The 72,089-nt window shown below is 38.6% G+C and overlaps 3 protein-coding genes across 3 annotated transcripts; 1 reads left to right on the top strand and 2 right to left on the bottom strand.

Annotated features, from left to right (window-relative positions):
- The first annotated feature begins 3,697 nt into the window (after positions 1-3,697).
- Positions 3,698-11,967, top strand: LOC139324238 (vomeronasal type-2 receptor 26-like). The gene is made up of 5 exons (XM_070953955.1): positions 3,698-4,003; positions 6,448-7,302; positions 7,750-7,977; positions 10,668-10,794; positions 11,072-11,967. Exons 1-5 carry the CDS (start codon positions 3,698-3,700, stop codon positions 11,965-11,967), a joined length of 2,412 nt encoding a protein of 803 aa, XP_070810056.1.
- A 14,773-nt stretch (positions 11,968-26,740) lies between these two features.
- Positions 26,741-41,213, bottom strand: LOC139324237 (vomeronasal type-2 receptor 26-like). The gene is made up of 6 exons (XM_070953954.1): positions 41,155-41,213; positions 39,424-39,715; positions 36,705-37,559; positions 36,027-36,254; positions 27,803-27,929; positions 26,741-27,636 (listed from the first exon to the last, which is right to left on the bottom strand). Exons 1-6 carry the CDS (start codon positions 41,211-41,213, stop codon positions 26,741-26,743), a joined length of 2,457 nt encoding a protein of 818 aa, XP_070810055.1.
- Positions 41,214-46,364: 5,151 nt separating this feature from the next.
- On the bottom strand, positions 46,365-61,625 carry LOC139324726 (vomeronasal type-2 receptor 26-like). Its single transcript, XM_070954469.1, has 5 exons — positions 61,320-61,625; positions 54,621-55,475; positions 53,940-54,167; positions 47,518-47,644; positions 46,365-47,260 (listed from the first exon to the last, which is right to left on the bottom strand). Exons 1-5 carry the CDS (start codon positions 61,623-61,625, stop codon positions 46,365-46,367), a joined length of 2,412 nt encoding a protein of 803 aa, XP_070810570.1.
- Positions 61,626-72,089: the final 10,464 nt, after the last annotated feature.

Here is a 72,089-nt window from a genome sequence, read left to right as displayed (position 1 = left end):
AATCTCGTTGCAGGAGAGATAGAGATAATTATGGGATATATGTGATGAAACAGAGTTTTGATAAAATATTATTGGGAGAGGACCATAAATACATAACCAAAATGTATGCACAATTGCTTGAGCGAATGATAGGAGAAGAAGTTGTAAAAGACACTATGATTGCCTGGGGGAAGAATTTTGGGTACTTGATCCTCCTAGAAAAATGGCAACAAATGTGGGGGGAATATATTAAAATGACTACGGCAACGTCTTTCAAGGAAAATGCATATAAAATGTTATATAGGTGGCATCTCCCACCAGCAAGAATTGTCAAAATGTTTCCGGGTGCATCAGAGTTATGTTGGAAATGTAGGAAAACCAGAGGTATGTATTTCCACCAATGGTGGACTTGTATAATGGCAAAGAAGTATTGGAGAAGGATTAAGAATTGGATTAAGGAAATTACTAATGTGGACCTCCTATGGAAACCTGAGATATATTTACTAGGTATTCTCCCAGAGGAGCTGAGTAAGAAAAAATGGTATCTCACTCTACATATTTTAGTTGCAGCTAGAATAGTGTTCGCCCAACAGTGGAAAGAAAAAGAGATACCAGCCAGTCCCCAAATTATAAACAAAGTATTGGAGTGTGCTGAGGCGGATAGAATGACGTATATGTTGAAAGAAAAAGAGGATTCTGAATTTTTTCAAAGTTGGGACAGTTGGTATCGATGGTTGAATAAAAGAATTGAGACTAAGTGAGGGCCTATGTTAATACGAAGAGAGATACACTTACTGAGATTGAGAGATAATTGTATGAAAATCACATTTGGGGATTACTTACCTTATTCTGTGTTATGGGCATAATTATTTACTAATGAGGGCAGGAATATTATCTGCCAGGATACACGTATTGAATGGGGGAGGGAGGGAGGGGAATGTATGGTTTTTGTTTGTATGTATAAACAATGTTTTTGTCTTGTGTTGATTTTAACTTGAAAAAATTAATTAAAAAAATTATTTTAAAAAAACTTATCTCCAATGATATTTCTTTATTTGCTTAGTTATGAGGCATTACCCTGCTCCAATCCCAAAGGATTTTCAGTAATTTACAGACCTGCTCCTAATAGGACATTTAAACCAAACGTCATGATAAAATTGAACTACAAATACAATAACTGAAAGTAATTAAAGACCCTCCCAATAGAATAAAGGGAGGGGGGTGGAAGTCTACCACAGGATGCGTCTGCTTGTCTTTGGCTTTTTGGATCAGTCATTTTTTAATGTGCTTCCAAGAATTCATCATGGTGGGAGACAATATTCTATTATTCCAGAGAATTCCATCTTTACAGCCACAGAATTAGCACAATGTTTTTTTAATGATATTTTTTTCATTGGAATTGTTTTTTTTTCCTTCTAGTTTCTGTATAATTGTCAGTTATGGGCCCTTTGGTTCTTGAGCTCATGGATGTCATCATCCTATTTCTTACTCAAAATCTCTAAGGAACTTCACTGAACATCCATTGTTTTCTCTTATAATTACCAGCAGAGTCTCAGTAATGCAACTTCTTCTCAAATCCTTAGGGATGTCCAAGGGACAACTCCCCAAAAACAGGCGAAGACTGAAAGGTGGCATTATTTGTGGAACCAGAGGGCTAGAAATGTCACAATCTGAGAAAGAATATATATGCAGACTATTCTAAATAATTACAGCCTCTTCTTCTTCTTCTTTTTTAATGCTTCATTGTTGCAGAAGGAAATGGTTCATATCTGCTGATGAAAATCTTCCTGAAAGAGATGGTATTTTTCCTGGCAGTAATAGCAGTCCTATTGCCAGTGGTTACATGCCTTATTTCTCGTACTTCTCGCAAAGAATGTGCCATAGGGAAAACTCCATTTATTAAGCACAAGGATTTTCTGCCAGGAGATTTCATGATAGCTGGGATAATCTCTCAGTTCTACTTGATATCTGATCCAGTGTATTTCAGAAGACATCCATCTGAAGAACTGGTTGATGAGTTCATGTAAAGACTTTCTCTTCTTAGCTGTAGCATGTCTCAAACCAGATATCTTTCTCTAAGAAGATGCCTGGACTGAGTTAATTAGTGGTATTGCTTGCAGCACAAATTATTTCTCCTGGTTTCTCGCTGATTGGTTCCTTTATTCTTAAGCTAATAGAAATGGATTCCAACAGATACATTTTACCTGGCAAATAAATTACAAACACACATAGATATGCACATGTTTAAGGCAGATTTCATCCCAGTGCTGTTGTTCAAATTCTATATTGGGCTTTTCTCATTTTCTTTCTGTGGAATGAATTTTCAGTGCACTACTATTGAAACACCATTTATAGCTAATTGAATGTCAACCGTTAACAGTTTAATTTTTCTTCTGAATATTGGGGAACAATGGCACTATGTAGTGCTTTTAATTTGTTTGTTCAGCATGTATGGAGTACAAATGTAGGGCTGCCCCAATGAAACATTTACTTCTTTCCCTAGGATAAGGGTTTCCAGAAAAAGAATTCCATACATCATTTGTGTGGAACATATGAAGAACGGTTGCAGGAATTGGGTATATCTAGTTTAATGAAAAGAAGGACATGTTAGCAATGTTCCAATATCAAAGGTGCTGCCACAAAGAAGAGGGGTCAACCTATTCTCAAAAGCACCTGAATGTAGGACAAGGAGCAATGGATGGAAAGTAATCAAGGAGAGAAGCAACCTAGAACTAAGGAGAACTGACAGTGAGAACAATTAATTAGTAGAACAATTTGCCTCCAGAGGTTGTGGGTGCTCCAGCACTGGAGGTTTTTAAGAAGAGATTGGATAATCATTTGTCTGAAATGGCATAGGGTTTCCTGACTTCCAAAGTTCCTTTCAGCTCTGTTATTCTATTTACTCTCAAGTAAGGTTTAAAATACATTTTCTTCCTCTACCCATAAAAGTATCCAAAGTGAAGACAGAAGAGCTAAAGATACAAGAATTAGAAGTAGGTCTGAGAATTACAGGTAGATCATAATATTATTATTAATGTTCCTTCAAGCAATCCATCAGTTTCCTAGTGAATCATTTTTAGAAATCATAACAGCTGGCTTAAAAAAAATAATGTTTTGTCCAAGACCATTTTCCCTTTCATCGAAACATAATGTTTTAGACAACTCTGAAAAATTTCTCTGTTTCTCTCTCTTGTTCCCCCCACTCTCTCTCTCTCTCTCTCTCTCTCTCTCTCTCTCTCTCTCTCTCTCTCTCTCTCTCTGTATATAGCTAGCTAGCTAGCTAGCTAGATAGATAGATAGATAGATAGATAGATCTAGATCTAGATCTAGATCTAGATCTAGATCTAGATCTAGATCTAGATCTAGATCTAGATATATATGTTTTCGTAGATTTTCACAGGTAGAGGTATGCAAGTTTTGGTGTATTCGGATACACGGTAAAAGACCCGAATACACCAAAACTTGCATATGTGTGTGTGTGTGTGTGTGTGTGTGTGTGTGTGTGTGTGTGTGTGTGTGTTGGTTATGTAATTTATACATTATTGCTATCATTCAATCCATCTGTGGCAAAGTGAAAAATTTTGGAGTGCTAACGTATTTACATGCTTTCTTCTTGCATGGTACTATGCAATCTGTTTTTTTCTGCTTAGCATTTAGCAGAATTGTAAATAAAGTATACATAATGCCACATTCGTTAAGAGAAGAAATATGATTTGTAATGTATCTGTGTAGATTTCTTCTACAGAACTACCAACATATCCTGGCCTTAGTTTTTGCTATAAAGGAGATCAATGAAAACAATCACATTTTATTCAACATGACTCTGGGTATGCACCTCTCTAACAGTTATTTTATGGCGAGATGGACCTACTTGGCTTCAATGGAGCTCCTCTCAACACGGGGCAGATTCATCCCCAATTATAAGTGTGATACTAAGCACTGGGCAGTATCTGTTATTGCAGGACCTAACTCTCACATCTGTTCCTTCATGGCAAATGTTTTGAATGTCTACAAGATGCCCCAGGTAAGATTTGTTCTTGAAATACATATCATGGGCTGCGACAATAATTTTGAGAGATAGGAGGAAGAACTGTAGCCTAGACAGTGATCTGGTAAAAAAAATCTTAGTCCAAACCAATTTGAGAAAGCATCTCAGAATTGATTCCAGGAAGGAAGGAAGGAAGGAAGGAAGGAAGGAAGGAAGGAAGGAAGGAAGGAAGGAAGGAAGGAAGGAAGGAAGGAAGGAAGGAAGGAAGGAAGGGTCATTCTGTAATATAAAGATCAAGATAAATATTCCCAAATACTAATACATTGAATTAGTCCATTAGTACATTGAATCAAGCCCATGAATACTTAAAATTATTATTAAAACATGGTGAGAAAAAGAATTGATGAAAATATATTAACATTTCTATTAAGTGTATTTATAAGTTAAGAAGTCATAGCATTTTAATTAGTTTGGATTTAGATTTAGTAGTAAATCGAGTATAGTACCTAAAATATCTATGTCATATGGTCACACTACATTGTTCATCATGTTATTGATTTGTGTTGTTTTTCTTAAATGTAATTTTGTAGATGAAACCGATAGGAGGGAAATGCTTTCAGACTTGCAAGATTGCGGTTTCACGGTCTGGATTATCTCAAATGACTGGCATCAATCTTGCCCACCTAAAAGTGGCTCCCTCCTCAGCTGCATTTATACTGCAATGAATTAGGGAGAGTCAATTCTGAAATGGTTATGACATTTCCTGAATGATATTCTTCTTTTAATTGTTTTTATTAAAGTCTATTATATGATAAAATATATAATAGATATTTTTGATATCAAGAAAGATAAAGAAAAAGAAAGATAAAGTCAAGAAAAATCAAGAAAAAAAGAGCAAAGAATCAAAAGTGTAGAAAGAAAAATAAAAACCAGTGGTTTCTGATTCTTTTAATTTTATTTTTATAAATGTTCATTCATAAACATTTTTGAAAAACAGTGCATTGTCACAGTATCATTTATAAATAAAACAAAGCCAAAGAAAGTTGGTAGTAAATATCAGTACACAAACAAGTAGCGTTAGTAATAATATAATAGCAGTAATAATAATATAACCAAAAAGTTTAAACTAGGTTTCTTCTTACATTAGCTTATTTACAATTTTATCAATTAATATGTTTATAGTTACAGTATATACCTCTTTATTTTCAATATTGATAATATTAACATTCATAAACTTACTTTCTCTAATTTCTACCTCTTTTCTCTATCCATTCATAAAATTTATTCCATGTTCGATAATGTTCTGAATCTTCTTTATCTTTAATTTTTAAAATTAGTCTGTCCACTTCAGCACAATCCCAATTTTTTCTAATTACAACCTCGTCCAGTGGGAAGTTCATATTTTTCCAGTATTTAGCATATGTGATCCTTGCTGCCATCAGTATATGTAACACTAAATATGTGGTTGCTTTATCATAACCCTCTGATAGTGTACCTTAGAGGTGTGTTTCTGGTTTAAACTCAATATTTTGCTCAGTTATCATTTCCAGCCAGTTATGTATGTTCTCCCAATATTTTCTTGCTTTACAGCACGTCCATCACATGTGGTAATAGGTGCCTGGAGTCTGGTTGCATTTCCAGCATTTGGCAGATAGGTTACTGAACATTTTTGCCAATCTCGCAGGTGGTAATGCCACCTGTAAAATATTTTGTATAGGTTTTCTTTGTATACAAAGGCCATAGTCAATTTGAAATTTCTGTCCCAAAGTTTCTGCCATTTCTCTAATTCTATATTATAATTGATTTTTTTTGCCCAGGTAATCATTGTTTCTGTATTTCTTCCTCCATTATTCATCAAATAATTATATGTATTTTTTAATTTGTTGTTCATCAGTACCTATTAAAATTTTGTCAAATTCTGTTGGTTCTTTATTTACACACCATGTTCTAACGTCTTTCTCATATATTAACTGAATCTGGAAATACGACCACCGTTCATGATCTACCCCTTGGTTCTGCAGTTGTTACCTAGATTTAAGGTTTCTGGTTTTTTTAATCGCAGTAGGGTATACGAAAAAGCTACAACCTGATTCTTTTCTTTACATTTCCAGTTAATTCAAACCATTTCTATAACAACAAAGTCGATCAAATCATCAAAAACTATAATTGGTTTCATTTTTTTCCCATTTTAAGTGTGAATTCAGAAGTGGTTCCCAGGTGGAAACAAAACTAAGTCAATTGTTCCCTTTAATTAAAACTCGATTTTGCCATCTCGGTCACAAATTAATGCATTTCTGTCTTTAGTTTTGTGATTATACTACTTCTAAACATCAGATTTTTATGAACAAGGTTAGATATCTATTAATGTTTGCATTAATGTTTACAACAAAGACCATGAATTAAGAACAGATTTTTGAAAAATAATAAATACTTCAACTTGGAAAATCATGCCCCCACCCCCTTATTTTTTCTACATTTAGCTGATATATGGATCTTCTCCTATGAGAGGTGACCAGATACAAGCTGCTTTCTTCCATCGCTTTTTCCCAGATGGTGACCAACAGATTGTGGGCATTCTCCAGTTGCTGTTGTATTTTAGGTGGACATGGATCGGGCTGTATCTCCAACGTAATGAGAGTGGATACAGATTCATTCAAAATGCTGTTCCGTTGTTTTCCAAACAAGGTATCTGCTTTGAGTTTATGGGAGAGATGCCCCAGGAAACATTTTCTAATGATATTGCTTCAGCCTTTAAAGGTTTTAGCAAAATGTACATTAATGTCATGAACAGCACTACCAATATCATTATCGTATATTGTGAAAACCAAGTTACCATCATTTTTAGACTGTTGCCCTATTATAGAGAATTTGAAGATATACCCATCGAGAGAAAATATAAAGTTTTGATAATGCCAGCCCAGATGGAGTTTACATCCACTCCCTTTCTAAAAGACAGGGGTATGGTCTTTATCCATGGTGTTATAACTTTTGAAATTTCTTCCAAGGAGATTTTTGGATTTAATAAATTCCTTCAGATGAGAAACCCAACTTCAGAAGCAGAAGACCATTTAATGAGAGTGTTCTGGGAAGAGACTTTTGAATGCTCTTTTCCTAAATATAAGTTAGATGAAGACACTGGGAGATTGTGCACTGGAGAAGAGAAGTTGGAGAATCTACCTCAGTCTGTGTTTGATACCACCATGACTGGACAGAGTTACAGCATCTACAATGCAGTTTATGCTGTGGCACATGCTTTACAAGCCATGTTTTCCCCCAAACACAGAACAAGGGCCAAAGTTGGGAGAGAAATGTTTTTGACTCAAAAGGCATGGCAGGTAATAAGAGATTGAATGAACATTTCCCATTGCTCTATTCTCTAATGCAGTGCTCTATCCTACTCTTATGGATACACCAATGACACTTATGATTTTAAGTCTCCTGGTACTCCATTTTCCATATCCTTTTGGGACCTAGAGAAACCTTTGTAACTGTGAATAGGTAACAAGGCTACAACAATGATACATCAATATGGAGGAAATGATTAAGATGTAGCAAAATGTGCCTGTTTGGAACAGGTTCACAACACCTGTGGCAGGGGAGAAACATGGATGAGAGGTTGAAAAACCCTAATTCTATTAATGATCTCAGTTGTATTAAATCAATATCCATAACTTAATACCATTGAAATTGATCTCCCTCCCTCCCTTCTTTCTCACTCTCCCTTCCCCTCCCCTCCGCTCCCCTTACCTTCTTTTTAATTACCAATCTTTGCTTCATTTTAGTTACATCACTATTTGAGAACCATTGCATTCAATAACACTGCAGGAGAGAAAATTTCCTTTAATGAAAATGGGGATTTAGACACTGGATTTGACATTATCAACTGGGTCACATTCCCAAACAAGACCTTTGTTAAATTCAAAGTTGGAAAGATCGACCCAGCGGCTTCTCCAGATAAGCTATTCACCATTTCTGCGCAAAACATCACCTGGCCTACCATGTTTAACCAGGTATTTCCTGTTCTGATTTCAAACTGCGTATTCTTCCCTTTCCCTTACTGTTTCCAGAATTATTTATTCGAATGGATCTTACCCTTAAAGTTCTCAGGCCAAAAACCGCAAAGAGGAAGAAATAATGACCAGAGATTTTGAAATACAAAGACTTAAATCTCTGTATAGCAAAATAATTTACTGATACATCCTCATTAGATCTTCATAGTTTTAGCAGAATTTAATCCAATAGCTGCTGTCTATTCCTGCTGGCATTTTATATTTATATTTTATATTTATATATTTATTTAATTTCTATACTGCCCTTCTCCAGCAGGACTCAGGGTGGTGAACAGCCGAGTTAAAACAGAGCATACAAAATTTAAAAACAGTTTAAAAGATAATTAAATAATTTCAGCCCACAATTTAAAACAACCCAGTTAAAACCAATTTCAATTAAAACCAAATGGATGGGATCAAGCCTGCCCAGCTAGGTGAAATAAATAAGTTTTCAGGGCCCGACGAAAAGTCCGGAGGTCTGGTATCGTGCGTATCTCTGGGGGTAGGTCATTCCAGAGGGTGGGTGCCGCCACAGAAAAGGCTCTCCCCCTGGGGGGTCGCCAGCCGACATTGTCTGGCGGATGGCACCCTGAGGAGGCCCTCTCTGTGTGAGTATACAGGCCAGTGGGAGGCTATTGGCAGCAGAAGGCGGTCTTGTAGATACCCCGGCCCTAAGCCGTGGAGCCATTTCAAGCTTGTCTAGGTTAAAAATATATTTGAAAGTTGCTAAAGTAATTAAAGCTATCATATAATTCACAAAGTAATAACAAGACCTATCTCAATTTGTCTATTAAACAGTCCCATTAATCTGAACGTTGATTTTCCCAACAAAAAAATAGCATTTTCTCCTTAGTCTTCTCTTTTCTTAAATGGCATGTCCAGATTTTCAGTTTTCCATTTGCTAATCATTGTATCTGGGGAGCAGTCAGCCTCTATTTGATCCAGTGATTGATTATCCTGACTGGGAAATGCCCAGCCAGAGAGGAAGAAGGAAACAAATGGGGAATTAGTGGTGGGATTCAAATAATTTAAAACTCAGTTCTCTGTGGCAGCAGTCAGCCTCCTGCAGCACTCTGCCAGTCAAAATGGGGCATGGGGGTGAATTACAAAATGTGGGCTTTGCTTTGTGATATCGAGATCCAGCAAGTAAATAGTGTGAAGTGCACAGAAAATACACTTTTGTTCGGTTATGAAGAAATATCCCCAAAGTCAGATGTATACTGAATGTAGACTGACTTTTAGGTATACATCTTCCTAGCAAACAGCACATTTTGAAGCTCCAGGTAAAGCGGATTCATTTTAGGATGAGTAACCACAGTTTGCATGTTGGAGGTTCCTAAAGGAATGCTGAGAAACTCTGTATTTTAAAGAACATGGAGGGAGGGTGCAAAATAGCCCTTCTCTGCCTGAGGCTGTAGAGACCTGGCACCAATCAAAACACTCTTTGTGAAACAACTGATCAACACTGACAGGGTAAGCCACTAGTATATGAAAATAAGAGCAAGTCCACTCCCTTCTAGTACTGATGATGTTACCTAGGTTGGGTCATGAAACATCTGCAAGAAAACCATCAAGCTCAGAGAGCACCAAGGACCCCACAATTCAATCCTGAGCTTCAAATATTCTCTTCTATCAATAAACCCTTTTTGGTTAGAGGGACTCAGAGCCTGCCTTATATGAGATGGCTCCCATTGGATTTCATTCTAAATTTTGATATGATTTCTGTAAATAAGGAATATAGAATTATAAAGCCTGGGTATTTGATCCTTCATACATCAAAAAACAAAGCTAAGGGATAAACAAATAAAAACAGATTTGAAAAAAAGAAAAGGCTCAGGAAAGAAAAAGACTGAAAGTGTAGGAAAGAAAGAGAAAAAGAAGGAAAACTGAAAAAGAATAACTTCCAACTTTCTTTGGTACAGATATAAGTAAAAAAAAAAAATAAACTCAAACACATACTCTAAGATTAACATTTGTCTAAATTATTTCCATAATCCCGTATCTAATCATCAAAGCCCAGATCAATTTATAACTTCAGTTTCTCTCAAGACCCGCAATGGTTCATATCACTTTAATCATTGTTTGTTAAGGAAATCACAACTGATTTTTTTTAATTGCACCAAACTCTAAATAAAACCGGAATGGAAACTACTAAACTCTAGTGTAGACCAATGCTTCTCAATTTTGGCAACTTTAAGGTGCACGGACTTCAATTCCCAAGGCAGCATTAAGTTCGCCCATTTTAAACTTGCCAACTGAAAAACACTGATCTACAGATAGGGATTTTTCCATTCCTCTTTTACTGGTTCTTACTTACATATGAGCAATCATAATGCAAAATCCTCACTCCCACCCCATTCCATAGCAACCACAATTCCCTCACTAACCTGCTTTCCAGCTCTTTTCTCTTGCATGCAGGGCAACAAAAGGAGACCATGTGACTATCAGTTTAAAAAAAGTTCAGTCAGACCTTTCAACTTCTTGGAGAAAAGATCTCATGAAGTTGGAAAGTCAGACTGAACTTTCTAAAACAGAAAGAAATTTTGGGACATCTAGTTCCTACATTCATTGTGTTAAAGTAAAATCCACACCCAAATAGAATGTTCTGAAACTTTTGAGCTTTAATCAGTCCTGGTTTCACTTCTTGATAGGTTCTACCTCTTTCTGTTTGCAATGACAATTGCTATTCTGGGTCCAGGAAGATGAAAATAGAAGGGAAGCCATTTTGCTGTTATAATTGCCTTCCATGTGCAAAAGGGAAAATTTCAAACCAGATGGGTAAGGCTTGTGTTGTGCAAAACTATCCAGTCTTCTTAACTGTGATTCAAAATGCTAATTTCCAAAACTTCTACATGTGGTGATCGAATCGATGATATAGCAATATAAATACTAAAAATGAAAGGGTTACCACAAACAATATGTAAGTATCTGCATATTTACAGATTCCCACTAAATACAAATAGGTATTATTTATTTAGGAAATATTAAATCCAATAATTAACTCTCAGTCCTGCTACCTGAGCATTTCTAGAAATTGATGTATTGTTTTTTGCAGATGCGGTTGACTGCTTTCAATGTTCAGAAGACCAATATCCAAACAAGGCTCAAAACCTTTGCATTCTAAAAAAAACCACCTTCCTGTCTTACAATGAGCCACTGGGAATCACCTTGGCCAGTGTTAGTCTCTTCCTTTCTTTCATCACAGCTTTGGTGCTGGGGATCTTCATTAAAAAGCAGGACACTCCCATTGTCAAAGCCAACAACAGGAGCCTCACCTACATTCTTCTCATTGTTCTCCTGCTCTCATTCCTTTGCAGTTTGCTCTTCATTGGGCAACCTGACCAAGCAAAATGTTTCATGCGACAAGCTGCTTTTGGTATCATATTCTCTGTAGCCCTTTCTTGCATATTAGGGAAAACAATCCTTGTTGTTCTTGCTTTCATGGCCACCAGGCCAGGTTCCAAAATGAGGAAATGGGTGGGGAATAGGATGGCTTTTTCTATTATCCTATTTTGCTCCCTGGCACAATTTACCATTTGTACAGTGTGGCTGACAATTTCTCCCCCGTTCCCAGATTCTGACATGCACTCTATAGCTGAAGAAATTGTCCTACAATGTAATGAAGGTTCAACCACAATGTTTTATATCGTTCTTAGTTTTCTGGGGGTCTTGACTTTTGTCAGTTTCACAGTAGCCTTCCTAGCTAGGAAGTTACCAGATAGCTTTAATGAAGCCAAATTCATCACCTTCAGCATGTTGGTGTTTTGTAGTGTCTGGATATCATTTGTTCCCACCTATTTGAGTACCAAGGGGAAATACATGGTGGCTGTGGAGATCTTCTCCATTTTGGCTTCAGCAGCTGGATTACTGGGCTGCATCTTTTCCCCCAAATGCTATATCATTATTATGAGACCTGATTTGAATACAAAGGGACACTTAATAAAAAAATAATCCAGAATATGACGTTCAGTTTGCTCATTGATTCAATACAGCCTCCCCTCACCACTCTAACAAAATAATACAAAGTGACATTAATGAAGACCTTTATTTTCTCCAACCTGAATTCTCTATCACTGCATTTGATCCTTCAGATGCTACCAAGAAGTTAAAGGACTGCCTGAGGCCTTGCCCTGATCACTTTCATGACTGCTGTTGTCTCCTATGGCAGCCTTTTCCTACTAAGCCATGCCTTCTCAAAGTATCTATAGCACAGCAGAATTCCGTTTTCTTTGATTCTCAGAATGTACCTTCTTCTGCATACCCAGTTATCCTTGTTTCCTTTTCCCAACTACAATATATTTCTTGGATCCAAGTAATGGATCTAAGTAATGTATCCAGTTAACATTACTCAAAGTAGTAATTACTGAAAGTAGTAAGAAGGAGGTTGTGAGTTCGATCCTAGGTAGAGGCAGATGTAGGGTCTCCTGCTTGGGTAGAGGGTTGGACTCGATGACCTGTAAGGTCCCTTCCAACTCTGTTAATCTGTTAAATCTGTTAAGTCCATTCTAATTCTCAAAGATCTGAGTAATTTGTAGAGATTGGCTCAATTAAGCTTTGCTCCAGCATATGATTATTTCTTAGGCAGCCTAAGGAAAAATGATGCTTACAGGTGAAACTCGAAAAATTAGAATATCGTGCAAAAATTCATTTATTTCAGTAATGCAACTTAAAAGGTGAAACTAATATATGAGATAGATTCATTACATGCAAAGCAAGATAGTTCAAACCTTGATTTGCCATAATTTTGATGATTATGGCTTACAGCTCATGAAAACCCCAAATTCACAATCTCAGAAAATTAGAATATTGTGAAAAGGTTCAATATTCTAGGCTCAAAGTGTCCCACTCTAATCAGCTAATTAAGCCATAACACCTGCAAAGGTTCCTGAGCCTTTAAATGGTCTCTCAATCTGGTTCAGTAGGAATCACAATCATGGGAAAGACTGCCGACCTGACAGTTGTGCAGAAAACCATCATTGACACCCTCCATAAGGAGGGAAAGCCTCAAAAGGTAATTGCAAAAGAAGTTGGATGTTCCCAAAGTTCTGTATCAAAGCACATTAATAGAAAGTTATGTGGAAGGGAAAAGTGTGGAAGAAAAAGGTGCACAAGCAGCAGGGATGACCACAGCCTGGAGAGGATTGTCAGGAAAAGGCCATTCAAAAGTGTTGGGGACTTTCACAAGGAGTGGACTGAGGCTGGATTTGATTTTGATTTTATTTTGATTTTATTATATTTTTATACCGCCCTTCTCCCGAAGGACTCAGGGCGGTGAACAGCCATAATAAAACAATATACAAGACAAATTTAAAAACCATATTAAAATAATTCATTTTTTGGCCGAATTTAAAATTCCCATTCTACAACCCTTATAAAACCATGATAAAAAGCCATATTTAAAACCTGATTAAAATTATTGTCTCATCAGACCGGCTTGCTGGAATAACAGGGTCTTCAGTGCACGACGGAAGGCACGGAGGTCGGGGATCCTTTGTATATCCTGGGGCAATTCGTTCCATAGGGCAGGAGCCCCCACAGAGAAGGCTCTCCCTCTGGGAGTCACCAGTCGACATTGTTTGGCCGATGGCACCCTGAGGAGGCCCTCTCTGTGGAAGCGTATTGGTTAGTGGGAGGCAGTCAGTGGCAGCAGGCGGTCCTGTAAATATCCAGGCCCTAAGCCATGGAGCGCTTTAAAGATAGCAACCAACACCTTGAAACGCACCCGGAAGACCACTGGGAGCCTGTGCAGCTCGCTCAAGAGAGGTGTTACATGGGAGCGACGAGTCTCCCCCATTATCGCTCGCATGGCCGCATTCTGGACCAGTTGGAGCCTCCGGGTGCTTCTCAAGGGGAGCCCCATATAGAGAGCATTGCAATAGTCCAGATGGGAAGTGACGAGGGCATTGGTGACTGTGTGCAAGGCATCCCGATCCAGAAAGGGATGCAACTGGGAGATCTGGCGAACCTGATAAAAAGCGCCCCTGGCTACAGCTGTCATATGATCATCCAACGACAGCAGTGAGTCCAGGAGGATGCCCAGGTTGTGAGCCCTCTCTGAGTCAGTGCATCAAGAGCCACCACACACAGATGGATCCTGGACATGGGCTTCAAATGTTGTATTCTTTGTCAAGCTGCTCCTGAACAACAAACAACGTCAGAAGCGTCTTACCTGGGCTAAAGAAAAAAAGAACTGGTCTGTTGCTCAGTGATCCAAAGTCCTCTTTTCTGATGAGAGCAATTTTTGCATCTCATTTAGAAACCAAGGACCCAGAGTCTGGAGGAAGAATGGAGAGGCACATACTGCAAGATGCTTGAAGTCCAGTGTGAAGTTTCTACAGTCTGTGTTGATTTGGGGAGCCATGTCATCTGCTGGTGTTGTGCTTCATTAAGTCCAGTGTCAACGCAGCCATTTACCAGGAGATTTTGGAGCACTTCATGCTTCCTTCTGCAGACGAGCTTTATGGGGATGCTGACTTAATTTTCCAGAAGGACTTGGCACCTGCCCACACTGCCAAAAGTACCAAAACCTGGTTCAATGACCATGGGATTATTGTGCTTGATTGGCCAGCAAACTCGCCTGACCTGAACCTCATAGAGAATCTATGGGGCATTGCCAAGAGAAAGATGAGAGACATGAGACCGAACAATGCAGAAGAGCTGAAGGCCGCTATTGAAGCATCCTAGTCTTCCATAACACCTCAGCAGTGCCACAGGCTGATAGCATCCATGCCACGCCGCATTGAGGCAGTAATTGATACAAACCAAGTACTGAGTACATATGCATGCTTATACTTTTCAGATGTCCGATATTGTTCTATGTACAATCCTTGTTTTATTGATTTCATGTAATATTCTAATTTTCTGAGATTGTGAATTTGGGGTTTTCATGAGCTGTAAGCCATAATCATCAAAAGTATGACAAATCAAGGCTTGAACTATCTCACTTTGCATGTAATGAGTCTATCTCATATATTAGTCTCAACTATTAAGTTGCATTACTGAAATAAATGAACTTTTGCACGATATTCTAATTTTTCGAGTTTCACCTGTATGTGCTAGTTGTTTCTGACTCTAGGGTGCTCATCTCAGTTTCAAAGCCAAAGAGCCAGTGCTGTCTGAATATGTCTCTGTGGTCATGTAGCCAGCATGACTAAATGCCAAAGGCACACAGAATACCATTAGCTTCCCACCAAAGATGGTCCCTATTTTTCTACTTGCATTTTTTATGTGCTTTCGAACTGCTAGGTTGGCAGAAGCTGGGACAGATAACGGGAGCTCACCCCGTTACGCCTATAAACATGCATTATTAAACAGAGTTTTACATGAGAGGGATAAACACTTCACCTTCACAGAGGTTCTAACTGACTCCAGATTTCCCTTTAGGATTGGGAAAAAAAATATAAATCGCAATAGTTAATTTGATTAACAGACAGGAGATGAATACATATGTAATTCTAGGATTTCTGAAATGCAACTAGAATTTATATGTTCATCATATTTTAACTGCCTTCAATTACAATTTAAATTTGTAGTCTAGGGAAGTTAGGGAAAATATTATTTATTTTATTTATTTATTTATTTATTAAATTTATATACCGCCCTATTCCTAAGGGACTCAGGGCGGTGAACAGCGAACGATAAAAATACATGTAATACAAACGTTAATAATAAAAAACCAATTAAAATATACTAAACATTCTGGTCCTAGATAATTCAAGACATCCCAGTTTAAAATAAAATCAAAAAGCAATATAAAGGGAAAGTTAGGCCAGGCCGGCCTGCTGAAACAGGAATGTTTTGAGGGCACGGCGGAAAGTGCGCAGATCCGGAATCTTCTGTATCTCTGGGGGGAGCTCGTTCCAGATGGTGGGTGCCCTCACAGAAAAGGCTCTCCCCCTGGGGGCCGCCAGTCGACATTGTTTGGCTGACGGCACCCTGAGAAGCCCCTCTCTATGGGAGCGTACTGGGTGGGTGGGTATTAGCATGTTTCATGGAAAAAATAGCCATGAAGAATGTCATTTAATGGATTCTTTTTATCAGATACTCTTTTCTATTAAAGTCAGGCCTCAACACAATGATATAGCATTTTGGGAAAAATATACAAACCAGAAGCCTCCCACTGGAGGCCAAGATGGCAAAGATCTCCACGGCCACCATATATTTGCCTTTGGTATTCATGTAGGCAGGTATGAAAGACAACCAGACACTGCAAAAGATCAGCATGCTGAAAGTGATGGATTTGGTTTCCTGGAAAGTGTCTGGTAATTTCCTGGCTAGGAAAGCTGCAACAAAACTGACAACAGCCAAAAGACCCATGAAGCTCAATATACAATAAAGCATCACAACAAAACCTTCATTACATTCCAAAATGATTTCACTGCTAAGAGAATTCATGTCAGTGTTTGGGAAGTGGGGAGAGGTAGAAAGCCAGACTACACAAAGAAGAGTTTGTACAAGGGAACAGGAGTAAACAACAGAAAGGGCTAGTCATTGTCCTATCCATTTCCTCATCTTAGAACCTGGCTTGGTGGCCATAAATGCAAGAACCACTGTGATTGTTTGGCCAACATACAAGAAACTACCACTGAGAAGATGATGACAAAGGCAATTTGTCGAAGGAGACAGGTCATCTTCATGGGTCAGCCAATAACAAGTGGGGAACAAAGGAAGGAGAGGAGAAGGGAGATGAGGAGGATGTAGGAGAGGCTGCGATTGTTGGCTTTGACAATGGGAGTGTTGTGGTACTTCAGGAAAATTCCTAGGATGCAGATTGTGGTGAAGGAAAGCACAAGGGCCACTGTGGCCAAGCTGGTTCCTAAATTGTCTTCATAAGATAGGTAACTGATGGGTTTAGGAATGCATAAATCACGGTCTTTATTTGGGTAATGATCATCTGGACAGTGAAAGCAATCATCCATATCTGAAAAGCAAAAGTGTATGTTAAATCATGATAATTCTGACATGTCAGAAAAGGTTATTGAGTTACACCCAAGTGAGGTTTTGTTTTCTTCATCATCAACCAATTGATGAAATGCAACCATAAACTTGGCAATGAAAATTCAGCCTCATAAGGATTATAGGGCATTTCTGAAAAACTGAACAGAACTGAAGAAGCTTCTTGAATGAAAAGTGAAATGCTCTCAAGGAAAAAACCAAGAAAGTCTGGTTGCCTTTTGAAACACACCTTTAGGACTATTCACATTTATATATCTATGCTTTCATCTCTTCTATTTACAGTGTATTGGTAGTACATATGCTCTTCTCTATGGAAGATCAATAGAGGTTAATTTACCACATTTCTCCTCATTTTTGTCTAGCTGCCTATGAGATGAGTTCAAACCTATAATGATAAAATGTGGTGCTCCCCCTTTCTGAACAGCTGGATTTTCCTGATATATATAGTCAAAGTATTATCTTCTTCTGGGATTATTATTATTATTATTGTTATCTCTTTTATTCATTAAACATGAAACTCAGTCAAGTGAACAATTAAAAATGTGTCACAAATATGATTGACTGGTGCTAATGGTTGATACAGGTTGCTGCCACCGTCCAAAGGTATCAACCAATATCTTCTTAAAATATATGATGTTCCGAGTAGCGCAATTTTTTGCAGTTCTGCTGGTGTTATTGCAGGAAGGTGCAATTTGTTGATGTATCGTATAAAATTCTTGGACATGGTACCAAGTGCCCCGATGACAATGGGTATCACTGTTACATGTTTCATCCATAGCTGTGTAGTTTTGATGGCCAGGTCGCGATATTTCATGATTTTTTCCAATTCTTTTTCTTCAACTCTGGCATCTCCTGGTACTGTGATGTCAATAAATTGTTGTCCAATTGTTGTCCAATAAACCAAAATTGTTTTGGTTTTTGACAACTGTGATATCTGGCGTGTTGTGTTCCAAGTGAAGATCCGTCTGTATTCAAAAGTCCCACAAGATCTTCACCTTCTCATTTTTATTAACTTTTTCCACTTTATGTTCCCATGACTTTTTTGATACAGGTAAATTGTATTTTTTACATAATGACCAGTGGATTAATTTAGCAACTTGGTCATGTCTAGCTTTGTAATCAGTTTGTGCGATTTTGCTGCATTCACATATTAAATGTGAAACAGTTTCGACTTTCTTGTTGCAAAGTCAGCAGTTTGGATTGTCAGTGGATTTTTGTATCTTTGCTTTCATGGCATTAGTTTGTAGTGCTTGTTCTTGAGGAACGAGTATTAAAACTTCCGTTTCTTTCTTGATGGTTCCCATTTTAAGCCAGGCCCGTGTAAAGTTGTCATCACATTTTCCTTCAATTTTTTTCAAGTGCTGTCCATGCAAAGTTTTGGTTTTCCATCTCTTTAATCTGTCATCCAGCTGTTTTTCCTTATATTCTGCATTATTGTTGTTGTTGTTGTGTTGTTGTTGTTATTTACTTTATTCATTAAACATGAAACTCAGTCAACTGAACATTCAAAAATGCATCACAAATACCATTGACTGGTGCTAATGATTGATACGGGTTGCTGCCAGCGTCCTAGGTATCAACCAGGTGCCTTTTTAAAATATATGATATTCCGAGTAGCGCAGTTTTTTGCAGTTCCGCTGGTGTTATTGCAGGAAGCTGTAATTTCTTGAAGTGTTTTGTAAAATTCTTGGACATGGTACCAAGTGCCCCAATGACAATGGATATCACTGTTATATGTTTCATCCATAGCAGTGTAGTTTCGATGGCCAGGTCGCGATATTTCATGATTTTTTACAGTTCTTCTTCTTCTTCTTCTTCTTCTTCTTCTTCTTCTTCTTCTTCTTCTTCTTCTTCTTCTTCTTCTTCTTCTTCTTCTTCTTCTTCTTCTATTATTATTATTATTATTATTATTATTATTATTATTATTATTATTATTATTATTATTATTAATCATTGCATTGTCAGCCAGATGTTCAGACTGGATTCGGCATTTTTGTCTACCTACCGGGTCCTTGCAGTTGACCAATTGTGATTTTGTCAATGTTCAAGTGATGCTCCAGTTGTTTTGGGATTGCACCCAAGGCACCTATAACTATTGATAATACATTTTCTTTTGCCACACTTATCCTATTTCTATTTGCAGGTCTTTCTCTTCTTTTGCTGTCTCCAAGTATTGCAGTATTGCCAGTCCACTATTCAAATTTCTTTGTATGTTTTTACTAACAGTTGTTAAGTCTGGAGTGTTATGTGGCAGGTGCTTGCCTGTTTGAAATGTTAAATCCTAGGGCATTTATTCTTCTTCATTTTTTATCTCTTTGTCTGTTTTATAGTCCCACCAGTTCTTGCTTGTTGGCAAATGGTATTATTGAGCCCCGGTGGCGCAGTGGTTACAGTGCAGTACTGCAGACTACTTCTGCTGATTGCTGGTTGCCTGCAATTTGGCAGTTCAAATCTCACCAGGCTTAAGGTTGACTCAGCCTTCCATCCTTCCTAGGTGGGTAAAATGAGGACCCAAATTGTTGGGGGGCAATATGCTGACTCTGTAAACCGCTTAGAGAGAGCTGTAAAGCCCACAATAAAATACCTTACGCCACCAGCCTTGAAATTTTGGGCTTGGACAACCTAGAACTATGCCGCCTACGGTCCGACCTACACATAGTACACAAAATTATCCACTACAACGTACTACCTGTAAATGACTACTTCAGTTTCAACTGCAATGATACACGAGCACACAATAGATACAAACTCACTTTAAACCACTCCAAACTCAATTGCAGAAAATACGACTTCAGTAACAGAGTGGTCAATGCCTGGAATGCATTACCTGACTCTGTTGTTACATCCCCAAATCCCCATAACTTTAACCTTAGACCAGTGGTTCCCAACCTTTCTTTGGCCATGTCACCACCGAAACATCTCTAAAATTCTGATGCCCCCCCCCCCGTGACATATAATTCTTAATATTCAAAAAGTGAACTCCTACTCATGTGGAAGAAGCCTAAAAGGCCATTAACTTGGTTTAAACAAGGTTCCAATTGCCCCCATTAAAAATCAAATTGCCCCCCTGTGGGGCGTGGGGTGCATGTTGGGAACCACTGCCTTAGACTGTCTACTGTTGACCTTATCCCTTTCCTAAGAGGTCAGTAAGGGGCGTGTATAAGTGCACCAGCATGTCTACTGTCCCTATCCTACTTATCCTACTTATTCGTACCATTTACTATGTTCAGATTTATGTTTATACTTATACCTGTTATCATGTACATGTAAGACGAACTAAATAAATGAAAATGAAATGAAATTTGCGGATCTTCCAATACATCATTGTTGCTATTTTTTCATGCCATTTTTTTGTAATGCAATCTTATGCGTGGATAATTCAAAATTAGATTCACAGTTTACAGCTGGTGGAAATTTAATTTGAATCATATCCAAACACCCAAGAATGCCTAAGAATATAAGTAGTAGCAATCACGGTGTCTTTTTTTAAAAAAAAATTAAAATTAAAAAATAGGGCATTCAAGTCTGATAAATTTAATAGTTCCAGAGATTAAATTATACAAAGGGAGATTTTGAAGATTGAAACTTCATTTCCAGTGTTGTTGCTAATTTCTGGAACAGTATTAGAGAAAAGTGAACATTTATTTACAACCAGATGTCATCAGAAGCAATATGGGTCTGGTTTGTCATAATCATAATCATAGTCACAGATTTTTGAGATACCTCCTGGAGATTGCACTTTGGGTGACTATAAATACTCCATTGGGTTTAGGAGCTATCCAAATAATGATAGTTATAGGAAAGGTTATAAATTTCTACATTTTTAAGTAAATGAAAGGGGTTAGGGTTAGGGTTAGGGTTAGGGTTAGGGTTAGGGTTAGGGTTAGGGTTAGGGTTAGGGTTAGGGTTAGGGTTAGGGTTAGGGTTAGGGTTAGGGTTAGGGTTAGGGTTAGGTGGTGTTCAAATATTGAAATCTAACCCATATTCTGATAAGGCTTTTTACCTGTCTGGTTGGAGATCTTCCCTTCTGAACATGGAGTACAAGCATAACAGCAAAAGGGTTCTCCTTCTTTTGTGCTTTTTCTATAACCTGAATGGCATTTCTTATTACACAAGGAAATCGGCTGTTCCTGTCCATGAATAGAAGAACAGAAGAAGATTAAATATGCAAGAATCAGAAAAAGCTCAGTTGTGCATTTTAGCAATTTTTGGTCTAAAGGAGCAGACTAGAATAAGGCAGACCTAATACTTCTCAAGGGATGTGGTGGCTCAGTGGCTAAGACGTTGAGCTTGTTGATCGAAAGGTCAGCAGTTCAGCGGTTCGAATCCCTAGTGCCGCATAATGGGATGAGTTCCACCCCTCTATTCTACTCTACAGGGATGTGGTGGCTCAGTGGCTAAGACACTGAGCTTGTCGATCAAAAGGTCGGCAGTTCAGCGGTTCGAATGCCTAGTGCCATGTAATGGGATTAGCTCCTGTTACTTGTCCCAGCTTCTGCCAACCTAGGAGTTCAAAAGCAGGTAAAAAATGCAAGTAGAAAAATAGGGGCCACCTTTGGTGGGAAGGCAACAGCATTCTGTGCACCTTTGGCATTTAGTCATGCCAGCCACATGACCATGGACAGCGCTGGCTCTTTAGCTTTGAAACAGAGATGAGCACCGCCCCCTAGAGTCGGGAATGACTAGCACACGTGCGAGGGGAACCTTAACCTTAATACTTCTCATTGTCCTCTGTGCATTTAATCTACATTTTTGCAGAGAGACTGAAAATCTGAAAAAGACCCACCTTCCTTCCTATCTCACTGAGAATGAGGACTCTAGAAATATACTTCTTAGGGAGAAGAACTCTTCCATTAATGAATTTAAACTTCTACAATCCTCAGTCATATTGAAAGAGCTTACAGAGAATCTTGGTGAATCTTCCATAATTTATGCTATTATTGGAAAGAAATATAGCTCAAATTCTTTTTGGGGAGTTTGCAAAATTCCTGAATGAGAGACAACAATAAGCAAAGAGCGGAGAAAGGATTGATCCATTTGTGTTCGACATTGGTAAGGAAATAAAGGTCAACAGTTTCAAAACACAATCATTTTTGCCATCAGAATTCTTCAGCTATTCGGTGACAAAAGGTACTTGCATGAAATATTGTCCAGTTGAAGAGGCAAGGTAAAAATATCAGAATAATATTTTTTATTTATTTTTATTTTTTTATTTATTTTGTCAAGCATGTACAGTATTAGATAACAGATGTAAGTATAAACATGATTATGAATACATGAAATGGATACGAATAAAAGGAGACATTAGGACAGGGAGGGTAGGCACATTGGTGCACTTATGCACGCCCCTTACAGACCTCTTAGGAATGGGGTGAGGTCACCAATAGAAAGTCTAAGGTTAAAGTTTTGGGGTTTTGGGGAAGAAACCACAGAGTCAGGTAGTGCATTCCAGGCATTGACCTTTATATTTAAATTAATTTAATTATAAATTATATTTATAATTGTCATTGATATTTGGGGAAAACAATTCTAATTGACAGATGTAGAAACGATGATAGTTTTGTTTATTAAAAATATTCAATTTATTAAGTTGAGCATTGAAGCTCCTTGAACTTTAAATAAGAAAATAAAGAGATATTGAAACAACCTGAATCCTACATCTTCGAACTGGGTTGGCCAGACAATGTCCTTTATGGAAATAGTCAACCTTTGGTCTAAGGGGGCTTGTGGGTCCAGCTTTCTGATTTTGACTCTAAGAAAACACTGATTTGAGAATGTGATCCAGTTTATTATTATTATTATTATTATTATTATTATTATTATTATTATTATTATTATTAATTGAATTTATATACTGCTCTACTCCCGAAGGACTCAGGGCGGTGATGATATCAAACCCTCCTACTAATTCTCCATGTTGGTCAAAAGAAATGGTTCTTCCACTGCTGTCATTGAATGAGACATATCTAAGAAAGGGATACATCTAAATGAGAGTAAGAAAAGAACCTTTTAATGCTTTTTATTGCAATTTTTAATGCTATTCATAAACTACACATATTAACTCCTAAATATTTGGAGAAAGGTTTTTTAAGTTTATTGATACAATGGCATCAGAGCACATTGTGATTTCCCTGATTATGTAAGTGAAAAAAGGGGAAATATAAATGGAGAGCGAGTGAGGGGAAGGGGGAGAGAGGGAGAGGGATGGAAAGAGGGAGAGGGAGGGAGAGGGAAGACAAAAATAGTAGTTGTTAACATAATTCAAGTACATAAAAATATAGGAAATAGGGAATTGCCCCAAGCATTTAACTGGCTTGTTTAAAAATATGTTACAGTTCACTCTCAGGTTATATCAAATATGTGCTATCCAATGTTAAAAAGACATATTCTTCAATGAAATTCCCATCACACCACTTCACTAATGTGATTAGCAAAAAATAAAAAATAAAAATCAGTTGGTTCATATCTTTTAATACAATTTAAAAGTTATTTAATAGCCTTTTAAGCCTATTTAAATAAAATATATTGGTTGGAATATACATGCCTTCTAATTTTGGCCACCAAAGATAACAAGGTTCTCTTCTTATAATTGTCTGTTATATTAAGTCATCTTTAGGATTTTACATTTATCCAACTTAATATTTCATCTCATCAGGTGGCTGCAAATCTCCCTTGAAGGTAAAGACAAAGATCAGGTATTATTATTTGCATTAGACACTGTTAAAAGTGGTGTAATCCAATTTTTTTTTACTACCAGTTCTGTGGGTGTGGCTTGGTGGGCATGGTGTGGCTGGATGAGTGTGGCTTGGTGGGCGTGGCAGGGGAAGGATACTGCAAAATCTCCATTCCCTCCCCACTTCTGGGGGAAGGTTATTGCAAAATCTCCATTCCCACCCCACTCTGGGGCCAGCCAGAGGTGGTATTTGCCGGATCTCCGAACTACTCAAATTTTCTGCTACCGGTCCTTTGAACTGCTCAAATTCCTGCTGGATTTCATACCTGCTGTTAAGCAAGCAACAGATGCAGCTTAGACAGAGAAGCTGAAAAAAAAAGAAATCCAACAAATGTCAAACCATCTCTGAACTTTTACTAAGAAGCTGTGGATATGTCCATTTTAAAAAATTCCATTTCGTACATCCATACATAACCTCGAGAGAGCATAACCAACCTTATATAATGCAACTGGTAGAACATAAATATAGACAAGAAGAAATATAGACACCAACTGTTTCAACCTAGGCTCTATGGCAGGACCTAGCTGAGCTTGGATAATCTTGAAAATGCTACCTGTGCTTTGTAGTTGTAGAGAAGATCATTGGACACTTACATGGCAGTGTGTAGATTGGGAAGTTTAAAATGATTCCCCCCCCTCCTAATGTAGCCCTACATTATTAGGGCTATAATGTACGCCCTAATCTATAAAATGAGAGAATGAAAGGATGTTTTAGAGCAGGGGTGTCAAACTCAAGGCCCAGGGGCCAGATCTGGCCCACTGGGTGTTTAGATCTGGCCCGCAGGGCTGCCCAGAAGACAGCGAAGGACTGGCTTGCAGTTCCTCTGCCAGCAAAAACAGAACCCGGGATAGCTGCATGCGACTCTCCTGAGCTCTGTTTTCTCTGGCAGAGGGTTGCAGGAGGCCGTCGCAGTTGAAAACAGAGCTTGGGAGCCCGTTTTCATTGGCAGAGCACTGGGCCACAACAGGCATCCCTGACATGAGTGATGTCAAGCTGGCCACACCCACCCCAGCTCCCCGAGGTCAAACACAACCCTGATGCAGCCCTCAATGAAAACAAGTTTCACACCCCTGTTTTAAAGGATTGCAAATGATTCAGAACTCATCACCAACCTTCAAATCTATTTGCAGATCTTTAACAAGGAAGATCCAGTAAGCCCAAGTAATTACAACTGTTTTTTTCCACCCCAGGAAAATTTTGTAGTTGAATGCTTATGAGAAGAACACTCTTCATGTTATAGGTTTCCATCCCCCTTTATTTATAAGCAGTAGGTTGATTTTATATTAAAGATATATTACAAGAAATGCGGAGAAGAGCAACAAAAATGATTAGGGAAATGGAGGCTAAAACATGAAGAACAGTTGCAGGAATTAGGTATGTCTCGTTTAATGAAAATAAGAATTTGAGGTCATATGACTACAGTGTTCTATTTTCTAAGTGGCTGCCACAAAGAAGAGGGGGTCAGCCTAGCCTCCAAAGGACCTGAAAGCAGGACAGGAAGCACTGGATGGAAGGAGAGGTGAAATCCAGCAGGTTCTAACAGGTTCTGAAGAACCAGTACCGGAAATTTTGAGCACTTTGGAAAACCGGTAACGGAAATTTTGAGTAGTTCGGAGAACCAGAAAAGATCACCTCTGGCTGGCCCCAGAGTGGGGTGGAAATGGAGATTTTGCAATATCCTTCTGCCAGGAGTGAGGAGAGAATGGGGATTTTGCAGTATCCTTTCCCTGCCATACCCACCAAGCCACACCTACCAAGCCACACCACACCCACCAAACCAAACCCACAGAACCGGTAGTAAAAAAAATTGGATTTTACCACTGGATGGAAGGTATCAAGGGAAAAATCAACCTAGAACAAAGGAGAACTTTCCTGACAGAACAATTAATCATTGGAATAACTTGCCTCCAAAAATTATGGGTGTTCCAACACAGATTTTTAAGAAAAAATTGGACAAATATTTCTCTGAAATAGTATAGTGTTTCCTGCTTGAGCTAGGAGTTAGATTATAAGATCTCCAAGGTCAATCAATTTGTCAATCAATTTATTCACAATTAATATTTTAGAATATCAAGGGATATGTTATTGCATATAGCCATACCTCCAAAGAGGTATGTGGCAAGTGAAAAGTAAAAAAGAAAATTAAAAATTATTTTTTTTAAAAAAAAGTCTATGATCTAAAACTAATAATTAAAAAATACATTAAAAAGAAAAAGCAAGAAACTTAAAGGGCAGACTCAATGGACTATTAGGTCTTTTTCTCCCATAGTTTTCTATGTTCCCATAAAAGTATATTTCCCCACAACCTACTCATAGTTGTGATTCATACTGGCATGTATTGATGAAACACTTGTACCCAATTAGACCTAAACTATGACCTGCTTTTGGATTTCACAATATTCATCCCTATCCTCTAAATCTTTTTTTTTTTGGGGGGGGGGGTCTATCATTATTCATTTATTTATAGTGCCTACCTGCAAAGTCATGAGTTTTTCCCATGTCTTTGGTTTCCTAGATATATTATCTAACAATAAGTATAATTTTTCCATAAGCACCCTAGGAAATAATCATATGCTGGAGCAAAGCTTAATTGAGTCAATCCCTATAAATTACTCTGATCTTTGGGAATGAGAATGGATTTACTTTGAGTAATGTCAGCTGGATACATTACTTGGATCCATTAGTTGGATCCAAGAAATGTATGTTGTTGGGAAAAGGAAACAAGGATAACTGGGTATGCAGGAGAAGGTAAATTTTGAGAATTAAAGGAAATTGAATTCTGCTGTGCTATAGATACTTTGAGAAGGCATGGCTTAGTAGAAAAAGGCTGCCATAAGAGATAACAATAGTCATGAAAGTGATCAGGACAAGAACTCAGGAACTGCTTCAATTTCTAGGTTGTATCTTAAAGACCAAAAGCAGAGAATTCAGGTTGGAGAAAATAAAGGTCCTCATTAATGTCACCTCATTATTTGGTTAGAGTAGGGGGGAAGGCTGCATTGAATCAATGAGAAAATTGAACTTCGTATTCAGGATTATTTTTTTATTAACTGTCCCTTTGTATTCAAATCAGGTCTCATAATAATGATATAGCATTTGGGGGAAAAGATGCAGCCCAGTAATCCAGCTGCTGAAGCCAAAATGGAGAAGATCTCCACAGCCACCATGTATTTCCCTTTGGTACTCAAATAGGTTGGAACAAATGATATCCAGACACTACAAAAGACCAACATGCTGAAGGTGATAAATTTGGCTTCATTAAAGCTATCTGGTAACTTCCTAGCTAGGAAGGCTACTGTGAAACTGACAGAAGTCAAGACTCCCAGAAAACTAAGAACGATATAAAACATTGTGGTTGAACCTTCATTACATTGTAGGACAATTTCTTCAGCTATAGAGTGCATGTCAGAATCTGGGAATGGGGGAGAAATTGTCAGCCACACTGTACAAATGGTAAATTGTGCCAGGGAGCAAAATAGGACAATCGAAAAAGCCAGCCTATTCCCCACCCATTTCCTCATTTTGGAACTGGGCCTGGTGGCCATGAAAGCAAGAACAACAATAGTCGTTTTCCCTAATATGCAAGAAAGGGCTACCGAGAATATGATGCCAAAAGCAGCTTGTCGCATGAAACATTTTGCTTGGTCAGGTTGCCCAATGAATAGCAAACTGCAAAGGAATGAGAGCAGGAGAACAATGAGAAGAATGTAGGTGAGACTCCTGTTGTTGGCTTTGACAATGGGTGTGTCCCTCTGTTTAATGAAAATCCCCAGCACCAAAGCTGTGATGAAAGAAAGGAAGAGACTAACACTGGCCAGGGTGATTCCGAGTGGCTCATTGTAAGACAGGAAGGTGGTTGTTTTTAGAATACAAAGGTTTTGAGCCTTGTTTGGATATTGGTCTTCTGAACATTGAAAGCAGTCAACCGCATCTGGAAAAAAACAAAACATCATGTTGAATTTCTAGAAATGCTTCTTTTATATAGGTATATCATTAGTTCGATCACCACATTAGAAGTCAGTTGTAGGAAGTTTGAAAATTAGCATTTTTAATCACAATTAAGAAGACTGAATAGTCTTGCACAACACAGCTCTTACCCATCTGGTTTGAAATTTTCCCTTTTGCACATGGAGCACAATCATAACAGCAAAATGGCTTCCCTTCTATTTTCACCTTCCTGGACCCAGAATAGCAATTGTCATTGCAAACAGAAAGAGGTAGAACCTATCAAGAAGTGAAACCAGGATTTATTAAAACTCAAAAGTTTCAGAACATTCTACTTGAATGTCTTTCAAGAATTGATGGGAAAAGTAACAAAGTAAAAACAACAATTTCACCATTATTCCTCTCATCTTGGACATAAAGGGGAAATTGACAGAATCCCCATCCATTATCCTCCTCCCCCTCCTCCTCTTCCCCCTCCCCCTCCCCCCCATCTTCAGAGTTGGAAGGGATCTTACAAGTACAAGATGTAAAAGTACACCTTGGGTATTTTTATGGGTAGGAGAAGAAAATGTGTTTTGAACCTTACTTGAGAGCAAACAGAATAACAGAGATGAAAGGACTTTGGAGGTCTTCTAGTCCAACCCCATGCTCAAACAGCAGACCCTATTCTATTTCAGACAAATGGATGTCCATTTTTTTCTTAAAAGCCCCCAATGAGGGGCCATCCATAACCCCTGAAGGCAAGTTGTTGATTGTTCTCATTCAGAAAAATTCTCCTTAGTTCTAGGTTGCTTCTGTCCTTGATTAGTTTCCATCCATTGTTTCTAGTTTTGCCTTTTGGTGCTTTGGAAAATAAGTCAACCCCTTCTTCTTTGTGGCAGACCCTCATATATTGGAAGACTGCTATGATGTCCCCCCTAGCCCTTCTTTTCTAAATTCATACACCCAGCTACAGTATTTCTTTCTGTTTCCTGCATTTCACTATTGCCCTGCTGATTCTTTTTTTAAGCATTTCACCACTCCATTGCTGTATACCACCCAAATGAAGAAGAAGAAGAAGAAGAAGAAGAAGAAGAAGAAGAAGAAGAAGAAGAAGAAGAAGAAGAAGAAGAAGAAGAAGAAGAGCAACAGCAACAGCAACAGCAACAGCAACAGCAACAGCAACAGCAACAGCAACAGCAACAGCAACAACAACAACAATAACAATAACAATAACAATAAGTTTATTGATATCGCTGTACCAGGAGATGCCAGAGTAGAAGAAAAAGAACTGGAAAATTTTTTGAAATATTGCGACCTGACCATAGAAACTACACAGTATTTATTTCTGTTTCCTGCATTTCACTATTCCCCTGCTGATTCTTTTTTTAAGCATTCCACCACTCCACTGCTGAATACTACCCAAATAACAACAACAAGAAAAATAACAAGAACAATCATCATCATGGTAGTACAGAAGAAAAAATACAACATTGTTTCCAGAAAGCTGAACTACCCAAAGTCCCAGAGGAGATAAAAAAACATGCTGAATGAAAATATTGTTGTGACTCCGACCCCCGAGCCTGTCCTAACAGAGGGAGAGGACTCAGAAGGTGAAGGAGAGGATTTGGCAAAGCCTCCCTCTCCAGGACCCTCCTCTCTGGCAATGCCTCAGGTTTCCTCCGAAGGCCAAGAGATATGCCAGGAGCAAGGCACTTTGGAGCAGCCACAGATAGAGAGCGAGGGGGATGAGTTTTGGCTGGATCCCAGACAGCGTCGGAAGGATAAGCATGCGCAGCAGAGAAAGAGGCATGGGCGGGCCAGAGATTGAGCTGAGTCACTGTACCACACCCCACAAGGGATAAAAGGAGGTGTGTCGGCTATTCAGGCCTTGTGACGGACAAATTGAAAAGCTCGGAAGTCATATCATGTTTCTAGAGCCCTGTTAGAATCTCTTTTTGGATTTCTTCAGACTGGACTTTGACAATTATTTGCTTTGAGGAATTAATTTGGTATATCGGACTGAGGAGACAAAACCTCCCTTAGTGAGTAAAATCTCTTGGCAGGTAGTTCATGGTTCACTGCCAAGACTGTTATCTTAAAGGAATTCCTGACTGTTTGATTCATTAACTCCTGGCTGTCTGTTTGTGTGTGTGCGTGCGACGGGGACAGAACAGATATAAGTATATCCGAATTAATAGAGGCAATTAAAAAACAGAAAAATAATGGAACGCCAGGGTCTGACGGATTACCATCGGAACTATATATAGAAATACAAGAGTCCTTAGGAGAAATACTAATTAAGATATATAATGCGGTATTAAAAGAAGCAAAGGCACCAGATGTTGTGACCCAGGCCCAAGTAGGTAGTATTAGATGCAAACAGTTCGAAAACAAACATACTTTATTAGAACGGCTGAGAATTAACTCATTCTCAGCATAGTCTAAACTAAATCAAAACAATTTCTTCATAACACAATTCTTCAGTCTTATCACCAACCTTGGTCTATTGTGGCAAACACTGATTTAACACTTATCCAAAATTATAGACCTATATCACTGCTGAATTCGGACTACAAAATATTTATGGCAATAATGGCTGAAAGACTAAAAAGATATTTGAATAATTTTATGCACATTGACCAAAATGGTTTTTTTTGCCGAAACGGCAATTAAGAAATAATATGAGGACAGTATTGGATGTGTTAGAATACTATGAAGTGCAGAGTGAGACACAAATGTCATTGATTTTTCTAGACGCACAAAAAGCTTTTGATAATGTGAATTGGGACTATATATTGAAACAGTTAAAATATATGGAATTCGGTGAAAACTTTATGAATGTGTTTAAAGCAATATACTCTAATCAAGAGGCAAGAGTAATAATAAATGGGAAGTAACACAAAATTTTGCCCCGGGAAGTGGAGTGGGTGCCTTGGCTGCTCCTGCTGCACCAGAGACAGAGGCGCAACAGGTGAGACGGTGGTCACCCCTGGAAGGCTTGGAATGGCAGTGCCCGGATCCGCTCCAAGGACTTTAAAAGCAGTGGAAATCGGCTGTCATGCTGCATGACCCCCAAGGTGTCTCCACAGAGCAGACCCACGCCCAAGGAGCATGATCTGGGGATGGCTTTGGCCAGCCCAACCCAGACAAGGCCAGAAGGGATGAATTCCCTGACTCTGGTTCAGCCGGCCAGGGATGGGACTTTGGGCACGGTCTGCTGCGAAAGACCAGGAGCAAAGACACACACACACAACCCGTGCACACACCAGTACTGGTGAGGTTTTTAGTGAGCAGGGAAGGAAGCCAGACTTGCCTTCACAGGTACGAAAGCTTCCTACAAATGGAAAAATGCAAGGAGCAAGCATGTGCTTCTTTTTGCACTTCGTCCTGGCTTTTTTTCCATTTGGAAGACTGAGAGGAGGAGGAAGAAGAAGAAGACAAGGGCGACTAGCCCGGGCACGTGAAGCAAGGTGTGAAAATCTTGGAGCCTTGGTAGTACAGTGGTTTAAAGCACCCTGTTATTAAGACCAGCTGCCTGCAATTACTGCAGGTTCGAATCTCGCCAGGCTCAAGGTTGACTCAGCCTTCCATCCTTTCTAAGGTAGGTAAATTGAGGACCCAGTTGTGGGGGCAATAAGCTGACTTTGTATAAATATACAAAAGGATGAAGGCTATTGCTGAGCACATTGTAAGCCTCCCTGAGCCTCCGGAGAAGGGCGGCATATAAATCAAATTAAAAAAAATAAATAAATTAATTAAAAAAAAATCTGCAGCAGGAAGCTTGGGGTGAGTGAAAAGGGGGAGAAACTCTCTCCCCCCCCCATCATCTCCCAGACTGGGTGGCTGAGGTGGAAAGGCGGGCAATCTTCAGGGCTAGGAAGCGTTGGGTCTGGCTTGATGAGGTGGGGTCAGGCTGGTCAGGTGCTGTTAACAATGCTTTAAAAAGTAAAAAAACCTTGGGCACACCCACCCAGTCACATGACCACCACCAAGCCACGCCCACCAAGCCACGCCCACAGAACCGGTGGCCAAACTATTTAGATTTCACCACTGCCTACTAGGAATTATAAAAGAGAATTATAGCAAAGAATCAATATACTTAATGCTTCATGTGATAACAGCAGCAAGGTTGGTTTATGCACAATACTGGAAAAAGGAAAAAATCCTCCCAGAAGAAGAAATAATAAGGAAGATTTTGACTTGTGCAGAAATGGACAGGCTGATACTAGAACTCAATAACAAGAATGAGACAGAATACTATAAAATCTGGAATAAAGTGTATTATTGGCTGGAAAGGAGAAAAGGAGTTCCAACAAAAAAGATTTAGGGTCTGTAGAATTAATACTGGATAGTATTAATAAATGTAAATAGTAAACAAATAGTAAATAGATAGTAAATGAAAACAAGGGATATGTATATAAGAACAAAGTAGCATTGTATGTTAAATAGTAATTACATTTGTTATTATGGAGAGAATATGTATGGATATGTTAAGACCAGGATGATCACACTGTGTCCAATGTTTTTAATGTTTATTAAATAAAAAACTTTTTATTAAAAAATACCCAATCATCATCGCGATCTGGCCATCAAAACTACACGGCTATGAATGAAACATGTAACAGTGATACCCATTGTCATCAGGGCACTTGGTACCATGTCAAAGAATTTTACAAAACACTTCAAGAAATTACAACTTCCTGCAATAACACCAGCAGAATTGCAAAAACCTGTGCTACTCGGAACATCATATCTTTTAAGAAGGTACCTGGTTGATACCTAGGACGCTGGCAGCAATCATTAGCCCCAGTCAATGGCATTTGTGATGCATTTTTGAATGTTCAGTTGACTGAGTTTCATGTTTAATGAATAAAAGAGAATAATAATAATAATAATCTGCAGCTTCCTGCTGTAACGCCAGCGGAGCTGCAAAAGACTGTGCTACTCAGGACAACATACATTTTAAGAACATACTTGGTCGATAACGTAGGATGTTGGCAGCAACCTATATCAGTGCCAGTCAATAATATTTGTGATACATTTTTAAATGTTCAGTTGGCTAAGTTTCATGTTTAATGAATAAATGTAAATAATAACAACCATCCAGGCAGCCCCGATGAATGACCATTGAAGAAAGAAAGCAGAGTTTGAGGATGGTGGGGGGGGCATACTTGCCAGCGTAAACCAGCATACATAGGAAAGATAGCAGATGGGGGAAACCTGCACTTTTGATATGGGGAAATGATTAGGAATAGCCTTCCCAGCACCTTAGGATAGGCTGAGGACAATTGTATTATTTCCAGTGTAACAGGGATGGGTTCTAATTTTTTTTACTACCGGTTCTGTGGGCGTGGCTTATTTTGTGGGTGTGGCTTGGAGGTCATGTGACTAGGTGGGCGTGGCTAGCTGGTCAGAGTCATTTCTGGAAGGTCCTCGCACTTACGACCAGTCCTCGCACTTACGACCCGACTCATTTGTTTGTTTCTAACACTGATCAGCTGTAGGACGGCCCTTTGAAGCGCCACGGCAAGAGTTTAAACAGTTTTTTTCCCTCTAGTCATCAGCTGGGACTCAGGAGGCAGCAATAGATTGAGGGTGGGACCAAATAAAAGATAAGAATAACGTGGGTGGGTGGGGGGCTGGGAGGGCAGGGGGGAGAACCGGTTCGGTGACATCATATCATCACCGCTACCGGCTCAGCCGAACCGGACCGAACTGGGAGGAACCCACCACTGCAGTGTACCTAAAATGGTAGGTGGCCATTCATCTGTTGCTGAAGAAAAGAAGAATGGTGGTTCAGCCCATACTTTGAAAGTAAAAGAGAAAAAAGAATGTTTTTAAAACAAATAAGAAAAAAAGTGTAACAAGTAGCTGCAGGCTTGTTTGAACATACAATTGAAAGCAACAAAGGAAAGGATGTTGAGGTTGTTTCCAAGGACTCAATAAGAAGCAAAGTGGATAATACACAGAAGACATGTAGAAGAGATTATCTCTAGGAAAGAAACCAAACCACAACTTTTTAAAAAGGGAAGAAGAATGAGGATATTTTGGTGACAAGTTTAAAAGATGGCCTTGCCAGCTATAATGCATGCCTAAGAAATGAGGACATTGAGGATAAAGAAGAAAGAAAAAGATAGATAGCAGCACATGATGCAGATTTCACATTAATATCAAGAGGATCATAGATGGCAACAATAACTGTCAGGCCCAAGCAAGCAAGCAACAAGAATGTTTAGGAGGTTGGAGGCTAAAACTTATGAAGAATGGTTACAGAGTATGTCCATTGGGTATGTCTAGTCTAATGAAAAAGAAGGACTAGGAGTGACATAATAGCAGTGTTCCAATATTTGAGGGTTCCTACAAAGACAAGGGGGTCAAACTTTTTTCCCAAGCACCAAAAGGCAAGACGAGAAACAATGGATGGAAACTAACCAAGGAGACAAGCAACCAAAAAATAAGAAGAAATATCCTAATGATGAGAGTAACCAACCAATGGCACAGCGTGCCTTCAGAAGTTGTGGGTGCTCCATCACTGGAGTTTTTCAAAAAGAGACTGGACAACCATTTATGTGAAATGGTATAGGGTCTCCTGCTCGAGCAGGGGGTTGGACTAGAAGACCTCCAATGTTGCTTCCAACTTTATTATTCTAAGTACTATGCTCAATAGATCAACACATGAAGAGTTTAAATTGACTAGTTCAACTTGTTCAACTAGTTCAAGTGATTGGACTAAAAGACCGCCAAGATCCCTTCCAGCTCTATTCCGATTGATTGATGGACTATCTTATGGCAAATACTATCTATAATACGGGAATCTCTCCAGACTGCTTGACTTCCCTGGGAAACATATAGATAAGGTTCCATGGAGCTTGGGAAGATGTGGGTCCTTGATGGCTTGTGACTTTGCAATGATTCAAAGCTAATTGACAATGTGTCAGAATGGAGTAATTGGCAACTCCAAAATTCATCTAATAAATGTTCTGTCCTACACATTGGCAATAAAAATCAGAACACCAAATTACAAGTTGGGCAGAAACGATCTCGTATTCGAACCTCGCTTTGTCAAGGACCTAGGAGTACTAATCTCAAACAATCTAAGCCCCAGAGCTCACTGTAACAGCATTGCCAAAAAGGCATTAAGAGTTGTTGAGCTAATTTTGCGAAGCTTCTTCTCCGGTAACACTGTATTGCTAACTAGGGTATACAAAACCTTTGCCAGACCAATTCTTGAATACAGCTTGTCCACCTGGAACCCACACTGTATATCGGACATTAACATGATTGAGCAGGTTCAGAAGTATTTTTAAAAAAAGAGTACTTCACTCCTCTACTCACAATAGAATTCCCTATGCCACCAGGCTTGAAATTTTGGGCTTCGTGAATCTGGAACTGCACCACCTGCAGTTCGATCTAAGCATAGTACACAAAATTGTTTGCTATAATGTCTTGCCTGTCAATGACTTCTTCAACTTCAACCACAATAATACACAGGCAAACAATCGATACAAACTCAAGGTAAACTGCTTCAAACTCGATTGCAGAAAATAGAACTTCAGCAACAGAGTGGTTGCTAAAAAAGAGAAGACTAACGGGAAAATGTTATTTTTTTGTGGGGAAAATCAATGTTCAGATTAACGGGACTGTTTAACAGAAAATTGAGATATTTCTTATGTCTTGTTATTACTTTGTGAATTATATGACAGCTTTAAATATTTTAGCAACTTTCAAATATATATTTAAACTAGACAAGCTTGAAATGCCAGCAGGAATAGACAGCAGCTATTGGATTAAATTCTGCTAAAACCATAAACATTTAATGAGGATCAGTATATTATTTTGCTTTACAGAGATGTAAGTCTTTGTATTTCAAAATCTCTGGTCATTATTTCTTTGTCTCTGGTCATTATTTCTTCGGTCTGACAACTTTAAATGTAAGATCCATTTGAATCAATAATTCTGGAAACAAGAAGGGAAGAGCCTTGGTGGCGCAGCAGACTAAAGTGTGGTTAAGTAACACCAGCTGCCTGCAATTACTGCAAGTTCAAATCTCACCAGGCTCAAGGTTGACTCAGCCTTCCATCCTTTTGAGGCAAGTAAAATGAGGACCCAGATTGTGGGGGCAATAAGCTGACTTTGTATAAAAAAGAACACTGCTTGGGGGGGCCAAAAGCCCTATTAAGCAGGTATATACAAAAGTATGAAGGCTATTGCTTGACGCATTGTAAGCCGCCCTGAGTCTCTGGAGAAGGGCAGCATATAAATAGAACCAATAAATAAATAAATAAATAAATAAATAAATAAATAAATAAATAAATAAATAAATAAATAAATAAATAAATAAATAAATAAATGAATGGGGAAGAATACACAGTTTGAAATCTGAGCAGGAAATACCTGGTTAAACATGGTAGGCCAAGTGATGTCTTGTGCAGAAATGGTGAATAGCTTATCTGGAGAAGCCGCTGGGTTAATCTTTCCAACTTTGACTTTAACAAAGGTCCTGTTTGGGAATGTGACCCAGTTGATAAGGTCAAATCCAGTGTCTAAATCCCCATTTTCATTAAAGGAAATTTTCTCTCCTGCAGTGTTATTGAATGCAATGGTTCTCAAATAGTGATGTAACTAAAAGGAAGCAAAGCTTGGTAATTAAAAAGAAGGTAAGGGGAAGGGAGGGGAGGGAAGGGAGAGGGAGAAAGAAGGGAGGGAGGGAGGGAGATCAATATCAATGGTATTAAATTATGGATAATGATTTAATACAACTGAGTTCATTAATAGAATTAGTGTTTTGTAACCCCTCATCCATGTTTCTCCCCTGCCACAGATGTTTTGAACCCATTCCAAACAGGCACATTTTATTGCACCTTAATCATTTCCTCTATACTGTTGTGTTATTGTTGTAGCCTTTTTACCTATTCACAGTTACAAAGGTTTCTCTAGGTCCCAAAAGGATATGGAAAACGGAGTAGCAGGAGTCTTAAAATCATAGGTGTCATTGGTGTATTCATAAGAGTAGGACAGAGCACTGCATTAGAGAGAAGAACAATGGGAAATGTTCATTCAGTCTCTTATTACCTGCCATGCCTTTTGAGTCAAAAACATTTCTCTCCCAACTTTTGCTCTTGTTTTATGTTTAGGGGAAAACATGGCTTGTAAAGCATGTGCCACAGCATAAACTGCATTGTAGGTGCTGTAACTCTGTCCAGTCATGGTGGTGTCAAACACAGACTTAGGTAGATTCTCCAACTTCTCTTCTCCAGTGCACAATCTCCCAGCGTCTTCATCTAAATTATCTTTAGGAAAGGAGCATTCAAAAACATCTTTCCAAAACATTCTCAATAAATGGTCTTCCACTTCTGAAGTTGGGTTTCTCATCTGAAGGAATTTATTAAATCCAGAAATCTCCTTGGAAGAAACTTCAAAACTTATAACACCATGGAAAATGTCCATAGCAATAGTTTTTTGAAAGGGAACGGATGTAAACTCCATCTGGGCTGGCATTATCCAAACTTTATCTTTTCTCTCGATGGGTATATCATCAAAGTCTCCATAATAGGGCAACAATCTAAAAGTCATGGTAACTTGGTTTTCACCATATAGGATAATGACATTGGTAGTGCTGTTCATGACAGTAATGTACATTTTGCTAAAATATTTAGAGGCTTCCGCAAAATCATTAGAAAATGTTTGCTGGGGCATCTCTTCTATGAACGCAAAGCAGATACTTTGTTGGGAAAACAACAGAACAGCATTTTGAATGAATCTGTCTCCACTCTCATTACGTTGGAAAATTAGCCCAATCCATGTCCACCTAAAATACAACAGCAACTGGAGAATAGCCATAATCTGTTGGTCACCATCTGGGAAAAAGCGATGGAAGAAAGCAGCTTGTATCTGGTCATCTCTCATAGGAGAAGATCCATATATCAGCTAAATGTAGAAGAAGAAAAAAAAGGAGGGGCATGATTTTCCAAAGTGAAGTATTTATTATTTTTGAAAAATCTTTGCTGTAAACATTAATGCAAACATTAATAGATATCTAATCTTGTTCATAAAAACCTGATGTTTAGAAGTAGTATAATTACAAAGCTAAAGACAGAAATGCATTAATTTGTGAGCGAGATGGCAAAATCAACAGTTTTAATTAAAGGGAACAATTGACTTAGTTTTGTTTCCACCTGGGAACCACTTCTGAATTCACAATTAAAATGGGAAAAAAATGAAACTGCTTATAGTTTTTGATGATTTGATCGACTTTGTTGTTATAAAAATGGTTTGAATTAACGGGAAATGTAAAGAAAAGATTGAGGTTGTAGCTTTTTCATATACCCTACTGCGAGTAAAAAAAATCAGAAACCTTAAATCTAGGCAACAACTGCAGAACGAGAGGGTAAATCTAGCTTGGTGGCTGTATTTCCCAATTCAGTCAAGATATGAGAAAGATGTTAGAACATAGGGTGTAAATAAAGAATCAACAGCATTTGACAAAATGTTAATGGTGACAAATGAAAAATTGATATATATATATATATATATATATATATATATATATATATATATATATATATATATATAATTATTTACTGAACTATAAAATGGAGGAAGAAATAGTTAAAGAAATGATGATTGCCTGGGCAAAAAAATTCATTTATAATATAGAATTAGAGAAATGGCAAAAACTTTGGGACAGAAATTACAAATCGACTATGGCCTCGGCATACAAAGAAAACCTATACAAAATGTTTTATAGGTGGCATTTATCACCTGCGAGATTGGCGAAAATGTTCAGTAACCTATCCGCCAAATGCTGGAAATGCAACCAGACCCCAGGCACCTATTACCATATGAGGTGGACATGCGGTAAAGCAAGAAAATATTCGGACAACACGCATAACTGGCTGAAAATGATAACTGAACAAAATATTGAGTTTAAACCAGAAACATGCCTCTTAGGTATACTATAAGAGAGTTATGATAAAGTGACCACATATTTAGTGTTACATATACTGACGGCAGCAGGGATCATATATGCTAAATACTGGAAAAATATTAACATCCCACTGGACGAGGTTTTAATTAGAAAAATTTGGGACTGTGCTGAAATGGACAGACTAATTTTAAAAATTAAAGATAAAGAAGATTCAGAATACTATCACATGGAATAAATTTTATGAATGGATAGAGAAAAGAGGTAGAAATTAGAGAAAGTAAGATTATGAATGTTAATATTATCAATATTGAAAATAAAGAGGTACTGTAAATTGTACTGTAAATAAAGAGGTACTGTAAATGATAAAAATGTAAATCAGCTAATGTAAGAAGAAACCTAGTTTAAGTTTTTGGGTTATATTATTATTACTGCTATTATATTATTACTTTCGCTATAAGTTTGTGTGCTAATATTTACTAACAACTTTCTTTGGCTTTGTTCTGTTTGTAAATGATACTCTGACAATGCACTGTTTTTCAAAAATGTTTATGAATAAAATTTATAAAAATGAAATTTAAAAAAATCAGAAAACACTGGTTTTTAATTTTCTTTCTACACCTTTGTTTATTTCTTTTTCTTTCTTGATTTTTCTTGACTTTATCTTTCCTCTTCTTTACCTTTCTTGATATCAAAAGATATCTATTATATATTTTATCATATAATAGACTTTAATAAAAACAATTAAAAGAAGAATGTTATAACCATCTCATTCAGGAAATGTTATAACCATCTCAGAATTGACTCTCCCTAATTCATTGCAGTATAAAAGAAGCTGAGGAGGGAAGCACTTTTAGGGGTGCTTACCTGGGGCATCTTGTAGACATTCAAAACATTTGCCATGAAGGGACAGATGTTAGAGTTAGGTCCTGCAATAACAGACACTGCCCACTCCTTAGTATCACACTTATAATTGGGGATGAATCTACCCCGTGTTGAGAGGAGCTCCATTGAAGCCAAGTAGGTCCATCTCGCCATGAAATAACTGTTAGAGAGGTGCATACCCAGAGTCACGTTGAATAAAATGTGATTGTTTTCATTGATCTCCTTTACAGCAAAAACTAAGGCCAGGATATGTTGGTAGTTCTGTAGATAAAATCTACACAGATACATTACAAATCATATTTCTTCTCTTAAAAAATGTGGCATTATGTATACTTTATTTACAATTCTGCTAAATGCTAAGAAGAAAAAAACAGATTGCATAGTACCATGCAAGAAGAAAGCATGTAAATGCGTTAGCACTCCAAAATTTTTCACTTTGCCACAGATGGATTGAATGATAGCAATAATATATAAATTACATAACCAACACACACCCACCCACACCCACCCACACTTATACATATATACAGAGAGAGAGAGAGAGTGGGGGGGGGACGAGAGAGAGAAAGAGAGAGGAATTTTTGAGAGTTGTCTAAAACATTATGTTTCAATGAAAGGGAAAATGGTCTTGGACAAAATATTATTTTTTTTAAGCCAGCTGTTATGATTTCTAAAAATGATTCACTAGGAAACTGATGGATTGCTTGAAGGAACATTAATAATAACATTATGATCTACCTGTAATTCTCAGACCTACTTCTAAGTCTTGTATTTTTTGCTCTTCTGTCTTCACTTTGGATACTTTTATGGGTAGAGGAGGAAAATGTATTTTAAACCTTACTTGAGAGTAAACAGAATAACAGAGCTGAAAGGAACTTTGGAAGTCAGGAAACCCTATGCCATTTCAGACAAATGATTATCCAATCTCTTCTTAAAAACCTCCAGTGCTGAAGCTTTCACAACTTCTGGAGGCAAATTGTTCTGATTAATTGTCCTCACTGTCAGGACAGTTCTCCTTAGTTCTAGGTTGCTTCTCTCCTTGATTAGTTTCCATCCATTGCTTCTTGTCCTACATTCAGATGCTTTGGAGAATAGCTTGACTCACTCTTCTTTGTGGCAGCTCCTTTGATATTGGAACATTGTAAGATGTCCTTCTTTTCATTAAACTAGATATACCCAATTCCTGCAACCGTTCTTCATATGTTCCATATAAATGATGTATGGAACTCTTTTTCTGGAATCACTTATCTAGGAAAAGTTGTACCGGTTTCATTGGGGCAGCCCTACATTTGTACTCCATACATGCTGAACAAACAAATTAAAAGTACTACATAGTGCCATTGTTCCCTAATATTCAGAAGAAAAATTAAACTGGGAAAGGTTGACATTCAATTAGCTATAAACAGTGTTTCAATAATAGAGCACTGAAAATTCATTCCACAGAAAGAAAATGAAAAAAGCCCAATATAGAATTTGAACAGAAGCTCTGGGATGAAATCTGCCTTAAACATGTGCATATCTATGTGTGTTTGTAATTTATTTGCCAGGTAAAATATATCAGTGGAAATCCATTTCTATTAGCTTAAGAATGAAGGAACCAGGAGAAATAATTTGTGCTGCAAGCAATACCACTAATTAACTCAGTCCAGGCATCTTCTTAGAGAAAGATATCTGGTTTGAGACATGCTACAGCTAAGAAGAGAAAGTCTTTACATGAACACATCAAACAGTTCTTCAGATGGATGTCTTCTGAAATCCACTCGATCAGACATCATGTAGAATTGAGAGAGTATCCCAGCTATCGTGAAATCTCCTGGCATAAAATACTTGTGCTTAATAAATTGAGGTTTCCCCATGGAACATGCTTCAGTATGAGAAATAAGGCATGAAACCCCTGGCAATAGGACTGCTATTACTGCCAGGAAAAATACCATCTTTTTCAAGAAGATTTTCATCCCCAGATATGAATCAGTGCCATCTGCAACAATGAAACATTAAAAGAAGAAGAAGAAGAAGCTCTAATTATTTAAAATAGTCCACATACATATTCTTTCTCAGATTATGACATTTCTAGCCCTCTGGTTCCACAAATAATAGCACCTTTCAGTCTTCACCTGATTTTGGGGAGTTGTCCCTTGGACATCCCTAAGGATTTGAGAAGTTGCATTACCAAGACTCTGCTGGTAATTATAGAGAAATCGATGGATGTTCAGTGAAGCTCCTGAGAGATTTTGAGTAAGAAATAGGATGATAACATCCATGGGCTCAGAACCAAAGGGCCCATAACTGACAATTATATTGGAGCTAGAAGGAAAAAAACCCAATCCCAATGAAAAAATATCTTTAAAAAAACATTTTACTAATTCTATGCCTTTAAATATGGAATTCTCTGGAACAATAGAACATTGTCTCCCACTGTGATGAATTCTTGGAAGCAGATTAAAAAATGACTGATCCAAAAAGCCAAAGACAAGCAGTCCCATCCTATTGTAGACTTCCACACAGACCCCTTTATTCTTTTGGGAGGGTCTTTAACTACTTTCAGTTATTGTATTTGTAGTTCAATTTTATCATGATGTTTGGTTTAAATGTCCTAATAGAAGCAGGTCTGTAAGTTTCTGAAAATCCTTTGGGATTAGAGCAGGGTGTAATGCCTCGTAACTATGCAAAGAAATAAATGTCATTGGAGATAAGTTTTCAATTGGGCTACATTTACAAGGTGAATAAATTTCAGAACAGAAAGTTCTAAAATCTTGGAAAGCCATATTTTTAACACAGTTACAAAATAAAATATTGCTTGGATCTTTAGCTCATTTCAATGAGTCAATGAGTTCACTGTTAATCCATATTCTCAAAGTAACATAAAGTGGGTCATATTTTTCCCCCCAGGTTGATGAATGACATGAGCCTAATGTGATCAAACCAATTAATTGAATGTATCCTTTAATATTCTACTGGTTGTTGTCAGATTCCTATGGGGTTATATAGGGGTTATGAGGCGTAATGGTGCAGTGGTTAGAGTGCAGTACTGCAGGCTACTTCTGCTGACTGCTGGCTGACTGCAATTTGGTAGTTCAAATTTCACCAGGCTCAACTCAGCCTTCCATCTTTCTAAGGTTGATAAAATGAGAAAAAGTGAAAAAGTGGGGGCTGCTTTCTGCCTCTAAAAAGACATGTTTCTCCATTTCTCCCTTTGCGAAAATATAATATTCTGCCCTTTTTAATATTCCTCAAAATATTTCATTCCTCTGGGAGGGGGTAGGTGCTGAATTTCTACAAAAGAATTAAAGGATGTTTTAGAGGATTGCAAGTAATTCAGAAGTCATCACCAGATGTGCAGCCAACCTCTAGATCTGTTTGGAGATCTTCAACAAGGAAGATCCATTAAGTCTAAGTAATTGTAACTGTTTTTTCCACGCCAGGAAAATTTTGTGGTTGAATGGCTATGAGAAGGAGACTCCTCGTGTTATAGGCTCCAATCCCCCTTTATTTATAAGCAGCCGGTTGATTTTATATTAAAAAGATGTTGACACACTCTAGAAAGAATGCAGAGAAGAGGAACAAAAATGATTAGGGAACTGGAGGTTGAAACATGACGGATGATTGCAGGAATTAGGTATGTGGAGTTTAATGAAAAGAAGAATTTGGGGTCATATGATTGCAGTGTTCGACCATGTTTCCCCCAAATAAGACTCAATCTTATATTTTGGGGGGCTCCAAAATAAGCACTAGGGCTTATTTTCAGGGAAATATGATTTTGAAGTAATCAGCCTGCATAGGGGGACCGATGGTATTAGGCAGCAGCTGCAGTCTGCTGGTCCCTTGGTTGGCACACTCTGGGGCTGACCAGCTCACAAATCGCAACTGAGTTGATTCCCTATCCAAGCAGCAGATGGAGATAGAGGCATGGAGGGAAGGCAGGCCATTTGGACATGCCATGAGGACTGCAAAAAAGCCAAGAGTTGGTGGGCTTGAGTCAGCAGGCAGCCCTGGGAACCCATAGTGGCAATAGCAACCGATGGAAGCAGAGGCGTGGGGTAGAAGGCACGTGAACCAGATGCACCATGCAGGATGCAAGCAAGCTGAGAGATGTGAAGATGAGCCTCCTGTGGTTGTCCGCCACTCCGGTAGGCTTGTATTCACATCTCTTGGCTTGCCTGTGGCTTACGCAGCATGTCAGGATCACCTGCCTTTTGCCCTGTGATTCTGCCTCCATCTGCTGCTGGTGCCGCCATGTGAAGACAAGCCTCTTGTGATTGGCTGCTGCTCCAGCCCATTGACTCTTGGCTTTTCCACAGCTTCTGCCTCTGTCTGATGCTTGTACAGGTAATCAACTCATCTGTGCTACGTGGTCTGCAGCTGCTGCAAGATACTTTCGGCCCATGCATGTGTTCTGTCCCCATACCACGCACACACACCCACAGATGGCCCAGAGTTAATAAGCCACATGACAAAACTCTTTGATGATAAAGCTGGCAGCAACCCAGTGGCTAGCTGCCAATTCAGACTTTACTCACACAAAACAAAGATTAATCCAAATGCAGTCCGATAAAGCAGGCAAAGTCCAGTAAAGCAGAGATCATGGAGTATTTCCAGTTTTTGCTCGTCACAAACTGAACCGGCCACCACACCCACATTTATACCCTGTGGGGTGTGGTCCAGTGACTCAGCTAATCTCTGGCATGCCTTCCCCTCTGCTGCGCACGCTTCTCCCTGCGCCTCTGTCGAGGGTCCAGCCAGCACTTATCTACTTCGTCGCTGTCCACCTGTGGCTGCAGGGACGTGCTTGGCTCTGAGCCTATCGTTTGGCCTTCGGTGTCCTGCGGAGGCATTGCCAGAGAGGAGGGTCCTGGAGAGGGAGGCCTTGCCAACTCCTCTCCCTCACTCTCAGGGTCTGCATCTGTCAATAGCCCAGGCTCAGGCAACGGAGCCACAACAGCATGCTCGTTGCCTCCGGTGTAGGGCACACCTTCTCCTTTAACAAGGGCTTATATTTGGGGTAGAGCTTATATTATGCACAGGCTTGAAAATAATTCTAGGGCTTATTTTCAGTGTAGGTCCTATTTTTGGGGAAACATGGTAATATCTAAGTGGCTATCACAAAGAAGAGCGGGTCAGCCTATTCTCCAAAGTATCTTATTAGATGGAATTAATTTATTAATTAATTTATTAAGGGAAGAACCGACATTGAACTAAGGAGAAATTAAATTGACACATTTAATTTGAAATTAATTTGAAATTTCTTAGAACAATTAAGCATTGGAATAACTTGCCTCGAGAAGTTGTGGGTGCTCCAGTACAAGTTTTTAAGCAAAAGATGGATAACCATTTGTCTGAAATAGTATGGAGTTTCCTGCATGAGCAGGGAGTTATAATCTAAGACCTCCAAGGTCCCTTCCAACTCTGTTATTCTGTTATTTCTACTCTAGTTATATCATTCTACTTGACTTATTCTTTGTACCGGGAGTTAAGTTCATAATTGGGCTACAATTATAAAGACAGTTAAAGTTAAATCAGTCAGAGTCATAATTTTCAACATATTTTAATGGAAAGCACATAGACTACTTTTTTTACATAGTCTTAATTATTGTAATTCCATATTCTGAGAACTAAATGATTAAGATAAACATTTTTAACAACATGGCCAAAATGAACTGTCAATTTGCCAATCAATTCATCCACTATTAATATTTTAGAATATGAAGGATTATATAATATCTTATTGCCATCTCCACCTCCACATAGAAAGAGGTATGTGGCAAGTGAAAAGTAAAAAAGAAAATAAAAATCTATGATCTAAAAATAATAATTAAAAAATACATTAAAAAGAAAAGAAAAAATAAATAAACTTAAAGGGCAGACTCAATGGACTAATAGGTCTTTTTCTCCCATAGTTTTCTATGTTTCTATAAAAGTACATTTTCCCACAACCTACTCAAAGTTCTGATTCATACTGGCATGTATCAATGAAACACTTGTACCCAGTTAGACCTAAACCAGGAGCGAAATCCAGCAGGTTCTGACAGATTCTGGAGAACCAATATTGGAAATTTTGAGCAGTTTGGAGAACCGGCAAATATCACCTCTGGCTGGCTCCAGAGTGGGGAGGGAATGGAGATTTTGCAATATCCTTCTCCCAGGAGTGGAGAGAGAATGGGGATTTTGCAGTATCATTCCACTGCCATGCCCACCAAGCCACTCCCACCAAGCCACACCACATCCACCAAGCCACGCCCACAGAACCAGTAGTAAAAAAATTGGATTTCACCACTGACTTAAACTATGACTTGCTTTTGGATTTCAAATCTTTGCTCCTATCCTTTGGGGGGGGGGGAGTGTTCTATCATTATTCATTTACCATAGTGCCTAGCTGCAAAGTCATGAGTTTTTCCTGTGTCTTTGGTTTCCTAAACATTTTGTCTAACAATAAGTAACATTTTTCCTTAAGCAGCCTAGGAAATAATCATATCCTGAAGCAAAGTTTAATTGAGTCAATCTCTATAAATTACTCAGATCTTTAGGAATTAGAGTGGATTTTCTTTGACTAATGTTAGCTGAATCCATTACTTGGATCCAAGAAATGTATGTTGTTGGGAACAGGAAACAAGGATAACTGGGTATGCAGAAAAAGGTACATTCTGAGAATCAAAGGAAGCTGAATTCTGCTGTGCTATAGATACTTTGAGAAACCGTGGCTTAGTAGAAAAAGGCTGCCATAAGAGATAACAGCAGTCATGAAAGTGATCAGGGGGCCTCAGGCAGTGCTTTAACTTCTTGGTAGTATCTGAAAGATCAAATGCAGTGATAGAGAATTCAGGTTGGAGAAAATAAAGGTCTTCATTAATGTCACTTTGTATTATTTTGTTAGAGTAGCAGGGACAGCTGCTTTGAATCAATGAGCAAACTGAACTTCACATTCAGGATTATTTTTTTATTAAGTGTCCCTTTGTATTCAAATCAGGTCTCATAATAATGATATAGCATTTGGGGGGAAAGATGCAGCCCAGTAATCCAGCTGCTGAAGCCAAAATGGAGAAGATCTCCACAGCCACCATGTATTTCCCCTTGGTACTCAAATAGGTGGGAACAAATGATATCCAGACACTACAAAAGACCAACATGCTGAAGGTGATAAATTTGGCTTCATTAAAGCTATCTGGTAACTTCCTAGCTAGGAAGGCTACTGTGAAACTGACAGAAGTCAAGACTCCCAGAAAACTAAGAATGATATAAAACATTGTGGTTGAACCTTCATTACATTGTAGGACAATTTCTTCAGCTATAGAGTGCATGTCAGAATCTGGGAATGGGGGAGAAATTGTCAGCCACACTGTACAAATGGTAAATTGTGCCAGGGAGCAAAATAGGACAATAGAAAAAGCCAGCCTATTCCCCATCCATTTCCTCATTTTGGAACCGGGCCTGATGGCCATGAAAGCAAGAACAACAAGGATTGTTTTCCCTAATATGCAAGAAAGGCCTACTGAGAATATGATGCCAAAAGCAGCTTGTCGCATGAAACATTTTGCTTGGTCAGGTTGCCCAATGAAGAGCAAACTGCAAAGGAATGAGAGCAGGAGAACAATGAGAAGAATGTAGGTGAGGCTCCTGTTGTTGGCTTTGACAATGGGAGTGTCTCTCTGTTTAATGAAGATCCCCAGCACCAAAGCTGTGATGAAAGAAAGGAAGAGACTAACACTGGCCAGGGTGATTCCCAGTGGCTCATTGTAAGACAGGAAGGTTGTAGATTTTAGAATACATAGATTTTGAGCCTTGTTTGGATATTGGTCTTCTGAACATTGAAAGCAGTCAACCGCATCTGCAAAAAACAATACATCATAATCATGATCAATTTCTAGAAATTCCAAGGTAGCAGGACTGAGAGTTAATTATTGGCTTTAATTTCGGGGTTTAATTTTTCCTAATTAAGTAATGCCTATTTATATTTAGTGTGATGCTATAAATAATATCATAGGCCCAATCACCACATTAGAAGTCAGTTGTAGCAAGTTTGAAAACTGGAATCTTGAATCACAGTTAAGAAGACTGGATAGTTTTGCACAACGCAGCTCTTACCCATCTGGTTTGAAATTTTCCCTTTTTCACATGGAAGGCAATCATAACAGCAAAATGGCTTCCCTTCTATTTTCACCTTCCTGGACCCAGAATAGCAATGGTCATTGCAAACAGAAAGAGGTAGAACCTATCAAGAGGTGAAACCAGGATTTATTAAAACTCAGAAGTTTCAGAACATTCTATTTGGGTGTGGATTTTACTTTTACACAATGAACATAGGACGTAGATGTTCCAAAATCGTCTTCTGTTTTTGAACAATTATATTAAATGAATATAAATATTGAGCTAGAATCAAAAGTGAAGGAAGGAAGAGTAAGAAAATAGCTTCATTTAGCTAGGTGAAAGATCCAGAAGAGCTTGTTTCCCATGTATACATCAAGTGGAAATAAAGATGAATTATTCTTTCGCCGCTGGATTTAAATTCAGAATTGATGGGAAAAGTAACAAAGTAAGAACAACAATTTCAACATTCTTCCTGTCATTTTGGACATAAAGGGGAAATTGGCAGAATCCCCATCCATTATCCTCCTCCTCCTCCTCCTCTCCATCATCATCAGAGTTGGAAGGGATCTTACAAGTACAAGATGTAAAAGTACACCTTGGGTACTTTTATGGGTAGAAGAAGAAAATGTGTTTTGAACCTTACTTGAGAACAAACAGAACAACAGAGATGAAATCCAATCCAACCCCATGCTCAAACAGCAGACTCTATTCTATTTCACACAAGTGGATGTCCATTTTTTTCTTAAAAGCCCCCAATGAGGGGCCATCCATAACCCCTGAAGGCAAGTTGTTGATTGTTCTCATTCAGAAAAATTCTCCTTAATTCTAGGTTGCTTCTGTCCTTGATTAGTTTCCATCCATTGTTTCTAGTTTTGTCTTCTGGTGCTTTGGAAAATAAGTCAACCCCTTCTTCTTTGTGGCAGCCCCTCAAATATTGGAAGATTGCTATCATGTCACTCTTAGTCCTTCTTTTCTAAATTCATACACCCAGCTACAGTATTTATTTCTGTTTCCTGCATTTCACTATTCTCCTGCTGATTCTTTTTTTAAGCATTTCACCACTGCATTGCTGAATACCACCCAAATAACAACAACAACTACAATAACAATAACAATCATCATCATCATGTTAGTACAGAAGAAAAAATAAAACAATGTTTCAAGAAAGCTGAACTACCCAAAGTCCCAGGGGAGATAAAAAACATGCTGAATGAAGATATAAGAACGTCCAAATTAATAGAGGCAAGTAAAAAACAGAAAAATAAAAAAACGCCAGGGTCCAATGGGTTACCATTGGAACTATATAAAGAAATACAAGAGTTCTTAGTAGAAATACTAATTGAGGTCTATAATGCGGTATTAAACGAAGGAAAGGCACCAGCCTCATGAGCGGAGGCAAATATTACTTTGATTCCAAAGGAGAACACTGATTTAACACTAATCCAAAATTATAGACCTATATCACTGCTGAATTCAGACTACAAAATATTTATGGCAATAATGGCTGAAAGACTAAAAAGATATTTGAATAATTTTATACATGCTGACCAAAATGGTTTTTTGCCGAAAAGGCAAATAAGAAATAATATGAGGACAATACTGGATATGTTAGAATACTATGAAGTGCATAGTGAGACACAAGTGGCATTGATATTTCTAGATGCACAATAAGCTTTTGATAATGTGAATTGGGAATTTATATTAAAACAGTTAAAATATATGGAATTTGGTGAAAACTTTATAAATGTGTTTAAAGCAATATACTCCAATCAAGAGGCAAGAGTCATAATACATGGGGAAGTTACACAAAATTTTAACATTCAGAAGGGTACAAGGGAAGGATGTCCGTTATCACTACTATTATTCATATTAACTTTAGTGGTATTAACAAGAATAATTCTGAAAGACAAACAGATTAAAGGACTGGAAATTAGGAAATAAGTATTTGCTGATGATCTTGTATTTATTACAGAAGAGCCATTACAGTCTGGTCGGTGGCTTATGGAAGTACTGTTTGAATATGGGAAAGTGGGTTGAAGGTAAATAAGGAAAAAACCAAAATGATAGTTAAAAACATGACTAAAGCACAGAAAAAGGAACTGACAGGAGAATAAGTCTCCAAATAGCAAAAAAAGTGAAATATTTAGGAATACTACTAATGGCAAGATGTATAACAATTAAAAAGGACAATTACAATAAACTAAATGATCAAATTAAGGCGGATTTGGAAAGATGTGAAAAGCTGCAACTCTCCCTCTCCCAATATTGCCAAAATATTGTTTTTATTTCAGAATATATCCATAAAATTAGATAAAGAATACTTTAGAAATCTGGATAAAATAGTGTCTAGGAGTATTTGGCAGGGGAAAAGGCCCAGAATTAAACTAAAATTATTACAAGAAGCCAAAGAAAGAGGAGGATTCAGAATACCAGATTGGGAAAGATATTATCAAGTGGCCGCACTCACATGAGCGAAAGAATGGATAAATTTAAAGAATAGGAGGTTACTAACGTTGGAAGGATGTGATATGCAAATAGGATGGTACGCATTCTTGTGGGATGGAAGATAAAAAACACACCAGTACTTCCAAAGGCATCAAGTCAGACAAGCTATTCTTGAAGGTTGGACAAAAATAAAGCAACAAAATTATTTGGAAATTAAAGGGGTAGAACAGAAATGGTGGGCATACCTCCAGATCAAATCACACTAACAAGGAATGGGGTATTAAAAAAGAATTGACGGCATTAGAGAAAATTTTATTAGGAACGGACGAAAAGGTGATACAGAAAATTTATCAATATCTATTGGAATATAAAATGGCAGAAGAACAAGTGAAGGAAACTAGGGTAAAGTGGGCCCAAAATTTTGCTTATAATATTAATATAGATAATCGGCAGGATCTATTGGAGAGAAACAGGAAGCTAACTTTGGCCACCACATACAAAGAAAATTTGTATAAAATCTTTTACAGGTGGCACCTCTCAACCACAAGATTAGCGAATATGAACCAGAAATTATCACCACAACGTTGGAAATGCAGTTTACTGCCAGGATCTTTCTATCACATGCAGTGGTTATGTAAAAAAGCCAGGGAGTTCTGGCACCAAATTAAGGCATGGCTGGAGGAGATATTAGAACAAAACAGAGACCTAAAACCAGAACTATTCCTACTAGCAGGGGTGAAATGCTTCCGGTTCGGGCTGGTTCATCTGAACCGGTAGTGAAAAATGCTATTGGTTCGTCAAACTGGTAGTAAATTTTTTTTTAAAAAAGTTCCAACGATCAGATGAGCGACATGCAATCTTTGGAGCTTTTTTTTTTTTTTTTTACTTTTTAAGCATTTTTTTACTACTGGTTCCCCCTTTTCACTCACCCCGAGCTTCCTGCTGTGGATGTTCATGCCTTACTTCACACACCTGGGATCGTCGCCCTCATCTTCTTCTTCCTCCTCCTCTCCGTCTTCCAAATGGAAAAATGCCAGGAGCAAGGGGAAAAAAACTGTGTGCTTGCTCCTTGCATTTTTCCATTTGCAGGAAGCTTCACAGGTACAAAAGCTTCCTACAAATGGAAAAATGCCAGGAAAAATGTCAGGAGCAAGCACACAGGAGCAAAAACACACACAAACACAATCCATGTGTGATATTTTTTTAAAAGCCTATCTGACGATCAGGCAACTCAGCTGGGATCATCAGAGAGACTTTTAAAGCATTAATGCTTTGAAAAGTCTCTGACGATCCAAGCTGAGCCGCGCGATAATCAGAGGCTTTTTTTTTTTTTACTTTTAAAAGCATTTTTTCGGTGAAAGAAGTTGTAGAAAAAATGCTTTTAAAAGTAAAAAAAAAGCCTCTGATGATCGTGCGGCTCAGCTGGCCATGGTGGAGGGGGGGGTGCAGAGATTTTTGCTACCGGTTCTCCAAACCACCCACCGCCATCGCTATCGAATTGAGCGATCTGGTCCGAACCAGGAGCATTTCACCCCTGTACTAGATGGTGTTAGATAAAATCTTATTAGGAATGGATGAAAAGGTGATACAGAAAATTTATCAATATCTATTGGAATATAAAATGGCGGAAGAACAAGTGAATGAAACAAATAATAAGGAAGATTTTATCTTGTGCAGAAATGGACAGGCTGACACTAGAATTCAAAAACAAGAATGAGACAGAATACTATAAAATCTGGAATAAAGTGTATTATTGGTTGGAAAGGGGAAAAGGAGTTGGAACAAAAAAGATTTAGGGTCTGTAGAATTAATACTGGATGGTATGAATAAATGCAAATAGCAAACAAATAGTAAATAAATGGTAAATGAAGACAAGGGATATGCATATAAAAACAAAGTAGCAATGTATGTTAAATAGTAATTATATTTGTTGTTATGGAAAGAATATGTATGGATCAGAAGTGGGGTTCAGCAGGTTCTGACCAGTTCTGGAGAACCGGTAGTGTAAATTTTGAGTAGTTCAGAAAACCGATAGTAAAACTTCTGACTGGCCCACCCCCATCTATTCCCTGCCTTCCGACTCCCAGCTGATCAGGAGGAAATGGGGATTTTTCAGTATCCTTCTCCTGGATTGGGGTGGGAATGGAGATTTTACAGTATCCTTCCCCTGTCACGCCCACCAAGCCACGCCCACCAAGCCATGCCATGCCACACCCACCAAGCCACACTCACAGAACCAGTAGTAAAAAAATTTGAAACCCACCGCTGGTATGGATATGTTTTTTATTTTAAAAAAAAATCATCGCGACCTGGCCATCAAAACTACATGGCTATAGATGAAACATGTAACAGTGATACCCATTGTCATTGGCGCTCTTGGTACCATGTCCAAGAATTTTACAAAACACTTCAAGAAATTACAGCTTCCTACAATAACACCAGTGGAACTGCAAAAAACTGTGCTACTAGGAACATCATATATTTTAAGAAGGTACCTGCTTGATACCTAGAACCCTGGCGGCAACCTGTATCAACCATTAGTACCAGTCAATGGTATTTGTGACACATTTTTAAATGGTCAGTTGATTGAGTTTCATGTTTAATGAATAAATGTAAATAATAATAACCATCCAGGCAGCCCAGATGAAAGATCATTGAAGAAAGAAAGCAGAGTTTGAGGATGGGGGGGGGGAGGGCATACTTGCCAGAGTAAACCAGCATACATAGGAAAGAAAGCAACTGATACAAATTCAAGGTAAACTGCTTCAAACTCGATTGCAGAAAATACAACTTCAACAACAGAGTGCTCAATGCCTGAAATGCTCTACCTGACTCCATTGTTACAGCCTCAAATCCTCTCAGCTTCAATCTCAAACTAACATGGACCTGACCCTATTTGTAAGAGGTCCATAAAGGGGGCGTGCATAAATGCACCAGGTTGCCTACGGTCTCTGTCTTACTGTCCCCATTTATCTGTATTTACTTCCTTTGTTCATGTTTAGGTTCTGACCTATACTTGTTATCTTGTACATGTTTGTCAAACAAACAGACAGACAAACAAACAAACAAACAAACAAACAAACAAACAAACAAACAAACAAATCCCTGCTTGATTCCTTCTTCCTCCCTGGCTGGGCATTTCCCAGTCAGGATAATCTATCACAGGACCAAATAGCAGCTGACTGCTCCCCAGATACAATGATTAGCAGATGGAAACTTGAAAATCTGGACATGCCATTTAAGAAAAGAGAAGACTAAGGGGAAAATGCTGGTTTTTTTTTTTTTTTTTTTTTTTGGTAGGAAAAATCAACGTTCAGATTAATGGGACTGTTTAACAGGCAAATTGAGATATTTCTTATGTCTTGTTATCACTTTGTGAATTATATGATACCTTTAAATACTTTAGCAACTTTCAAATATATTTTTAAACTAGACAAGCTTGAAATGCCAGCAGCAATATACAGCAGCTATTGATTTAAATTCTGCTAAAACCATAAAGATTTAACAAGGACATAACAGTAAATTATTTTGCTATACAGAGATTTAAGCAAGGGTGAAATCCAGCAGGTTCTGACAGGTTCAGGAGAACCAGTAGTGGAAATTTTGAGTAGTTCAGAGAACCCGCAGCGGAAATTTTGAGTAGTTTGGAGAACTGGCAAATACCACCTCTGGCTGAGTGGTGGGAATGGAGATTTTGCAATATCCTTCCCCCAGGAGTGGGGAGGGAATGGGGATTTTTCAGTATCCTACCCCTGCCACGCTCACCAAGCCACGCCCACAGAACCGGTAGTAAAAAAATGTGAATTTCACCACTGGATTTAAGTCTTTGTATTTCAAAATCTCTGGTCATTATTTCTTCATCTTTACCGTTTTTGGCCTGACATCTTTAAGGGTAAGATCCATTTGAATCAACAATTCTGGAAAGAAGAAGGGTAATGGAAGAATACACAGTTTGAAATCTGAGCAGGAAATACCTGGTTAAACATGATAGGCCAGGTGATGTCTTGTGCAGAAATGGTTAATAGCTTATCTGGAGAAGCCGCTGGGTCGATCTTTCCAACTCTGAATTTAACAAAGGTCTTGTTTGGGAATGTGACCCAGTTGATAATGTCAAATCCAGTGTCTAAATCCCCATTTTCATTAAAGGAAATTTTCTCTCCTGCAGTGTTATTGAATGACATGGTTCTCAAATAGTGATGTAACTAAAAGGAAGCAAAGCTTGGTAATTAAAAAGAAGGTAAGGGGAGGGGAGGGAAAGGGAAGGGAAAGGAGGGAAGAGGGAGAAAGAAGGGAGGGAGATCAATATCAATGGTATTAAATTATGGATAATGATTTAATACAACTGAGTTGATTATTAGAATTAGGGTTTTTCAACACCTCATCCATGTTTCTCCCCTGCCACAGATGTTTTGAACCTGTTCCAAACAGGCACATTTTATTGCATCTTAATCATTTCCTCTATACTGTTGTGTTATTGTTGTAGCCTTTTTACCTATTCACAATTACAAAGGTTTCTCTAGGTCCGAAAAGGATATAGAAAACGGAATAGCAGGTGACTTAACATCATAAGTGTCATGGGTGTATCCATAAGAGTAGGACAGAGCATTGAATTAGAGAGAAGAGCAATGGGAAATGTTCATTCATTCTCTTATTACCTGCCATGCCTTTTGAGTCAAAAACATTTCTCCTCCAACTTTTGCTCTTGTTTTATATTTAGGGGAAAACATGGCTTGTAAAGCATGTGCCACAGCATAAACTGCATTGTAGGTGCTGTAACTCTGTCCAGTCATGGTGGTGTCAAATACAGACTTAGTTAGGCTGTCCAATTTCTCTTCTCCAGTGCACAGCTTCCCAATGTCTTCATCTAACTTATCTTTAGGAAAAGAGCATTCAAAAACCACTTTCCAAAACACCCTCATTAAATGGTCTTCCGCATCTGACTTTGGGTTTCTCATTTGAAGGAATTTATTAAATCCAGAAATCTCCTTGGAAGAAACTTCAAAAGTAATTACACCATGGAAAATGTCCACAGGGATATTTTTTGGAAAGGAAAAGGATGTAAACTCCATCTGGGCTGGCATTATCCAAACTTTATCTTTTCTCTCGATGGGTATATCTTCAAATTCTATAAAATGGAGTACCGTTCTAAAAATGGCAGTGATTTGGTTTTCACAATATAGGATAATGACATTGGTAGTGCTTTTCATGACAGTAACGAACATTTTGATCAAAATATTAAAGGATGCTCTGAAATCAATTAAAAATGTTTCCTGGGGCATCTCTCCCATGAACTCAAAGCAGATACCTTGTTGAGAAAACAACGGAACAGCATTTTGAATGAATCTGTCCCCACTCTCATTACGTTGGCGAATCAGCCCAATCCATGTCCACCTAAAAAACAACAGCAACTGGAGAATAGCCACAATCTGTTGGTCACCATCTGGGAAAAAGCGATGGAAGAAAGTAGCATCTATCTGGTCACCTCTCATAGGAGAAGATCCATATATCAGCTAAATGTAGGGGAAAAAAGGGGAGGGACATGATTTTCCAAATTGAAGTATTTATTATTTTTGAAAAATCCATTCTTTTTTTTTCTTTTTTTTTTTTACATCTCTGTTTAATTTGTTATTGAACGAAATACATGCTTGGGGATAAAATATAAATCGCATAGTGTAATTTTGTAATTTGATATAAACAACAGGCTTTCTCTTAATGCTTGCATTTGTTCATGGAAGATAATGAATCATTGGTTACTCATGGTCTTTATTGTAAAAATTAATGAAAATATTAATAGATAGCTAATCTTGTTCATAAAAATCTGATGTTTAGAAGTAGTATAATTACAAAGCTAAAGACAGAAATGCATTAATTTGTGACCGAGATGGCAAAATCAAGAGTTTTAATTAAAGGGAAGAATTAGCAATTGTTTCCACCTGGACTTCTGAATTTACACTTAAAATAGGAAAAAAATGAAACTGATTTTAGATTTTGATGATTTGATCGACTTTCTTATAGTTTTTCTTATAGCAACGTTTTGACAGGCTCACAACCCTGTCATCTTCAGGCTCTTATCTAGTTTAGAAACTGTGGGTGTGTTGCGAGGTTGGAGCTGTCGCTTTTCTATGTTTGCTGCTGCTGACGTATGCTGGTTAGCCTGTAACTCTGTGTTGTGATTGGAGGACAGCAGTTTTTCTTCCTGCTTCCTCATCCTGGCTGTTTGGCTACGTGTTACAGGTCTAACTTTCTCAGGTTCTCTATTATTATCTGTCTGCTGTAGAGGGGAAAGGATTCTGGTAGGCATCCCAGCACCCTTGATTGTTAGTTGAGATCTCAGCCTGTCTTCTGGCTCAATCCTCTTTCTTTCCATATTGCTAGCCACCCTCTGCAAAGAAGGAAGAATTCTGGCAGGCCTTACAACACCACTGGTTGCTTGTTGGAATCTCTGCCTCTCTTCTGATGTTAACACTCGCGTTTCTCTCAGTGCAGGTCCCCAAATACTTGATAACCTAGAGGTGTCGTCCTGTCTGTTCATATTCTGCGGCCTCTTCAATTTCGATGAAGGCAAAATAAGCCAGAAATAGATCTATTTTAGTCTCCCTTAAGTCTTGCAGCAGACAACATAATGCTGCTTAAATGTCTGATAAAGCCTAGAAAATAGTGATTTGGGATGTCACTTAACTATGGCTATAAAAACATCTTGATTTACGTAAGTTTTCACAGGTATATATGCGTGTACAGTTAATATCTCGGGTTTCTTCCCGTGTAATGGCAAACATATCCCTAGAAGGGTAGCAGCGACGTTTTGACAAAATCACATTTGTCATCTTCTGGCTGAAGTTCTTGGTTTGGTTCTTATGGGCAATATATATATATATTTGTTTTCTGAGGTTTTCACGGATGTTTGTATGTAGGACTTTGGTTATTCGGATTTTCTCCCACGTAAAATTGGAGGTGTCTTGGCAATGTTTCAACGAAGTCGCATTCGTCATCTTCAGGCTGGTGTTTTCAGATTCGTGCTTCTAGGAGCAATGTGTGTAATCGCAGCTGTTTCTTCCTTTTAACTGCCAGTGGGGGTGTGAACTGATTGGGTGTGAGAATTGGAGATAAAAAGAAATTAAGTGGCAAATTTAGCTGGGAGGGTTTTTTTTTCTTTCCAAAACCACTTAAATTGGCGGACTTTAAATTTTTGTTTTATTACTGTCCAGGACTGGACTGAAGGGGGTTGATAAACTAAGAGACTAATATTGGCAAGCCTTTGTGCCTTCTTTTTAAAATAATCTTTCTTCGGGATCTAATTTTTTTCCTCTTTTTTTGAAGATTGTTTTAATTTTACATTTACTATTTTACTGACAAAGAAGCTTTGGATTATAAATAGCAGAGAAGAAAGAAGAGTGTGTAATACTGCCATTTACTGGAAAAGAAACTTCGTTATTTATTTTTATACAAGTAGCAAGCTGAGAATTACATTGTTGCTATAACTCAAGGACTCTGAACCTTTTGGCTGATAAGATTGTTGGGAGAACATCTGAGGAAGTTGGAACTATCTGTAAATTGGAACTACAGATGATCTTCCAAATAGTCCAAAGGATGGAACAACAACTACTCAAGACAGATGAAAAAGTGGCAAGTATCCAGCAAGTGATGTTGAAATATGAAGAGAGACTGGAAAAGCTTGAGAAAAAGGAGGAGCAAAAGGAGGATAACATTAAAGATATAAATAATAGACTGAGAGAAGTTGAACGAGACAGGAGTGGATTGATTGGATAGATGGATAGATCAGAATTTTATCTTAGATTTCAAAATGTGGAAGAAGAAAAAGGAGAGAACTTGGCAGAAATTATGATAGAAATATTGGCTGAAGCACTAGAAATTACTAAGGAGAAGATGATGGACTGTGTTGATGAGATATATCGAGTGTATACTAGATATGCAATGCACAATAAGCTATCACGAGAAGTACATATAAGATTTACAAAGAAATCAATGAAAGCACAAATACTTCAGATTGCCAGAGAAAAAACTTTGAAATATAAAGAGAAAAAAAATGTGGTTTTGAAGCAAATACCAAGAAAAGTGAGAGAGATGAGAAGGGAATACCAATTTCTGACTAAAATATTACTTCAAAAAGGTGTGAATTATAATTGGTTGGTTCCAGAAGGGTTAGTGTTAATGTGGCAACTTCAAAGATATAGATTGGATACAATAGACAAAGCGAAAGCATTTTATGCAGAATTTCTTAAAGAGAAGGAAACAGAAATGGAAATGGAATTTCAAAAACAGTAGTGCCTGTAGAATTACAAGAAGAGGAATTGGCAATGATTGAAACTGTAGAAGGCACAGTAGGAGGGACTGTGGAATATAAGGAACAGCGTGAAGTAAAATCAACTAGAACAGTGATGGCTAACCTTTTTGCCATCACATGCCAGGAAGGGTGGGGCAGGGAAGGTTTGCGCGCACGTGTGCCCACACCCATAATTCTATGTGTCCTGTCCCACACATGTTGATGGTGGAGATAATAGATAACAATAAGAAAATTCTTCTAGTAGCAATATATGCTCCAAATAACAATCAAAGTGACTTTTATAGAAAACTGCATATGAAAATAATTGAATTGGAATATGATAATATCTGTATGATGGAGATTTTAATGGTATAGTGGATGAAAACTTGGACTATAAACACAAAAAACAGTAAGATATAGTAGAAAGATACTACCAAAATGTTTCTTTAAGATGACAGAGGAAATAAACTTGAAAGATGCATGGAGAGATAGAAATGGAAAAAATAGTCAATATATTTTTTATTCGGATAGACATTCATCTTGGTCCAGATTAGACATGATATGGACAACAATGGAATTGACTTTGAATATAGAACAAATAGAGATAGAAGCTAATATTTGGGCAGACCATAACCTTGTGATAGTCAATTGGAAAGGACAAAAGAGAAGATTTAGATGGACTTTAAATAATACAATATTAAAACAGAAAGACTTTGTACAGAAAATGGAGAGAGAGTTGGCTTTTTTTAAAAGGAAAATAAGAAAGAAGATACATCGACACAAAATCTTTGGGACACAATGAAGGCTTATGCTAGAGGTTTAATAATGGACTATACAAGGAAGAGAAATATGAAGAAAAGACAGACGCATAAAATATTGGAAGATGACTATAAGAGATTTTCAATGAGAGCAGGGGGGAAAAATTGGTTATGGTATTGATTAAGAGAAATGGCAAAAATTGTGGTTGCAAAATTATAAGATGACAATGTCTACAGCATATAAGGAGAATTTGTATAAGATGTTTTACAGGTGGCATCTACCCCCGATGAGGATAGCCAGAATGTTCAAAAATAAATCAGAGAAGTGCTGGAAATGCCATCAGACTCCAGGATCATATTACCATATGTGGTGGACATGTGTAGAAGCTAAATGATACTGGACTAAGATGCACACGTGATTGGAAAAAATGACAAAGAAACACATTGACTTTAAACCAGAGATATTTTTATTAGGGATTTTACCAGAAACATACAATAGAGAATTGCAATATTTAATTGTGAATGTTCTAACAGCGGCTAGAATTGCATTTCCTAAAAACTGGAAAGGAGAGAAGATACCTACTGATGATGAGGTTATTAAGAAAATAATGGAATATGCTGAAATGAGTAAATTGACATTTGAAAATAGAGAACAGGAAGATCAACAATATTATTTGATATGGGACTTGTTTTATCAATGGCTAGATAATAAAACATGGAGATGAAGTATGAAATATGAGGTTGATGTAAGGATGAAATAGATGAAGTTATTTTTTATGGAAAGCAAGATTTTGCTATAACCATTTAAATGGAAATAATAATATAAAGGGATATTCAAAATTGTTAAATAAGAGAAACTAAATAATTGGTAATTTTGGAAATGGAATTATGCACAAATGAATTTTAACTGATCGACACAATGGCTGTGATTGTACTGAACGATGATAGTTTTATGTTTTGTTTTTGTTTTAAATAAAAAATCTTGTCAAAAAAAAAGAAAGAAAATATTGGGAGAACATACATAACTGGCTGGAAATGATAACTGAACAAAATATTGAGTTTAAACCAGAAACATGTCTCTTAGGTACACTATCAGAGGGTTATGATAAAACGATCACATATTTAATGTTATATATACTGACAGCAGCAAGGACCACATATGCTAAATAATGGAAAAATATGAACATTCCACCAGACAAGGTTGTAATTAGAAAAATTTGAGACTGTGCTGAAGTGGACGCACTAACTTTAAAAATTAAAGATAAAGACAATTCAGAATACTGTCGGACATAGAATAAATTTTATGAATGGATAGACAAAAGAGGTAGAAATTAGAGAAAGTAAGGTTATGACTGTTAATATTATGAATATTGAAAATAAAGAGGTATATAATTATAAATATAGTAATAGATAAAAATGTAAATAAGCTAATGTAAGAAGAAACCTAGTTTAAACTTTTTGGTTATATTATTATTACTACTATTATATTATTACTATTACTATTAGTTTGTGCGCTAATATTTACTACCAACTTTCTTTGGCTTTCTTTGACTTTGTTCTATTTGTAAATAATACTCTGACAACGCATTTTTTCAAAAATATTTATGAATGAAATTTTATAAAAATAAAATTAAAAAAAATCAGAAACTACTGGTTTTTATTTTTCTTTCTACACCTTTTTTCTTTTCTTTTTCTTTCTTCATTTTTCTTGACTTTATCTTTCCTCTTCTTTACCTTTCTTGATATCAAAAAATATCTATTATATATTTTATCATATAATAGACTTTAATAAAAAACAATTAAAAGAAGAATGTTGTAACCATCTCATTCAGGAAATGTTATAACCTTCTCAGAATTGCTTCTCCCTAATTCATTGCAGTGTAAAAGCAGCTGAGGAGGGAAGCACTTTTAGGTAGGCAAGATTGATGTCAATCATTTGAGGTAATCCAAACTGTGAAACCACAATCTTGCAAGTCTGAAAGCATTTCCCTCCTACCAGTTTCATCTACAAAATTACATTTAAGAAAAACAACACAAATCATCAACGTGATGAATAATGAATAATGTAGTGGTGACCATATGACATAGATATGTTTAGATACTATAATCGATTTACTACTAAATTAAATCCAAACTAATTAAAATGCTATCATTCCTTAACTTATAAATACACTTAATAGAAATGTTAATATATTCTCAAATTGGTTTGGGCTCAGATTATTTTTTCCAGATCATTGTCTAGGGTACAGTTCTTCCTCCTATCTCTCAAAGGAATTGTCCCAGCCCATGATAGGCATTTGAAGAGCAAATCTTACCTGGGGCATCTTGTAGACATTCAAAATGTTTGCCATGAAGGGACATATGTGAGAGTTAGGTCCTGCAATAACAGATATTGCCCAGTCCTTAGTATCACACTTATAATTGGAGAAAAATCTGCCCCGTGTTGAGAGGAGCTCCATTGAAGCCAAGTAGGTCCATCTCGCCATGAAATAACTGTTAGAGAGGTGCATACCCAGAGTCATGTTGAATAAAATGTGATTGTTTTCATTGATCTCCTTTACAGCAAAAACCAAGGCCAGGATATGTTGGTAGTTCTGTAGAAGAAATCTACACAGATACATTACAAATCATATTTCTTCTCTTAAAGAATGTGGCATTATGTATACTTTATTTACAATTCTGCTAAATGCTAAGCAGAAAAAAACAGATTGCATAGTACCATGCAAGAAGAAAGCATGTAAATTTCCCTTTGCCACATATGGATTGAATGATAGCAATAATGTATAAATCACATTACATACATATATATATAACAGAATAACAGAGTTGAAAGGAACTTTGGAAGTCAGGAAACCCTATGCCACTTCAGACAAATGATTATCCAATACTTTGGAGAATAGGTTGACTCCTCTATTTTGTGGCAGCACATTTTATATTGGAACATTGCTAACATGTCCTTCTTTCCATTAAACTAGATATACCCAATTCCTGCAACTGTTCTTCATATGTTCCATACAAATGATTTATGGAACTCTTTTTCTGGAATTACTTATCTAGGAAAAGATGTAACGGTTTCATTGGGCAGTCCTACATTGGTACTCCAAGCATGCTGAACTAACAAATTAAAAGTACCACATAGTGCCATTGTTCCCTAATATTCAGAAGAAAAATTAAACTGTTAAAGGTTGACATTCAGTTAGCTATAAACAGTGTTTCAATACTAGAGTGCTGAAGATTCATTCCACAATAAGAAAATGAAGAAAAAAACAAAACAAAACAGCCCAATATAGAATTTGAACAAAAGCTCTGGGATGAAATCTGCCTTAAACATGTGCATATCTATGTGTGTTTGTAATTTATTTGCCAGGTAAAATGTATCAGTGGAAATCCATTTCTATTAGCTTAAGAATGAAGGAACCAGGAGAAATAATTTGTGCTGCAAGCAAAACCACTAATTAACTCAATCCAGACATCTTCTTGGAGAAAGATATCTGGTTTGAGACATGCTACAGCTAAAAAGAGAAAGTCTTTACATGAAGTAATTAACCAGGTCTTCAGAAGGATGTTTTGTGAAATCCATTTGATCAAATATCATGTAGAACTGAGAGATTATCCCAGCTATCGTGAAATCTCCTGGCAGAAAATACTTGTGCTTAATAGTTTGAGGTTTCCCCATGGAACATGCTTTAGTATGAGAAATAAGGCATGTAACCCCTGGCAATAGGACTGGTATTACTGCCGTGAAAAATACCATCTTTTTCAAGAAGATTTTCATCACCAGTTCCATCTGCAACAATGAAGCATTAAAATAAAATAAAATAAAATAAAATAAAATAAAGAAGAAGCTCTAATTATTTAGAATAGTCTGCATATATATTCTTTCTCAGATTGTGACATTTCTAGCCCTCTGGTTCCACAAATAATAGCACCTTTCAGTCTTCACCTGATTTTGGGCAGTTGTCTCTTGGAAATCCCTAAGGATTTGAGAAGAAGTTGCATTACCGAGACTCTGCTGGTAATTATAGAGAAATCGATGGATGTTCAGTGAAGCTCCTTAGAGATTTTGAGTAAGGAATAGAATGATGACATCCATGGGCTCAAGAACCAAAGGGCCTTAACTGACAATTATACAGGAGCTAGAAGGAAAAAAATAATTCCAATGAAAAAATATTCAGTGCCTTTAAAGATGGAATTCTCTGGAAAAATAGAATATTGTCTCCCACCCTGAGTAATTCTTGGAAGCACATTTAAAAATGACTGATCCAAAAAGCCAAAGAGAAGTGGACCCATCCTGTAGTAGACTTCCACCCCCCTTTTTTTTTCTATTGGGAGGGTCTTTAACTACTTTCAGTTATTGTATTTGTAGTTCAATTTTATCATGATATTTGGTTTAAATGTCCTAATAGAAGCAGGTCTATAAGTTTCTGAAAATCCTTTGGGATTGGAGCAGGATAATGCCCAGTAACAAAGCAAATAAAGAAATATCATTGGAGATAAGTTTTCAATTGGGCTACATTTTCAAGGTGAATACATTTCAGAACAGAAAGTTCTAAAATCTTGGAGAGGCACATTTTTAACACAGTTGCAAAATAAAATACTGCTTGGATCTTTTAACTCATTTCAATGAGTCAATGAGTTCACTGTTAATCCATATTCTCAAAGTAACATAAAGTGGGTCATGATTTTTTTCCTGGGTTGATGAATGACATAAGCCTCCATGTGATCAAGCCATGTAATTGAACATGTCCTTTAATATTCTATTGATTGTTGTCAGATTCCTATTGGGTTATTTAGGGGTTATGAGCTGTGCTGGTACAGTGGTTAGAGTGCAGTATTGCAGGCTACTTCTGCTGGCTGCTGGCTGCCTGCAATTTGGCAGTTCAAATCTCACCAGGCTCAAGGTTAACTCAGCCTTACATCCTTCTAAGGTCGATAAAATGAGGACCCAAATTGTTGGGGGCAATCTGCTGACTCTGTAAACTGCTTAGATAGGGCTGTAAAGCACTGTAAAGTGGTATATAAATCTAAGTGCTTTTGCTATTGCTATTATGCAGGGGTCATAGCTGGCTCTATAGGCAAAAGAGGAAATGCAAATCTTAGATGGTTGTCTGAGCTAATTTGATTAATCTCTGGCTTATTGTTTTTCTGAGCTCCCAGGTGAAGTTTGGACTGCTCTGGGAGACATACAATGAAGGGGCTTGTGTTCTGAAAGGGTGTTGGGCAATTCCTATTGTGGCTTAATGGTTTTGTCCTGTGTTGGATCTTGGGTGAGGGGCTAATCCTACCATTCTGCCTTTGTTCAGAGTTTGTTGCAGGGAGTTTTAAAATATCCTGTCTTGAATGGATATCTGCCTGTAGTATTTGTTTTGCTTATGAATAGAGCTATCTAGATACTTGTCTTCCTCTTTCATGTTTCTCCATTTCTCTTTAGGGAAAGATAATAGTCTGCTTTTTCTTAATATTCCTCAAAATATTTCCTTCTTCTGGGAAGGGGTAGAGGCTGACTTTCTATAAGAGAATTAAAGGATGTTTTAGAATATTGCAAGTAATTCAGAACTCATCACCAGATGTGCAGCCAACTTCCCTTTCTGTTTACAGAACTTCAACAAGGAAGATCCATTAAGTCTAAGTAATTGTAACTGTTTTTTCCACGCCAGGAAAATTTTGTGGTTGAATGGATGTGAGAAGGAGACTCCTCATGTTATAAGCTCCAATCCCCCTTTATTTATAAGCAGCCAGTTGATTTCATATTAAAGAGATGTTGACATACTCTAGAAAGAATGCAGAGAAAAGCAACAAAAATGATTAGGGAATTGGAGGTTGAAACATGAATAATGATTGCAGGAATTAGGTATGTGGGGTTTAATGAAAAGAAGAATTTGGGGTCATATGATTGCAATGTTCTACCATGTTTCCCCCAAATAAGTCCTGATCTTATATTTTTGGGGCTCCAAAATAAACACTAGGGCTTATTTTCAGGGAAACACAATTTCAAAGTAATCAGCCTGTGTAGGGGGACTGACAGTATTAGGCAGCAACTACAGCCCACTGGTCCCTTGTTTGGCACATTATAGCCCCCCAAATGCAGGTGAGTTGATTCCCTGTCCAAGCAGCAGATGGAGGTAGAGGCGCGGGGGAAGGCAGACCATATGGACATGCCATGAGGACTGTGGAAAAACCGAGAGTCGGTGGGCTAGTGTCAGCAGGCAGCCGTGGGAACCCATGGTGGCAAGAGCAGCTGATGGAAGCAGAGGTGCAGGGCAGAAGGCACATGATCCAACTACATCATGTAGAATGCAGGCAAGCTGAGAGATGTGAAGATGAGTCTTCTGTGGCTGTCTGCCATTCCGGTAGGATTGGAGAGAAAGAAGGTGGGCAGAGGGTGAGGAGGGGGAGTGGAGCTACTCCACAGGTCTTGGGACCAACACCATGGAGATGTTGCGAGACAGGTTTGGGGAGGCCAGTTTCCGGGATGCACCATCGTGGCAACCTTGGGTAATGGGGATGGAGCCATCAGGGACTTGGCAAGGGGGAGTTGGGTCTGAGTCACGATTCCTCTTAGCTAGTCCAAAACTCAGGGTGAAGCGAGACTCAGGCTGAACTAGGTCCATTGAACAGCAAGCCACTGGAACCCAGGCCTTCTCGCTGGGAGCAGTAATGAGAGGCATTGACTGTATGACCCATAGGGAACAAGATGTAAGATGTAAGTCAATCAGGCACAAGGAGACAGACACCAAAAGGCAAATAGTAAGGAGACAGCGCAGGAAACCACATGCCATTTATGCCTCCGGAAGCGTGGGCTCCACATATGCCTTGGGGTCCACCACCCATACAGGCTTCTTTTGACGGCAGTTCTGACCGGGTGGCTCTTTTCCTGAGCCAGTTTATTAGCTACCTGGACATATTTGGACATGTTACCTGTCTCAATGGGCAATGGTCATTGCTATCATGGCTGTCTTAACAGGTGAATAAGCTGATTGGGTTGCAGATTTACATAGTGACCACACGAGGGAGTTGGTGGATGTAGGGCTTTTCCTGGAGGGCCTACAGGTGAGATTTGAGGCTGAGACCAGGTGGGAGAGGGGGAACTCGTTGCACTCAGGCAAAGGGGACATCCGTCTAAGGAATATATCAGGGAGTTCCATATGTCCTATACCACCTCCAAGGATACCAACCCCCAGTCCTGTGGTGTCGGGGAACAGGGCTAGAGACCGATTGAGGCAGACCCCAGAACACTCCAAGACAGCCTCACAGACACTACCTATTGAGGCCGATACTCCCACCATGGTGGTTGGCAGCACACCAGGGACTGGGAGGGTGACTACAACACCTTCTGGTGACAGTGAGGAGGAGGACCCCAATGACCTGATGGTGAGTCTATTCAACCCTTTGTAATACCAGTGACCGTACAGAATCTATGCACATCCATGGGATTGGAACAGGGTGCACTGGTTGATTCCAGCTGTACTCGATGTTTAATACATCAGGCAGTGGTTGAGAAATTGGGGATTGGTATGGTGAAGTTGAGACACTCATCAAATTTGAACAGATGGATGGTTCCACCCTAGGCAGTGCTCCTGCCACACATGTTACTAAACCTCTCCGGTTAGAAATAGGAGGACACCAGGAAGATATTAGATTTATAGTAGTGGATAAAATGATCAAGCCCATCATTTTGGGATTGGCATGGTTGGATAAATGGGAACCCACTATCTGGTGGGAAGGGGGGTTCCATAAACTCAGAATTTCTCTGGGACCCAAGCCACCTGACCCACCACGAAAACCTGGGAGGGAACTGGTACAGCAGAACTCTGATCTTGCGGCTGTAGGTTTTCCTGATATATATGAGGATTTGGCAGAAGTTTTCAGCGAGAAGGAGTGTGAGATCTTACCACCCCATAGAGCAACTGACTGTGCCATCAAACTGCTCCCTGGAGCTAAACCGCCAAAACCCTGTAGGTATTCTATGACACCAAAAGAGCTGGGGGAATTGAGAAGCTATATAGACAAGAATCTGGCTCCGGGTTTTATTCAGCCCAGTAGATGTCATGGCTGCACCAGTTATCTTTAGAGAGAAAAAGGACGGCAGTTTATGCTTGTGTGTGGACTTCCAAGATCTGAATGCTGCCTGCGTAGAGCATTTATACCTCCTCCCATTAATGAAGGACTTGCTTGCCACTTTGGCTAATGGCCAGATTTTGACAAAATTGGACTTATGTGAAGCATATTACCGGGTGCATATCTGACCAGAGGATGAGAGGAAAACAACATTTAACTGTCCCCTGAGTAGTTACTAATTTCGAGTGATGCCATTCGGGTTGCAGAGAGCCCCGGCTGTGTTCGTGAAGTTGATAAATGAAGTCCCGCATGAACATTTAAACTGGGGAGTACTTGTATACCTGAATGACATCCTTATCCATACCAAAACAATCGAGGAACACACCTGGTTAGTTTGTCAAGTCTTGAAAAAACTCCTAGCCGCCAAATTATTTGTAAAGATATCCAAGTGTGAATTCCACCACACTGAATTAGACTACTTGGGCTACAGAATATCAGGCGAGGGAGTGGAGAATGGATCCTGCAAAGGTTAGGACGGTGTTGGAATGGCAAGCTCCAAAAACAAGGAAACAATTACAGAGTTTCTTGGGGTTTGCCAATTTCTATAGGCACTTCATCCCCTCGTTCGCACAGGTGGCATTGCCCCTGACTGACCTATTATGAACCAAGCCTGCTAAATTAAAGCCACGGCCTGGTCAGGCCATATTATGGTCAGCAGAGTATCAAAGAGCCTTTGAAACGCTAAAGTCCCCATTTATCTAGGTACACTAAGATGGCGTACCTAAATAAATTTGACGGACAGCCATGCCTCGGAGTTCGATTTCTGGTGGATGTATTACTTGTAGCCTGACATTGTAAATTTCTGAAAATCCTTTGGGATTGGAACAGGGTAATGCCTTGTAACTAAACAAATAAAGAAATATAATTGGAGATAAGTTTTTAATTAGGCTACATTTACAAGGTGAATAAATTTCAGAACAGAAAGTTCTAAAATCTTGGAAAGGCACATTTTTAACACAGTTGCAAAATAAAATACTTCTTGGAGCTTTTAACTCATTTCAATGAGTCAATGAGCCTCCCAACCATGAGACAATGTTAAATGAGATGAGAGGGCTACAGCCACCACACAACCACACACACACACACACACTGCATCCCCCTGATCCCTAGGAAGTACCGGGACTTTACAGAGGCATTCAGCGAACACGATTAATCCATTCTACCACCTTCATCCTACTGACAGCACTATCGAGCTCATGCCAAGGGCCAAACTACCCAAGTCAAAGATGTACTTCATGACTCCAAAAGACATGAAGGAGTTAAGAAAGTACATCAATGCCAACCTAGCCCGTGGATTCATCCAGTCAGCGAAATCTAAGGTGGCTGTCCCATTCCTCTTCAAGGAGAAGACTGGTCAATGAGGCTGTGCATGGATTTTAGGGAAATTAATGACGTATACATGGAGAACACCTACCCACTCTCCCTCAAGAAGGACATGTTGGCTCACCTGTCCAAGGGGAAGATATTCACCAAACTGGACCTATGAGAGGTGTACTACAGGGTTTGGATCAGAGAAGGAGACGAGTGGAAGACCACTTTCAACTGCCCCCTCGGTATCTTCCAGTTCAAGGTGAGACCCTTGAACTGGAAGCTGCAGTCTTCATGCAGCTGATAAATGAGATGCTGCATGACCACCTGTACAAAGGGGTTCTCGTGTACTTGGGTGACATTCCCATCTTTACCGAAACCATAGAAGAGCATGTGAAGCTGGTGTGTCAGGTGTTACAGAAGCTCCTGGTGGCCAAACTATATGTCAAAATGTGAATTCCACAAGACCCACCTAGACTACCTGGGCTATCAAGTGTCAAGCGAGGGTGTAGAAATGGATCCAGGAAAAGTGAAAGCGGTAATGGATTGGCAGCCCCCGCACACATGCAAACAACTACAAAGTTTCCTCAGGTTTGCAAAGTTCTACCAGCAATTCATCCCCGCTGAAATTGCCCAGCTATCACTGAACTACTGAAAACAGGGAAGGGTCCACAACATCCATGGCCGAGTCAACCCCTAAAATGGACCTTGGAGTGACAACGCTCCTTCAAGCAGGTGAAGGGAGTGTTTGCCAAGGAATTGACTTGCAATTCCTTGGCAAACAACCCCTGACCAGCCTTTTGTGATCCAAGCCGACGCCAGCGACATGGGCATCGCAGTGGTCTGCCTTCAAAAAGACATGTAGAATATCTTTCATCTCTGCATGTACACCTCAAGGAAGCTGACAGAGACTGAGCAGAGGTGGGCAGTGTGATAGAAGGAAGCTTATGCAATCCAATGGGCCCTACTGACCTGGAGATATTTCCTCAAGGGTGGGCTTGTGCCTTTCGAAGTATGGACTGATCACAAAAATCTAGAGGCACTTAAGACACCATGCAAACTCTCCTCAAAATAGATCAGGTGGGTGCAATACTTCAAATAGTTCAATATTGAACTGAAGTACATCCCAGGAGGGAAGAACCTTCTAGCCAATCTGTCATGATCTGTCATAGAAGCCACAATACCACAGCAAACGGGAAGAGGTAGTTCATGAAATGGTACACTCTCCTCAGCCAGCATCAAAAACGCTGACCTGGGGCCAGGCCACCCGAAGGAGAGCCATGGACGGAGGGCGGATGGCCCAAAAGCTGAAAGACAAACTACCAGATGACCATGGCACAAGGACAACCTGGGAATACTAACCCTTAAGGATGAACTGGGCTGGAAAGGGTCTGAATTGTATGAGCCCAACAGCTTGCAGCTCCAGGTCCTTCAACAGAGTTACAACTACAAACAAGCAGGTCATTTGGGCTACCTGAAGACCCTGCACATGGCCATGTGACAATTCTGGTGACTGAGGATGAAAAGAGACATTGAGGACTATGTAAAGAGCTGTTCCACTTGTGCGGCAATGAAGACGAGGCCTGGGAGACCCCCAGGATTACTTCAGCAGGTGGCAGACCCGTCTTGACCCTGGGAGGAGATAGCTATGGATTTCATTGTCGAACTCCATGAGAGTGGGGGAAGTATGGTCATTTGGACTGTCGTAGACTTGTTTTCCAAACAGGCCCATTTTGTGGCTTGCCCAGGACTCCCGTCAGTGTGGAAGTTGGCTAACCTATTCATAAGCATATGTATAGGTTACATGGAGTCACCTGTAGAATCATTTCCGATCGGGGTGTCCAATTCACACATTCTGGAGGGAGTTCATGAGGGCCATCAGGCCTTGCAAGGACTTAGTTCTGCACTTCATCTGAGCACTAATGGGGCTGTAGAGAGAGCTAACGCCATGATGGAACAATACATAAGATGTTACATCAGCTATCAGCAATTGGACTGAGCAGAGCTGCTGCTTTTTGCGGAAGTAGCATATAGCAATGCAGTGCACAGTAGCACTGGCCTAACCCCTTTCCAAGTGACCAGCAGCATAGAGTTTGTCCCCATGCCAGAACTTCTGAGGGAACCACCTTCCTCCATGTCATTAACTGAGTGGATGGAATTGCTAAAGAAAACATGGGAAAATGCAAAGAAGGTCATAAATAAGGCAGCAGAGGCATATAAGAGGAAGCTGATAAGCACCAGTATACCCAAACGGAGTTTAAGGTGAGAGATAGTGTTTACCTGTCCACAAAATGTCTAAAACTAAAGCTTGCCTCTATGAAACTTGGTCCAAAATTCCTAGGACCGTTCCCAATAGTGAAAGTGATTAACCCAGTCACGGTACAACTTCAACTTCCCTGATTGCTGGGGAAGGTGCACCCGGTATTCCACTGCAGCCTACTGAAGCCAGCCATGGGCTCGCAACTCCAGCCTGTGGGTCAGGCACCCCCTAAACCCATGGTAATCAAGGGTCAGACTCTCTATGAGATAAAGAGGATCTTTGACTCCAGAGTGCAAAGGGGAAAATTGGAGTACCTAGTATACTGGAAGGGGTATCCACTTTCTGAGGCCGGAACTTTAGTGCTGGCTTTTCACAAGTAACACCAAGATGGTGTACCTAAATAAATTTGATTTTTGAGGGAAATCCATGCCTCGGAGTTCGATTTGCAGTGGGTGCATTACTTCAAGCCTGACACTTTAAGTTTCAAAAAATCCTTTGGGATTGGAGCAGGGTAATGCCTCATGACTAATCAAATAAAGAAATTTATGTTGCTAAGTGAGACAGTTGTTAAGTGAGTTTGGCCCCATTTTACAACCTTTCTTGCCATGGTTAAGTAAACGGTTGCAGTTGTTAAGTCAGTAAAACAGCTGTTAAGTGAATCTGGATCCCCATTGATTTTGCTTATCAGAAGGTTGTAAAAAATATTCACACCACCCCTGGACATTGCAATAATCATATACAGGTAGTCCTTGACTTACAGCAGTTCATTTAGTGACCATTTAAAGTTACAACACTGAAAAAAAGTGACTTATGACCAGTTTTCACACTTATGACTGTTGTAGCATCCCTGTAGTCACATGATCAAAATTCCAACGCTTGGCAATTGAGTCATATTTCTGATGGTTCCAGCATCCCGAGGTCATGCGATCACCTTTTCTGACAAGCAAAGTCAATGGGGAAGCCAGATTCACTTGACAATTGTGTTACTAAATTAACAACTGCAGTGATTCATTTAACAAATGTAGCAAGAAAGGTCATAAAATGGGGCAAAACTCACTTCACTGTCTCACTTAGTTACAGCTGGTGCTTTCACCGCTCTTTGGTTTGTGGGGTTGCCCAGCGCTCACTAGTCCTTCACCTACCACTGCCTGTGGCCCACCTGCCCAGGCAGAAGCCCCGCTGTGGTGGGATGGGGCATCTGCATAGCTGCTTCAGGCACCCGCCTCCCAGTCAAGTGGGAATGGCAGCAGCGGGGGGTGAGCACTCAGCACTTTTTCCACTGGTGGGACAAAGTCCTGAGGGGGAATTCTCGCTCACCTTTTGCCCACCTCTTGGATTCACCGCCGCCCCCCCTGCCGCTTGGAGCTCCAGGTGGCGGGCAAAAGGTGAGTGAGGATTC

This window comes from Pituophis catenifer, unplaced genomic scaffold, assembly GCF_029215685.1.
Source record: "Pituophis catenifer annectens isolate HBS135680 unplaced genomic scaffold, rPitCat1.0.hap2 SCAF_15, whole genome shotgun sequence".
Taxonomy (NCBI): domain Eukaryota; kingdom Metazoa; phylum Chordata; class Lepidosauria; order Squamata; family Colubridae; genus Pituophis; species Pituophis catenifer.
The sequence above is the reverse complement of the archived record's forward strand: the minus strand, read 5'-3'. Positions and strand labels throughout refer to the sequence as shown.

Coding starts and splice junctions, on each gene's coding strand:
- LOC139324237 (XM_070953954.1), bottom strand. CDS start 41,213: ATGTCTGATCGAGTGGATTTCAGAAGACATCCATCTGAAGAACTGTTT. Junction 37,560..39,423: donor ATGTCTACAAGATGCCCCAG/GTAAGCACCCCT, acceptor TTCTACATTTAG/CTGATATATGGATCTTCTCC. Junction 27,930..36,026: donor GGCCTACCATGTTTAACCAG/GTATTTCCTGCT, acceptor ACTTCTTGATAG/GTTCTACCTCTTTCTGTTTG.
- LOC139324238 (XM_070953955.1), top strand. CDS start 3,698: ATGTATCTGTGTAGATTTCTTCTACAGAACTACCAACATATCCTGGCC. Junction 7,303..7,749: donor TGACTCAAAAGGCATGGCAG/GTAATAAGAGAT, acceptor GCTTCATTTTAG/TTACATCACTATTTGAGAAC. Junction 7,978..10,667: donor GGCCTACCATGTTTAACCAG/GTATTTCCTGTT, acceptor ACTTCTTGATAG/GTTCTACCTCTTTCTGTTTG.
- LOC139324726 (XM_070954469.1), bottom strand. CDS start 61,625: ATGTATCTGTGTAGATTTCTTCTACAGAACTACCAACATATCCTGGCC. Junction 55,476..61,319: donor ATGTCTACAAGATGCCCCAG/GTAAGATTTGCT, acceptor CCCTACATTTAG/CTGATATATGGATCTTCTCC. Junction 47,261..47,517: donor GAAAATTTCAAACCAGATGG/GTAAGAGCTGCG, acceptor TGTTTTTTGCAG/ATGCGGTTGACTGCTTTCAA.